Source organism: Ictalurus furcatus, chromosome 27, assembly GCF_023375685.1.
Source record: "Ictalurus furcatus strain D&B chromosome 27, Billie_1.0, whole genome shotgun sequence".
Lineage (NCBI taxonomy): Eukaryota > Metazoa > Chordata > Actinopteri > Siluriformes > Ictaluridae > Ictalurus > Ictalurus furcatus.
Genome location: NC_071281.1, coordinates 11,972,780 through 12,044,868, shown reverse-complemented (window position 1 = coordinate 12,044,868; position 72,089 = coordinate 11,972,780). Strand labels below are relative to the sequence as shown.

General features: G+C 39.2%; 1 protein-coding gene across 1 annotated transcript; it reads right to left on the bottom strand.

Annotated features, from left to right (window-relative positions):
• Positions 1–21,283: 21,283 nt before the first annotated feature.
• Positions 21,284–59,192, bottom strand: smad3a (SMAD family member 3a). Its single transcript, XM_053616956.1, has 9 exons — positions 58,723–59,192; positions 37,605–37,798; positions 36,975–37,109; positions 35,221–35,295; positions 34,941–34,991; positions 34,133–34,345; positions 33,223–33,360; positions 30,519–30,663; positions 21,284–25,954 (listed from the first exon to the last, which is right to left on the bottom strand). The coding sequence occupies exons 1-9, from the start codon at positions 58,923–58,925 to the stop codon at positions 25,831–25,833; spliced, it is 1,278 nt and encodes a 425-aa protein (XP_053472931.1). The 5' UTR covers positions 58,926–59,192; the 3' UTR covers positions 21,284–25,830.
• Positions 59,193–72,089: the final 12,897 nt, after the last annotated feature.

Genomic DNA, 72,089 nt, shown 5'->3' with positions numbered 1-72,089 from the left:
TACTATCATTATAAAGTCATTATATCATATGACCACTCATTTACTGTGTCTCAGACATCGTCTAAATTCCTCTTCACGGCATATTACATAACATTCTAAATTACTGCATATTAAATATGGATTTTGTGTGCAATGGCACTCAATCTGGGAGACAATTATGTGTGACAAACCAACTGCAGACTGAATTTTACATTGCTGCATGAGGAGAAGATTGTTAATAATATACATGCTTTATTTAGGTACAGAGAGAGCGAGAGAGAGAGAGAGAGAGAGAGAGAGAGAGAGAGTACATAGTTATCTGGGAAAATTCCTCTAAAATTCTCTAAAAATTCCTAACATAACATAAAGCACTGTGTGAATGTTCTCTCTCTCTCTCTCTCTCTCTCTCTATCTATCTATCTATCTGTCTGTCTATCTATCTATTTCCCCGAGGGACTTTCTGTCATGTTCCCAAATCGTCCAGTGTCTAGAGGTCAGGGGTCAGACCCTAAATGCGGGATTAGTTTATTGACACAATAAGACTTGGCACTTTATTTGATGTTCCATCACCCCATTTACCCACCTATCTCCTGTTTGTTTCTCCATCTCACAGGTCCCGTGGGAGTTGCAGGGACAGGGCAGTTGGGGTTTTGGTCTCATTTAACCCCAGCAGGTCAAAACTCCAATGTGGATGACCTGTCCATAGTTATTACTGGTGGTACTATTTTAATTAGAACAAGGGCAATATTTTGATGATGTGCATATCAGATGTAGGCAGGATGTTGCTGGCTCAGGACACATCTGTAGTGATTATGCTCCTGGAGAGCTGCTTGAAAAGCGTTTAACTCATGCTGTACATGAGCATCTGTTCAATGAAACGAGCAGCCTTGCAGCATTGCCATTCTGTCCCCCCTCAAATACCCCCCACCCATTCAAACACCCAATCCTATTTTGGCAATACTGAATACATATGTTCTGCAAATCAAAACATGAAACAATCAGTTTGCTATGAAAGAGAGTAGTACTTAGCGTTCGGATGTGGTTTTACTGGTCACTGGGTTCACTCACATTCACATTTTTGCTCCTTAGTTTTCCTAGTTTAAAGTGTTTACTAGATTTGACCCTGTCTTCTTAATAACTCTGCTGTGTATCAAAAAGACAAACACTGCCATTGAATAGATTCACTACCGACAGTGTTTTTTATTTGATCAGTTATGAAGAACTCATGATATCATAATGTGATTATGTATTTTAAAAGAGCCCTTTATTGGCTTAGCTCATAATAATTCAAACACACATTATCACATCAATTTCCTCCTAGGAAAAAAAACCCCAAAAGAAATAAAAATAAAAAATAAAATAAAAATAATTATTAAAAAGATTTTCAGGGTTAAAATTTAAATCTTAAATATTAAAAGATTCGGTGGCACAGTTGAAGACTGTCCAGTTTCATAAGCTTATGCCCACTATAGCATCAGATTACTTGGCTGGTTCTTGGCTGATGGAAGTGAAACCTGAAGAGTTCTACTGCTGTTGTAGCCCATCTGCCTCAAGGTTCCACATGTTGTTTGTTCTGAGATGCTTTTCTGCACACCATGGTTGTAAAGAGTTGTATTTCAGTTACTGAAGCATACCTCAAACCAGTCAGGCCATTCTCTGCCTACAGAATTGCGCTCACTGGACATTTTTGTTTTTCAAACCATTCTATGTAAAATCCTGAAATAGCAGCAGTTTCTGAAATACTCAAACCAGCCCATCTGGAATCATCCACCATGACATGGTCAAAGTCACTGAGATCAGATTTTCCCCTCATTCTGATGCTTGATGTGATCATCACATCAACTGAACTGCTTGACCTGTATCTGCATAGTTTTATGCATTGCTTGATTAATATATATCAATGATATGTATTCGATAAATGATGAAATAAAAGCCATTGTTGGAAGTGGACCCCTGTATATACAGAGCGGGAGGAGCGACAAAGTAGACGGTAAATTGTTGAATGTGACAAGTCATTATCAGATTGTCACACAGTAGTTTAATGACAATAGCACAGGACTCTTGGCACACCAGGTGTCTTAACAGCTTCATCGCTTTCTCTTTTACACACACACACACACACACACACACACACACACACACACACACAGAATCTGTTCTTCTCGCTCTTCTGGAGAGAGTGATGAATGCCTATGCAAGCCGATCAATCAGCAGATCAGTCAGGGGTCAGCTCGCCCTCGCCTGATCGATACCACTCTTGTTCCTGCAGCGCGAGAATGGCACAACGACTTTAGCACTTAATTATGTTGTTAATTGCTGTGTTAAGCAGGTCCCTCAGGTTGGTAATTGAGGGTGGCTGGGCCCGCAGATTCCCAGCACAATGCATTAATTCACAAATTCGATAACTGGAGCCGAGTGTTAACATCTTTCTATGGAGAGCCTCCTCGTCGACATGTGCCCTTACAGTTAACCTGCACTTGCGTAGATCATTGATATCAAACGTTCTCCCTTGAAAAATACAAAATGCAATACATAATACATATCAGCTATTTGAGTTCTCTCTCTTAGCAGTTTTATTCCATGACCAACAAAAGTGAAATAGGGCATTCGTGTCAAAATGCTCCATCAAGTTATTTAGTAATCAAACAAGAGGCATCATTCTTTCTATGAAAAGCAACCTGAGACCTCAGATAACTCAGTCACTCCATTATACCAATGTTATCAGCAGTATATACCCACTAAACCTCCCAGCAGGCTTAGAAAGCCCTTTTCATCTATTCAGCACTTGATGAAACCTTCACTTAGTGAAAGCCCTCTGTGTGAACTCCTGAAGTTCAAGTATAGAAGGGAGTACAAGACCATGGAGTTTTCGATTCTTTATAGCAACTGAGAGTCAGCTCTTTACAGACTACACACTACGGCTTTTGAAGTGAGGATTGTTGTATGTACCAGAGGTTTAAAAAGGAAGAGTGCCGGGGCTCGATTGCAAACTGGAGAACCACATTTCAGTTCATTTTCCCTTGTTTTAGGTAGGAGTGTGCATGGGTATTCAAACACCAAGCTAACCATTTGAAGCCATAGTAATACTGAAATCACTATTTGGTTGTTCATTACACACACCATCCACAATAAGTGAGAAAATATGAAAATAAAAAGCCACATCTAGCAGTATTTTGATGCAGAGAACAAAACTGCCACAGTGAGCAAGACAGAAGTGGGAACTGATGAAGTGTCAGATTTGTGGGGTTTTTTTTCCACAGTGGAGCAATACTTGATTACGTCGCATTAATTAAGCATTTTTCCTTCTCCTAATGGTTAACCAAATCCCCTTTATTTAACTCTTACTGGTCTTCTAATATTACAGTTAATCAGAAGAGTTCATGGTGACACAGCATTTCTTAACATAAGTCAGAGCACTTCTTCACAGTTCTTTACTGAGCATATATGAGAAAATGTTAATATTCCTAATAGTTGATTTTACATTGTCCATATAAAAGGCTTAATGGTATAATAAAGTGCTAGCTAGAAAAAATTGTCCCAGCAGCCTGTTATTAAACAACTTAGTACAGGTTTATTTTGCAAACAAACTATTAAAAAAAGAAACATTATTTATGTAAATTTGTGCAATAATACTTTGGCTAATTATTGGTTAATATGTTGTTAAAAATTGTCATTAGATTCTAGTAGGCATTATATTTAGTAATAAAACTAGAAGATCACGGACCTCCTGGCTATGCTTCACGGTTGAGAACCATGGACTTACATTCCTGTTCATATTTACCATATTCTCAGGGATTTTATGAATAATCAGGTATTTGCCTTTCATGCTGAAAGTTCCATTTGAACACAACATAACTGCACATTTTTTTGTAAGATAACATTAGTACAACCCTCAGCAATGACTGAGTACTATGTGATCACAACAGTTAAAAAAATATTTGGTAAAGAAATGGACAATGTGTTGTTGTTGTTGTTGTTGTTACACATCAGTTTCCTGATTCTTACGTCTGCAGATAGGCTTGATTTCTAAGGAGTGCGATTATCAGCCGTGTGTGTTACTCCTTTCGATTATGTGAAGTCCAGAAACCCACCAAGTCCCGAGAGATCTCCTCATGTCAGCGTTGTTAAATGCCCTGAGGACAAGACGGACACACACACACACACACACACACACACACACACACACACACACAATCCATCTCTCATGGCTTCGGGCAATGTAACAAAACAGCATTCAAACAGTCAGACCAACATAATGCACACTTCCCACAACCGCCCCCCTAAAAACAACTAAACACTCACACACACACACACACACACACACACACACACACACACACACACACACACACTTCAACCTCCTTTCTACATCTACAGTGCCGACTTTTTTAAATCCCCCTTTTCCTCGCAGTTCCTGTTCCTGCTTCCTGGCGAATTTTCTGAGTTTGCACTCCTGCAGAGATTTCAGTTCAGACAATAATTAACTAATATGCACACAGGCTGCTGAATAGCAGGGGCCTCTCGGCCAGACCGGGGAGAGCCCTTTAGAAGCATGGGGAGAAGGGCTGGGGCTACAGCTGTGGCCCCTGCCATTAACACAAGCTGTAACATTACACACAACACTCACAAGCCCACACACACATATTCAGTATATGCCATTAAACAGAAGCTGTAACATTAGGCCGAAGCCTCCATGATGGCCCGAGCTAGCCAGATGGAGAGGAAATGAGCTCATTGTAAAGATGTCGAGCTGCCAGCAGTGGCCAGTTGATTTTGTTTGCCTAACCTATTTAACAACCATCCAACTTTTGACATGCCGGCTATTTCGTTTTGAATGTATAATAACACGTGATGCGACCTGTGAAAATCTTGGCCTAGGTGGGCTTCATTTGGGATTTTAACAAGACTTTTACTATCACCATGGACAGAAGTGGTTAATGATATGACATGTGAATAAGTTATCAACAACAAAACAAAATAATAAAAAAGTCCATAGCAGGCCATATAGTCTACAAAAAAGAAACAAAGCAAACAAATAGTTCCAATGACACTGAGCAATAACCCCTGCTCTTGCCATCCTGTGAGCAGGCTTGCCATTGATTAAAACAGCAAGGTGTGCAATAAAGCGCAGGCAAAGTGCTGTCTCCATATGGCCTCAGACCCTGAGGCTGTAGGCAAGCGATCAAGCCTCTCTTCCCCCTGTTCTCTCCTCTCCTCTTCTCGGCTCCCCAGATGGTGGAAACACAATTTAAAAGACCGCCGCAATGGGTCCCTGGCAGAGGCTCAACCGTTTACTCCAGTAATTAACAGCGCCGATACCACAACACCTTTGGGTGGATACTAACTGTGTCACCCTCTGAATTAAGGAAAGCTAATAGCTTTAAGGTTTAGTTGGGAGTCCGGTACTTCAAGATGGGTGGCCACTGCTGTTTTGGACAGCAAAATTAAAAAGGCGAAAAACAGTACGCTTGTGGAACATGATGATGATCACCCTGTAATTAGTTTACAAAAAGCTTCCCATCTAGTGGTGGATTGCAGCAATTATCGCATGACAGAAAATCAAAGGCTACTTTGTAAGTGTTAGAAAAATTTAAATTTTCTGGCCTGAGGCCGTATGTACTGATTACAAACATATTAAATCAATGCATTGCTAACTGCTAGCACAAATAGGCTGCCGGGTGAAGAGCCTGTAATTGCGAGAAAATGGAGGACTGTCCGTGCTTCGTCAAAATGCAGAGAGGATTAGATAGGAGCAGAATTATGGCTCCTGCTCTCGGCCAAAGTATAGACCTAGCACATTATTACCTATTGTCAACTGTAGAAGGGCTTTCCTGGGAGGCCCAACACACCACTGGCCTACAGATCAAAGCATGGCCTACACTAATTACACTGTAATTATAGCTTCAGCCCATTCAAATCATCCAAAAGCAGGAAATAATAATGGGTAAGAGGTTTTTAATATCATGCATTTGTGAAGACCTAAAATATTCCACAGTAATATTTAGATCAGCCAACTTGAATTTCACCCTCAATCCGATTTTCAGCCACCCTGAATTTTACTGTTCTCCTGATCCGCCAGATCTTTAGTGTTAAACAATAAAATCCTTGAGAACACAACCATTTACAGCACATCTGTATTTATGTCACCCAACAAACCCCTTCTGTCATGCACGAGAGCCATCACGAGGAGGCTAAATAAAAAATAGTGAGGAAGAGCAAAAAACCTCCTGTGTCTGCATTTTCTTCCTGAAGAACCTGAAGCCATGATGAAAGCTGGAAAAATAATGCAGTGAGTGATGAGTAAGTGCTGATTCATGACAGTGACAGTTTTTTGGTTTTTTTTTTTTCTTTTTTTGCTGTTGGTCAAGAACAAACAAACAAACAAACAAAATGCTGATTTAGACTTGGTACAAGTAATATTTACTGAAATATAGCAATGTGTATGTTTGCTATAGATTTGCTAATTTATATCTGGGGGGGATCTTTTTGAGTCCTGAAGCCAGTTTATGAGATTTCTGCTTAATACCAGAAATATGAAACTTTGTCAATTCTGGAAAAAAAAAGTGACAGAATTTGCTGCATGGGCTGAACTGAATTATAATACTACAGCAGCGCCTCCTGTAGGACACTCAGGGAACTGAAAAAATGTCTAAACTCCTTACACATTATCATTAGTATCCATACTGTCCGTGTCCTATAGCCGAGTATTATCTTCTATGCAAATGAATGTGCAATGTTAAGAATAAACTGCCATGACATTCAAATCTGTAAGAGAAACCCATGGTCCCAAGCTTACAATTTCAGAACAGTTCACATGATTCAACTGGAATAAAATGCCACACAGTTTAAGGTTATGGTTGGTGCATAGTTGATGTTTACATCATTTTTCTACTTTAATCATGTGAAACCAAACAAAATGCAAACACGTTTTCCTTGCATATTCAAAAACTCATTCATGAAATCGGATTCAACAATCAACACAGAAAGTATGCTCCAGAGCTCCAGAATGTGGTCAAACCCTTCTCAGTGATCCAAATGTTAGATGTGACATCACTTGGATGAGTTTAATTTTAAAATAGTCTGATTTTAAATAATGCCTCTTTTTTTGAGGCATTATTTTACCCCTCTTAACTGCCACTGGTGGTCAATATCACCTGGACACCATCATATACACATGCTCACACATGTCCATCCATCCATACCGCTTATCCTACAAAGGGTCACGATCAGCCTGGAGTCTATCTCAGGGAACTTGGGGCACAAGGAGGGGGACACCCTGGACAAGATGCCAACCCATCACAGGCACAATTGCACACACTACGGACAATTTGGAAATGTAAATCAACCCACAATGCATGTCTTTGTACTGGGGGAGGAAACAAGAGTACCCAGAGGAAACCCCCAAAGCACGGGGAGAACATGAAAATTCCATGCACAGAGGCAGGATTCGAACCCCCATCTCCAGAGGTGCAAGGCAAACATGCTAACCACTTAGCCACCATGCTCCCACTCACACATGTCTAAACCTTTAATAAAGTCACAAAAACTATACAGTATGATGTAATATTTGATATGAATACTGTTGTCACACAGCCATCGTTTCCTCTTCTTCAAAAGCCTTGCATCCATTGGTGGCTAGATTTCCTACAGTGATCGAACCCTGGGTTTCTACCCAAAGCCATAACAACTGCTTTTTTTAACCTAATTAACGGACTTCCCAGCATTCAATGACGGAGAATCCACTGAGCAGTCCTTGTTATGCCCAGTACATTCGATATGGTATTATTTGAACCAGATGCGATGATTTGATCATGAAATCCCCCGTTACAAAGGAAAGACACAAGGAGCTCCCCTGTCTAAACAAAGGCAGGGACATCATCACCTTGGCCTGGAGAAGTGACATGACACTCTACAAGTGGTATCACCTTCTCATGAGCATTACTTAGTGCCAGGGTCTACAAAGATAACATCACTCCTCTGTAGGCCAGTGGTGTGAGTGCAGCAGTCATTTCCAAACACCTTTATAGTCAGTCCTAAGATGAGTCTGTTCCTCATGACATATTTAACAGGTGAATCTCACTGCCCCTGGTGGTTGTGAGGGATGAAATAAAACAGTATAGTTACATTTGTACCTGTGGTTCTGTGAACACTGGATAAACATTACTTTATGATTCTCTGACTTTGGGAATGAGTGCCAATCTGGTGGGAACTCGGGTAGAAGATTCCAGGGAAACGATGGGTGTGGGTCACATGATGTCTTTGTTGAATGCATGAACAAAAAAAAAATTCTCAAGAATTAAACCATATAAAAATGTATAGTATGAGAACATTAAACTACATTTTTAGAAATGCAAGAGTAAGTATTTTATTATTTGGTTAAAGAAGCTGGTAAATTTTTATTATTATTATTATTTTTTTTTTTACCAATTTAAACTTCTTAAAAGGATCTCCATTAGCCATAGTTAGTAAGTTAGGTAGTTTATCAGAGCTAAGAAATGGCTGTTCTACCTGTGGGTTTCCTCTGGGTTCTTTGGTTTTCTCCCACCTCTCAAAAACATGCATGTATGTGGACTCTAAATAAACTAGGTGTGAATGAAAGTGTGTGTGTGTGTGTGAATGTGTGTGTGTGTGTGTGTGTGTGTGTGTGTGTGTGTATGGTACTCTGAGGTGGACTGATGTCCCATCGAGGGTGTATTACATCTATTACATATTACTCTCTGGATACACTTCAACCATGATTAGGATAAAGCGGTTACTGGCAATCATACTACTATATTGTCCACCCCTACATCTGGTGGGAAGTTTATTTCCTCACCAGAGAATGAGACCAATATCAGTGTTATTGAAATTCCTACAGGATCAACATCAGCCTTTAAAAGCACATGGTTTGAAATGAAGTGATCAGAGATAGCATTAATGCGACATGACTCCATCAGGATCCTGGGGAGCTGCTCTATCTCTCTCTCCCCAGGTGACCTGGAGGATTCTGGATGCTGTGTGCAATATACATAGACACACATACGCACGCGGGTCCCTCTCTGCAGGTGAGCCAGCTTTCCAATCTCTGTCAGCTGCATTTGTGATCAGAGACAGTCGTATAAAAACATCAGTGCGTGACTAATAAATGCACACACACACACATTCAGATTTCTATCTGGGCTCTGAGAGAGAAAGCAAGGGGAGAAGCCATGGCACGAAGAGCGCACATGTAATTAAATAATTAAATTAGCACTAATTAACATTTGGGTGATGACTTTTACAGCTTGTAATAGGAGAGTGGGAAAAAACCCACGAGTCAACTTCCTAATGATTCCTATGTGCTCTGTGTCTCTTTGCCTCAGTTGCCCTAAGTGCAGATAAAGCAACCATCTGCTGGTAATTAGATCTAAATAATATCAGACGCCGTAGCTAATCACGTTGACTGCACATTTAATTAAAACTGCAATGGAATTTTTTGCCTTATTCCATCCATTTCATTTACCTTCTGGAAAGATCACAATCTCTCATCACGCAAAAAAATACAGCATCCATCATGCAAGATGGCCATAAAGACTGGAAAATGCGGAATTACCCCCAAAAATTATACAGACTTTAAAACACCAACATAGCCAATACTGATCTTTTATAGCTCATTTCCGTTAAATGAGAGTAGATGCTGGCTTGTAACAGCGGCCCACTACGGCAGTGAGGCTGGCCATAATGGCTTTTTATTTGCTTAATCTCCAAATTAAATGGTGTTTGAAGCTGAAGGCCCGCTCTTTTCTCCTATGCTATTATCACCATCATCATGAACGCATTTTCCTGCCGAGACCAATTTGAATAAGACGAGCAGGCCGTCTCCAGGCTGTGAGATGTGTGTGTGTAATGAAGAGAGACATAGAATGAATGAGAGAGAGAGAGAGAGAGAGAGAGAGAGAGAGAGAGAGAGAGAGAGAGAGAGAGAGCGAGCTCTAATAATGGGTGCTGGGTAATGGCCCTCCTGGAAGACCTGAAGTGTTTCTAGTTGGTTCCCAGCTGCCAGAGATGTATGCAAACATGGATCATTGACAGATGGGTGGATACACTTATAAAGACAACACACACACACACACACACACACACACACACACACGTGCACACAAGCAAAGCGAAATGTGAATCTGTATCCTGTCTTTCTTTCGTCACTGGTTCAACACCCAAAATTGTATTAATCAAATCAGCTACGAGCTTTTCAGATAATTTCCTCTTTTCAATTCAATTAGTCCCCAAGATGGTGTGACTACTAGGGGGATTTTTCTGGATTTAATTAACCATAAATGAACATCTCTATGAGACACGCACTCACATCTTTGACTGCACTGAAGCATCTATATCACATCAGTGTTAGAAAAAGAGAATTGAAGCTAAAGTTAAATTATAAATTTAAATAAAAACCATTGAAAGAGGATTTCTTAAAAATGTTGACCAAATTTCTAATTTATTGTAAATAGTGAAGTTGCGCTAGTTTCCCCAATTAAAATAAAAACGCAATTGCTGCATTTGTTTAATTCATTTATGTCTTTCGTTTCTTCTTCTGTGTAAAAAAAAACCCCTTTATGTCACTTGCATAAAAGTGTGTCTTGCGAAACGAGCTCCAGTCATCAGCTGAACACACCAAAGTTTATAATAACACTGAATATTTTTCTATCCATCCATCCATCCATCCATTTTCTGTACCACTTATCCTTACTGGGTTGTGGGGAACCTGGAGCCTATCCCAGTGGGCATGGGGCACAATGTGTGGGACACCCTAGACGGGGTTCCAATCCATCACAGGGCAATATTTCCCCCCAAAAAATATTGCCCTGCGATGGCTTGGCACCCCGTCTAGGGTGTCTCCCGCCTTGTGCCCGCCTACTAAAAAGAAAATAACCTGCTATGTTTGCAATGCCAGACTGAATCTATGGAGTGGAAGAAAGAGAGCTTCAGAATGTTCCCCCAGCGTAAATAAATAAATAAATAAATAAATAATGAATGAATGTGCACCATAAACACTTTAACTTTATAACTTGTGAATAAAGTATTTTTCTGTGAAGAATTTATTGGCACATTTTAAGGCCCTTATGCCATGACAATCATTTTTAATAGTCTTGCCAAAAATAATGCATGTGTATTATCACAATATCAATTCCTAGTGTTTCGGTACCATATTGTATTATAAATTTGACAAAGGATGGGTCAGAGAAGGGTAGCATGGGTGGTAGCATTGCCTCTTCACAGTTCTAGGGTCCCCTCAAACCTGAGCTTGGGTTACTGTCTGTTTCACATGTTCTCCCTGTGTCCATGTGGGTTTTCTTCAGGTTCTCCAGAGAAATGAACGAACATCTCATTCATTTATCTCATGAGCCTTGTTTACTGTCGGTTTGGAATTTCACATGTTCTCTCTGTGTGGATTTTGCTGGGTTCTCTGGTTTCCTCCCATGTCAAAATGAAGAGTGTCAAAATGAAGAGACGTGCCGAAAACATGTATCATAGGGTAAACAGGCAGTCAGCACAGCTTAAATATTAAGATTATTTGAACTTAATTAAAATGTTAAAACAATGCGCATTAAACAAGCTTTCAAAATACATTTAATGCATTTAATGTAGCTGACAGACACATCATATCGACATGCCTTTATCATGTTTTTAAGTTTAATGCGCTGGCTAGAATTTATTATCCTAGTCATTAAGTCCACACACAGTTGGGGCTTGCAAGTCGCACTACAGTTTCATTAAACGAATATGCTAACAGTTCGTTTTACAGCAGCTAATATATGATGGTTTCTATATAGTGCATTTAAGACTATAGTCTCTCGGTCACTTCGGCTACGTTAACTTTGCTGTCCAATTCAATGCATCACAATGGTTTTTTAATGTTGAACAAATAAAAATTGATTCACATTTGGTACTCACACTCTGATTGTTGTCCATCTTCAATGTTGCCACAAAAAATGCGGTCATTGCTCCTCTAATTCGGTAGGTGGCGCTGTCACTAAAACCTAGGGTCCTAAAAATGCGGTCCTAGGACTGTGGTCCTGAAAATGCAGCCTCCGGTATTGCAGGATCATGCTACTCAAGTGAACGCTCAATTGCTTTAGTCTCTAGTGTTGTTATTCTGGTTCTGATTCTGTTTTGTCCTTGACTCTGATTATCTGCCTTACCTGCTCTATTTGTCTGTTTGCCTGATCGCCTGACCTTTGCCTGTCTTAGTTTTTGATTTTGCCTTGCCCTTTGGATTTTATTCTCTCATTAAAGCTGCAATACCTGCATTTGCTTCCGTCTCTGCCTCCATTACATGACACTGGGATAAACTCTGAATCCACTATGACCTTGACCGGGATAAAGCAGTTAATGAAAGTGTGTGACAGGGTCAGAGAAGTTCCTTTAAAAATGCAATATGTACAAAGCAATATTAGTGAGTGTTTGTTAGTGAAGTGTTAGTTCAGAGTCTTGTCTACAAATTTGCTCAGCTAAATAAATGAGTTTCGTCTGTTTTTGTCTGAGCCCCTTCACACCAGATGGAAAACAGTCTTCAGGACTTCTAAGAAAGAATTTTACAAGGAAACAACCTTTTTTTGGTGGCACATGCACACACTTTCAGCCAGATATCAGAACACAAAGTGATTAAAGTGTTATTAAAGTGTAGAAACTTTTTTCCCTGGTGCAAACAGACAGACAGAGAGCGACAGAGACAAAGAGTGTGTGAAACGTTGGAAGCCGGCGGGCTGTGACCACCTCTGCCGTGCTACAGTACTGTTCTGCAGACGCTGACGCCAGTAGTGCCACTGTGCCTGCTGCTGGTACTCATCTAAACATGCTGGCAGTGCCAGTTCAACTCTCCTCCATGTGTTTCTGCTCTGCTTCAGACATCTGCCTGCCAAGACAAACTCTTACATTCAAGAGCTTTTACTATTCATAGCATTGAAACACTTCCCTGATGTAATTGTTGAAATTGGCACTACAAGGCCAAGTGGAAATTGATCGTTTTCAGTCATTATTTAAGGACAAGTTAAAAAAAAAAAAAAAAACCTAACATGAATGATTATGCCAGTGGGGGACTCATCCCTTATTTCTGAAGGGGATTTAAATGAATTAATTTACGTGCACACCTTTTGTAATATTCTTGTGAACTTACCTTTCACCTCATTACAGCCCGTCTTCGGAAATACGGCTGCCTTTTGGTGGTTATCTTTATTCTTCATTTTCTAGAAGGAGAGTTAAAAAAACATGCTGTATTTTTTTGTAGTTAATTAAGAGAAGGTACACCTCCATCTTGCTCTGACCAAAGTGACTTGAACGCACCTGACATCATAATTACGACTTCCCAACTCGTAAATATGAACTTCCCAGGAGGGTCCATCTTTGGAAATGTAAAGTAAAATGTAAATGTCACGTCATTGTCAAAAGAAAGAAACTAAAATGCAATTAAAATTTTGTAACCCAGCTGGCTAATATGAGTTTACATGACAGGATTTTAAAATCACACACACACACACACACACACACACACACACACACACACACACACACACACACATATATATATATATATATATATATATATATATATATATATATATATATATATTCATAATTTAGAATATTAATCATGAGCTAACCTGGCAGGATTTTGGGGGGGGGAATGTGTTACATTGATGTCCATAATCTTCACTGCAAATGCTAGCTAGCTATTTAAACTGACAGAATTTCTAAAACAAATTTGAAATGATATTGATAAATATCTATAAATATTCTACAAATGATAGCTAGCTTATTTCAACTAAGCTGACAGGATTTCTAAAACAAAAAACAAAAAACAAACAAACCCCAAACAACCAAGCATAAATCACTAAACACTAAATACTAGCTAACTCTAGCTAATAAGGTAACTTTACAAAAAAAAAAAATCCTTCTGAGTGCAATAATAATACTCTTGAAAGCTGGGTGCCTTTAAAGAGACTTTTAACCAGACCTTGTCCCATAAGTCCATCATAATATTTCATTACATGCTAAATCAGCTGTCCTGAGTTAATTACTAACTGCAGACTACGCCAACAATGATGAAAGGGAACACAGCAATCACAGCTGCACCAAACATCTGGTCAGAACAGACAGGGAGACGACACAACATGACAGTCGGACCTGAACCAGAACCAGAGCTCCATTAGCTGCCAGTGTCTGTGCCATTACTCCTTAAGCTGTGCTAGTACACCACAGGCATGATGCACTATCACTAAACGAACAAACTGCTTCGGTACTTTTAATAAAAGTTTTCTACTAAAGCATTTCAGTGTTTAATATGACAGTGTCATGAGTACGCTTAGAAGTACAAGTTATTTTTACGCCATTAGCAGATGTGGAAAACACCTTCCTTGAGATCGTTTTAATTAACTAATCTATGTGTCAGCTGTATACTTTTTGTGATTTTAAGACTGAGTGGCAAAAAAGACATGTAAATGATAAAAAAAAAAAACACATCATACATTAGCATTTTGTCATACATTGCTGCACATACTAACCACATATCACTGACTGTACATTAGACCTAACCTTTAAATTTGAAAGCATTCTACAGGCTGTATCTCCCACATACTCTACTGTTCATCGGTTACAATCAACCCAAAGCCTCCCAGTAGATAATCTGGGTCACTGTTTTCCCCTACCGCCCACAGGATTGGTAAAGCCTTATAAAGATTATTAACCCTCTGGCCTATTCACTTCTAGCCCATGCCACTATCAAAGCGCACAATAAACAGCGGAGCTTTTCGCTCAATAGCCTGCTCAAGTGGAGGTTATTAGCAGTGGGTCACTGACTGGATTTCTCCGCCGTTCAAAATGGCTGCCTTTCAGTAGGCAGGGAGATGGGCAGCCATTAATCAGAGGTCTGGCAGCTGCTGGAGTCAAAATTGAATTCTCAAGATTTTTGTTCAGAGGACAGAAATGCTGTGAAGGATCAGATACTGTAGTTTGCCCAGGTACAGAAAAATGGTGAAACTCAACCCAGGGTTGTTGACGACTTTTTGTGCTGGTTAAAAAGCACAGAGGAAAAAGACTGGCAGAAGGTAACATATTGCACTCATTTATTCATCTTCAGTAAGTGCTTTATCCTGGTCAGGAGCATAGTGGACACAGAATCTATCCCGGGAACAATGCGGAATGAGGCAGGAATACAGTATGGGTGGGATGCCAGTTCACGTGTAGTAGGTAAAACAAAATTTCCTATTTTATTCCTGTTATATGTTTAATATAAAGTGGCGCATAATTTCTTTGCTTTAAGTTTCCTGGAGACTGAGGCTCCAAATTCCACACTGGAACTGAGCAGGTGGATGGAGATATTTTTACTTTTTTTTTTTTTTTTTTACACAGGAGAGAAGACAGAAGCTTCTATCTCTATTGTGAACAGAAGGCCTAAGGCCTAAGGCAGGGAGTGTTGGCCAGCAGCATTCACCAGTGGGCAGGTGTCCAGCGAGCGGCAGTTGGAGAATCGAGCACCATTCCGATTGGCATGCACAAGCCGGTAGCGTCTTCTGTCCCAAGACAGCTGTGGCGCAGCAGCGCGCGACGCCGCCATCAGGTGTGTGTTAGTGCTGCAGAATGCTGATAGCTCGGCAAAATTGCAGTCCACTGGCTAGATCTAGGTTGCTGACAGATTTTCCTCCTGAACAGAGATAGGAAGGAGAAGGAGGCACAGCAGGACAAATGGCGACCTTTGGGAAGATTAATTTGTTTACCAACAAACGCAGGGGCTGTCACTGCTGTGTACGGTTGACCTTTATGTTACTGTCAGCAGGTTGGGATGGTTTGCAGTTTGAGTCATCTGTTCATCCTGATCATCAGCTCAGGACAGTTGGACAGTCAGCTAACGGAGTGTATATGGCCAATTTTTAAAAGATGGATAGGCCTGAATGGGAGACATCATAAGTAAAATTCTCACTTCCTAGGACAATACAGGCAAGTGAAGGCAATTTTGAAGATATACCATATGCTCAATAATTTACTATAGATTCATTATTCATTCTTAATATCTTAAAAACACTTGTTTTTAGTATTAGATTATTAAAATGGGGCGCACGGTGGCTTAGTGGTTAGCATGTTCACCTCACAGGGTTGGGGGTTCAATTCCTGCCGTGGCTGTGTGTGTGTGCGGAGCCTGCATGTTCTCCCTGTGCTGCAGGGGTTTCCTCCAGGTACTCAGTTTTCCTCCCCCAGTCCAAAGACATGCATGGTAGGCTGATTGGCATGTCAAAAGTGTCCGTAGTGTATGAATGGGTGTGTGAATGTGTATGTGATTGTGCCCTGTGATGGATTGGCACGCTATCCAGGGTGTACCCCGTCTCGTGCCCGAAGCTCCCTGGGATAGGCTCCAGGTTCCCCGCGACTCAGTAGGCTACGCGTTATAGAAAATGGATGGATGGTTGGATTATTGTAAAAGGGCACATGTCTAAAACTTGTGAACTTATGGAGTAATTGAGATCAGAGACATACAATTCCTTCAACTGGCTCATAAATGTCAAGCGACAGTAATACAATACATGAGTGCAACATGAGGCATTAATGGCTGCTCACACTGTAGCTCAGAAAGAGGAAAACCAGGTGCTGGTTAACAATAGCCATCAAAGAGCTTTAAACAATCAGCTTATGTGCTGAACGACTCAGCAGTCCCCAACTATCCCGGTGTGTCCTGCATGTATGTCTCGACCTCTATCCCTGTTGAGTTTTGCGTTTTGGAAACAGAAACCTGGGACTCTGTGACTGATTTAACAGCAGACTATTAGGACCTGCTTTGGCCAGCAGAGGGCACCAAGAGCTGCTTAAAAAGTAGAGAATTCAGAGACTTAACACCTAATCTGTACTGGTCTGTTTCCCCGAACAAAATATTCATAACAAATTCTTTGGATCTTTGTATATGGAGACTGTAAATCATTTAGACCTGAGATTTGCTAAGTGTGAGATTTCAGTACAAACCAACAGTAGCTAACATTCCTGTCCGTATTATTGCTGAAGTTTGGGATCTGACCAAATTTCCAGGGTTAAGAGTGATAGGTGGGAGGTATTTGACCTTTGGCTACTGACTAAAACATCTATCAGGCTTTCCCTATTACCTAATTTTCCATTACATACAGTGCGTTCCAGATGTTTGAGTCCACCATTTTTCTGTCATTAAATAAATGAATACAATTTTCTCAATCTACTAAAAACTAAACAAGATTACATCATTCTTTACTAATGTAAGCAGCAGTTATAAAATAAATAATTTAATGCTATTGTGAGTGAATATTGAGAAAATATGTTACTCGTTAAAAAATGACAATATTGTTAATGTGTTCATGTGTGTAGCAGCAAGCAATCATTACTGTTTGAATAAAAAAAAACAGACATCATTACAATTTTTGTTTTTAGAAATGGACATGTATTATTATGCATTATTATGTATTATGTGAACAGAATATTCAGACACATCTATAGATTTCTCAAACCACTAAAGAGGATTCATCTCAGTTTTAATATATAAATAGAAAGTTCTTGGTAAAGTCCTGAGGCTTCATTGTCACTTGGAGGAAGCAATAAAAAGCCTCTCCATTAAAAATCAACATCATCAACAACAACAACAACAACAACAACAACTTAACCAATTTTATATAACCAGTGCTTAAATGGTGGACCTGGAGGAAACTATGGAAAGCTGTTTTTATCCTAAATTGCTAGCAGATATATTCAATTCAATTCAATTCAATTCAGTTTTATTTGTATAGTGCTTTTTACAATGGTCATTGTCTCAAAGCAGCTTTACAGAAATATATAAAACATGGTATACAGATTTTAAGTGTGTGAATTTATCCCAGTTGAGCGAGCCGGTGGTGACGGTGGTGACGGTGGTGAGGAAAAACTCCCTAAGATGTTAAGAGGAAGAAACCTTGAGAGGAACCAGACTCAGAAGGGAACCCGTCCTCATCTGGGTAACAACGGATAGTGTGAAAGTACAGGAAAGTTCCTTATGGTTTTATATGAAGTCTGTTTGTTGAACTAGTCCACTGTTCAAATACATAATCCATAATTTGATTTTGACTAGTAAAAAGATATAAACAATATCTGCAATGAAATTCGACTAGGATAAATTCTTATCTACTAGGAAGATAAGATATCTACTAGGACATTAGGATATTTTAAGGGATCCAGATATCTACTAGGACATTAGGATATTTTAAGGGATCATAATATGCAGTCTACATATCCATAAAACAGTTTTTACTAGTTCTAATTCCAGCTTGATGTGTCTGCAATATCTAATATAACCTTAGATGTCTATAACTAAACATACAGTATCTTGAATAAACATTATGATGAGTCATAGTAAAATTAGACTATTTTGACTAATTGACTTGAATTAGACAAAATAATTGGTGGCATTTTAGGCTAAATGACTTGCCTATAATTCACTCTGATACAGTTTTGAGCACTGTACAAGCTCAACCTTTGCCCTCAAAGGAATCGGAATTGCTGCCTGTACCTTTCACGGGAAAACTTTCTCACAAGTCTTGTCTTTCATAGCTTTATGGCATAAATATGCTATCTGACAAAACCAAGCTAAATACTATATGCTTTGTGTAATGCTTCAGTGCAGACAGATTAGAGTATTTGAAAGTATTTCCCATGTAGGGACAATTAACCATTTGAATAAACATGATGAGATGTAGTCACATAAGTGGGTGATTAAAGCATGACATGAGTCATCTAAGTGCACGTCTGTAGTGCTGAGGTGAGAGTGAACACTCAATCGGTGTCCCATTATTATATCACTGGAGAATGTGAGAGAAATAGATTAGCAGGTTTGTCTCACCCTGCCCCGAGGATCTCCTGAACAAAGGCGCTTGTCATTTTTGAATAGAATACAGTGTCTATACAGTCTGCTATGCGTCGTAGCTGTGGGGTTTTGTTACAGGTAACCAAGCAATACAGACACACAGCAGGAGAGCCAGACACCTAAACACATCAAGCTTCATTTTGTCATGTGGAACTGCCTGGAATTCCACCATAGAAATTCGAGTCACAGTGAAATCTGATGAATCATGTGCTGAATAAATCGGATATTCTTAGCATTGTATTTCCCAGGAGTCCCCATCTAGCCTCATCTCCTTTTATTTTATAGCAGTACAGATTTCGATTTACTTCAAATATATTCGAGCCATGTCTGAGGAGAATGACCTGCCAGGTTCAAGCTGGACCAAATAATAATCTTACCAAGTGTGAGCAGGAACCTTTTTTTTTGGTTGTGTTAAATCTTTCATGGGTACCAACAGTGTGTGAACAGTAACATTCTTTTTTTTTTTTTTAGTAAGCAATTAACAAATTATTCAAATGTGTATAAAAGCGGTTTGGAATACACCTGCTGTCTGTGTATAAACTTAATACAAAAAGAAAATGTCCATCATTTATTGTGCACAATTAGCTATGGGTCACTATAGTAGGGAAGTGACCATGCATCGTGACAGAGTGCATCACAGTGCAAACAAAATCTTATGATGTGCATTGCAGTAATATGCAATTCATGTCATGTCAATCGGCATTCTATTAATTATGCATCTAATCCAAATTGAACGCTAGAGGTCCCATAGTGCAACCCATAGTGTTAAAATATAACGAGCATGTGCTGGGCATGATAGTTCAAAGATCACAATGACTGACATGCATTATACATTAAACAGTTACATGACCACATTATAACTATTAAAAAGAGCTCTTCAGTAGCTTTCAAACAACACCAGCCCCACACTGCTGTGATCGACAGTGCCCAAGAATGAGGCCTCGGAACCCAGACATTTTAGCCAACTTTGGAGCCCTATTACAGTCAGAATAACACCTCAGACGCTGCTAGAGAGCTCATGATGTTTCAATCGATCATTTGCCCAGTCGATCGTTTATAAAACTTATAAACTTTGTTTATTCAGTCAACTTTTTGTGAGAATTTATAAATATATCTATTTATTTTGAAGATATGGAGCCCTGCAGTACCTTTGGTTTACAATATTAAACCTCTGTTCATAGGAATTTTTGACTTATTTAGTGTTATACAGATAAAAATGCACATTGTTTTGCATTATTTATGATTCAGAAATGAAAAAGAAGTATTTCCAGTCATCATTTAAATTTCAAAATATTCTGAGAATCGATTTGAGTTGAATCGTGAAGGCGGTATTGGGAATTGAATTGAATCGTGACCGGAGTGTATAGTTACAGCCTTAGGTGCTAGTATATGTGGTAGAAATTAGTTTCCTCCACACAGTTACTGGGCTTAATCTCATTGCTATGGAGAATAATTTGACAAATCGAGAGAGTAAAGCATTAGAATATAGCTTACTGCTCATGAATCAAGAGGAAACCATGACCAGGCCAGATCGGTAAGTTTGTGCTGAACTTCTCAATCTGCCATTGTGACCACCACCAGGAAAATCCTAAGGAAAATGAATGAATGAATGAATTAATTTATAAATTAATGATAATTTATGAAACAACCAACCACAGACCACAAAAAGTCATAGTGTCACTGTTCAAAGTAGATGGTAGAGTGTACATAGGGAAATGCAGACAGCCAATCAGATCGCAACCTGCAAGATTCTGAACCTTGGCAGCGAAGTGTACAAAATGATGCTATGCTATGTGAAGTGTACAATGTACGATGTGTACGATGTTATGTGGGCTGTGAGCAGAGCATCTGAGTCTGGGACTATTTAAGGTGTGACACCATGACTAAAAGTCTACTGTTAGTATTTCTCATTTTTATTTGATTAATATTACTCAGAAAGCTTTTATCCCATTAGTGTTTGATGCACATTTATAAGGCCAAGGGTTTAATGGGGAGGCCCGACTTTTTTCAAGGGTGCCAGCAATGTGGATTTCAGTATTCTTTGTAGTTTTAGCATCAAAATAATATCAATTTTCAATCTTTTCTTGCAAAGAAACATGATACTAAAGCCTCTAATCTAGCTTAATGAATACATTCATCTTTAATGTTCAAGTGTATTTATACAGCAGATAACAGGTGCTTTGAATTTACAATTTTGAAATGAAACCATTTCTGTATAAAGCTGCATGAAACTGTGTAATATCATCATTATTATTATCACTGTTATGCCATGTTATGGTTTATGTCCTTCAAAATATAGTACCAGAGATTAGCTCAGCTTTCTTTCCTCCTCTCTCCCCCCCCCAAAGAAAACACCCCGCTGGCGTAAATAATTCAACACTACCATGGTCTGGAATGTCTAAAATGTAGGGAGAGTTCTCATGCTAGATGTGTCTGGTGGCTGTTGAATGGTGGATCTGAAGAATACAGGTTTGCAAAAACATGAGGAGATGATAAGAACGTTTTAAAACCTATACAGGTCATGACCTTTGATCTTCAAGGAATAAAAAGCGTTGTCTGTGTCTTTCTTGACACAACTTTCTCGCAAATCTCTCTTCAGACCTAGGTAGTGAATGATGAACTCAAATAACAATTACACCATTTGAGATATACCTTTTTATTAAAAGTACATTAATAGCAAATACAATGACATGTATAGTTGACTCTTTAAATGCAGAGAGAAATAATAAAGTGTATCTTCATACAAAAAGAAAGACATTTAAAGCATAAGCACAGCTAAGCACGATGTCACAGAATAAGACGATTAAAACAATCAACACATAACAAGCACAATAATGCATACTACTCAAAGTTAACTCAACAATTTGCTGATAAACTTCAAAATAAAAAAGTGTAATCTTTTCTCAAGGATGAAAGTCTTTTATTGTTGTTTGGCAATAAGGATGGTTAATCCATAATCCATAAATACCAATATCAGAATATAATTGCTATACATAATCACAGATGATCATTGTTTATCATAACAATACATACTACTATTTATTATAACATAGCCTTAAAGCATGGAATAAAGATTAAACATATTTAGAGCTTTCTAAATCTGTTCCTGGTAAACTGTAGTTACTAACATTTTCGCAAATCTTGAGTGCTAAAGAGGTCTCCAAAATATTATCTAGTATATTTAATGCACGTTTCTATAATTAAACTCCAATAACTGAATCATTTTGAAATACTGATTACTAAACATCACATACAGAAACTGTGTGACACGTGGCATGGTCATGTGGACAGATTATAGCACTCATGGTGTACTACAGGAGTAATGACAACCTTTCATTCTTCAGGCACACTCACTCTATCCACCATCGTTTTTATAATGCTCTAAAATGCTTTGAAGGTGAAAACTATGTTAAATTATGTTCTTTACATGAGGAAGCTTTATTATTCATGCACAATCCTCGCTTTGATTTCATAATCCCCAGTCTCTTGAACTTCGGCAGGATTTGACAGCCTGCACTTAAAAGAAACAAACAAACAAAAACATAACCTGCTATACACGATCTTAGAAATGTTTCCCTTTTAAAGCCCTTTCCCTATTTCTGTCTATAGTATAAAAATACAATGAAGTCCAAAAAACAAAAAACAAACCTGCCAGCATATTTTTTTTTTTTTTTTTGGCCTCTTTTCCCCACCCTGAAGAAATTGTTAACAAAACAGTACTTGGCTAGAAACTCTCATCAAACACTGAAAACAAGCATGCTTCAATCTACAATTCTTATCTACAGACTATTCAGGAATCATGAATTGATTAGTATCAAGAGTAGAAAATTCATGCATAGGCACACTCTGAATGGAGTGAACTGTTCCAGGAGGACTGTGAGGATATCTATACACGCATGCTTGTACATAAATGAAAGCTGAACTGCTGCTTTTGTAACAGATGTTTAACAAAGCTGGTTTTGGTTGAATTAAAGTTTATAATATAAATAAATGTACCTGAATATATACATACATATACCCATAGATACACTTTAATTCATTTAGTTTCATTTTGGAAGAAAAAAAAAATCATCAAGAATTTAAAGAGTTAAATATATATTTAAATATTATTACTTAACTGGAAATTAGAACAGAACAGAGATATAGTTGTCACAAATGTCCAAAACGAAATATTTTGTATTATTTTGGATTACAATGCCCCTTGCAATATTTGGTCTATGCAGAAAAAATGCATACAGTACACACATTGCTTTGTTGTAAAAGTCACATTAATGTACGTTTGTATTTAAAAATTGTACTGCCACTAACCTGACACTTCATAGATTGGTGCAGTCTAGATTAGATTTTGTCTTGTTAGTGCTGTTGTATTGTTTCCAAAGCAGAAGCCATTAGATGTTTATCTCTCTAGAAAACAGGCCTGTATATATGTCCCTAATGCACCATATGCTCCCCATAACTACTGGTGTATTACTACACTAACTATACCAATACTAACAAATGGGCATATTATAATTACTCTTATAGTATAATATATTTGTTGCTTCGCTCAGTATTTTGCAGCACCTTCGATGGTAAATAATTATACATGATTCATACACTGGCGTGAGTTTGAGATGAATTAACCCTATTTAACACGAATGAACAAAGCAACAAGAAACTCTAGCTCATGGCTGAATGATAACAGGGTTGCATTTCTTTCTGTACAACTGACAAACAAAATGAAATCAGATTCAATCTATGTTGAAGGAGAAGCAATGTGAGCCTCTATGACAAGCTGTCAATTGATATCTGAGATCCTCTTTAACCTCCTTATTTGTTGTCTACACAACACCCAGGGACCCGAACTGAATCCCTGCTGCAAATATAGAACAGACTCGCACAATACCAGAGCTTCAGCACGGATATCAGTTACACACACCTTCCACATACAGGAAGGAGAGCTGAGTGTCAACTGTTCCTCACAGATGGGGATATGTGAACTCACCAGGAGCCTGGCCAGACACATACAGACACACAGCGGAGACAGCTGGCACACAGATTAAACAGCTACCATAAGCACATCTTACGAGAACACACACATGCACTGTGCGAGACTTGGCATGGCTCCATGCAGATAGATTAAAAACAATGATGTGGAGCTCTACCAAAGGAGTAATAACAACCTTTCATCCGTCAGTAATCTACAGTGACACCCTTCCCCCTCCGCCCACCATCATTCTGTTTTCTTAATGCCGCAAACATGTGCTAGTGTATGCTCATTGCAATGGTGAGATTAAATCATTGTATAGCATTCCAATACTGTTTATGGGAAACTATCTCGACCTATTATTTATCGACTGTAGGTGTAACGTATGTGAGATTACCACAGAGAATTTCCACACATTCCTCTGTACTGAGAAAAAAAATAATTCACTCATAATGAACTCTAATGACAGTTTTTAAATCCCATGTGTGGCACCCTGGGAAAACCCTTTTCTACTATAGGTAGTTCTGTTTCCCTTTTACAAGCACCTCAAATTCTCCGCTTCACGGAGCAACACCGACATTCCGACAGCCGATATCTGATCACAAACGGAATTGATTAGTCTCGTCTTTTTTGCTACGGCATGTACTGTAGCTATCCAACATTGAAGTGTGTAATTCACTGTGTAAGGAAATCACACTTGCAATGTTTCTGACATTTTGACATCAGCAGAATGTCTTTTTATCACCTTATTTTGTTAAACAGGATTCTTAAACAACACGATCTTTTGCTCTGATTAAAAAGTACATAAAATATTTCCATGTCACTTTAGGTGAAGTATAAAAAACTGTTTCGATGCTATTGTCTTGACTGTCTATTTGATGCTATGTTTTCGTCTATCTGACGGGTTTTCCCAGGCCGCCATACATATGTTTAAAATATGCAACGATACAAAATAAAATCAAATAAAATCTAAAAATACTTTACAATGCACAACAATAATACAGTATAAAAACTACAATTGTTACACTCTAAGAATGTAGATCTTGGTATGAGACAAACAATACAGTCATCCCTCTTAACATGTAGTCCCATCTCTGAAAGGACAATTTCGATCCTTATAACTTTGACTGAAGAATTTATTCAATTGTTCTGTAACGCATAACCGTTTACTGCTGTTAGTCTTGCATCAAAGGTGAGTTTTGATTTGATTGAGCAGGGTTGCTGGGGTTTTTTTCTCACTACAGGGAGACGTGTTGAAATTCTCGCCTGTAGTAACTACGCTGTGGTGAACAGACATTAGGCTGAAAAATACCAGTGCATTCTTTTAACAATTAATGATAATAATTTAACTTTTGCATCTCAAAGCACAGAGGAATTATGGCTAAAGATGGGGAGGGTTCTTTTTTAACTGACTCAATGAATATGCTCAGTTCTACCTCTCAGAAACTTTCCTGGCATGAGACTCAAAAAAAAAGGGGGGGGGGGGGTGGAGATCAGTAAGGATGAAATCAAAAGACAAGCATGCAGGTGACAAAACAATGCCTCGGACAGTTCTTACACAGAGCTGACAATCTCACATTAACATTTATAATATACTACATAATGAGCTTTCTTCTGTTAGTTTTGTTCAAAACAAAATGAACCAAAATATAGACAACTACAGCTTTAACTACAACGTATAAAAATTCCTTAATATTTCACTGTACACAGAAAGACAACAAAGGGAAATCTACAGTACACATGATCAAACAAATTGATTCAATTCACCAAGATCCAAGAAGCTAAACAGGACGTCGGTGATAAACGATATGGACAAAGCAGAAACAAACATTTTACTGTTTAATACACACTTCCTCTTTGAGATGAATGTGTGTGAAAGTGCTACTGAAAGTGGGTGGGTTCTGTAAGGCTCTAGTTTCCTATTGACTCATGGCTTTTAAGATCTCAGTTCCTATAGGAATATGTATCTGTTTTTGGGGTTTATGGGTTGGCTACTTCCTGTGGTGTTAATAAGAGGATTTTCCTAGGACTCGCTGGAGCAGCGGATGGAGGGAGAGCCCATCTGGGTGAGCACCTTGTCCAGCCATTGCAGGGGTCCGTTCAGGTGCAGCTCTATCCAGCAGGGGGTGCTAGTGACCGTCTGCCGCCTACAAAGCAGAGTAATGGAGAGTTGGGGTGACAGAGTGAGAGAAAGAAAGAAAGAAAGAAAGAAAGAAGGTGAAGGGGAGAGAAGAAAGAGATGGTGTTGATTAATTTTCATTAAGAGCAGCTCTGAAGGTAGTACCAGCTGCAACAGGGACTGGCATGGCAGACCTACGCCTAATAATAAACAAATACAGAAAAATCTGTTGTTATTTAACAAATAAATAAATGGAATCATAGGGGGCACTGTGACTTAGTGGTTAGCATGTTTGACCCACACCCCCAACCCTCGGACCTCCAGGGCTGGGGGTGTGAATCCCACCTCTGCTCTTTGTGGAGTTTGTATCTTCACCCCATGCTTCGTGGGTTTCCCCAGGTACTCCGGTTTCCTCCCCAGTCCAAAGACATGCGTTGTAGGCTGACTGGCATTTCCAAATTGTCCGAAGTGTGTGAATGTGTGTGTGATTGTGCCCTGCGATGGGTTGGCACCCCGTTCAGTCAACCTCGGTTGTGCCCCGAGTTCCCTGGGATGAGCTCCAGGCTCCCCGCGACCCTGTGTAGGATAAGCGGTATGGAAAATGGATGGATAAATGGATGGATGGATGGAAAAATGTTATCATTGTTGTGGTGAAGCTTATGTATGGAGATGTTTATGTAACTTTTTATATAAGGAGTCTCTAGTGTCCACCAGGAGGTCCAATTAAGCTCAGAAAAAAAGAGAGGCTGGTGAGGAAACAACGGTTTATAGCTACTATAATGTAAGTGATAACAGGAGCTAAATTGTTTCACCGATGTTCAACAATATTAAACATAACTATACATGGTTAAAACATATGACTTATGGCTTTAAAACATTTTTAAAAAATGTAAACGTTTAAAGAAGTATAATATGAATATATATGAAAATCATCTTTGGGGTGGTAACGGTAACACATTACACCATCCTGTCATGTCTTATCCTTTACTAATTGCAGCTACTAATCTCAGATGATTTATTTAGGTCATAAATCAGCAGGTCATGACACAGCTGAATGGCTGCAGTGACACTAGTGTGTCTGGATTTGAGCTCAGTCTGTGTGTAAACTCTGCTCTACACGACTCCAGTCTCTCACAGGGACCACCATCACTGCCAAACACACTCTCCTACATTCCACCCTGATTACACAATGGCCCAGTCTCTTTCTCTCCATTTTACACACACACATACACACACACATCTTGTCTCTGGGTCTTGGAGACCTCGACTCTATGCCTCACCTTACTCCATTCTTATTCTGCTCTTCTCCTCAGAGTTGCTTTTTCTCTGTATGATTCTGTCTTGTTCTCTCTCATTCTCATTCGCTCACGGTCTCACAACACACACACACACACACAGGTACACACACACACATACACACACACACACACACACCCACACACACACCCACACACACACACACACACACACACACCCACAGGTACACACGCACACATACACACACACACACAGGCACACACACACACACACTTCGACTCTATGCCTCACCTTACTCCATTCTTATTCTGCTCTTCTCCTCAGAGTTGCTTTTTCTCTATCTGATTCTCTCTTGTTCTCTCTCATTCTCTCACGCTCTTACAACACACACACACACACACACACACACACACAGTAAGTCCAAATCTGTCTAATTGTGGTTTCCACTCTGTGTTCCTAATTGAGTTTAATAGATGCTTTGACACTTGAGGAAATGTCGAAACAACAACTCTCTCACTCTTTTCCTCCCTGAGTGTCTCTCTTCAGATACAGACCGCTATTTTCTGCAGCACACTTTAACTCCTTCATGTCTCTGAATGACTCTCAGCCTTGAGCTGCTGGCAGCTCCTCCACCACTACTGAAAATTCACTGAAGATCAAAGAGAGGCAGAGGAAGTGCGGGGTGGTGTTGGGACAGTAAGAGGACAGAGAGGAAAAAAACACGATGAAAGATGAGTTAAGAACGGGAGTGACAGATGAGATGAGGCTCTGATTTGCAGGGATTTATTGCCTTAACTTCAGTTTAAGGTTTGTACTGCTTTACAGTATTCCATTCAACCTGTGAGCAGAATAAATGACTCACTGACTGCACTAATGGAGAGGAACATGCCAGCCCAAGTACTGCTCCAGGCACAGTGCTGCATGTGGAATTTAGTTTAATATGTGATGAGGATGAAGAAATGTCTAAGTATTCTAACATAAATGTCATAAATCATCTTTCACATACTTACGCTTATAAATATTAAAAGCTGTGTATTTAGTTCCGCAACAGACAAAACGTTCGCCCGGCAGTTCCACAGCCTGCTCTCTGGATGGCATTTTCATAGGAGGCCAATTTAATAGGAACACTGTGCACTTGCTCGTTCATTTAATTTTCCAATCAGCTGGCAGCAGTGTAACGCATAAAATAATGCAAGAGCTTTAGATAATTTTCATTTTACTGGATGCTTTTTTTTGGTTTGTTTTTCGCACCGTGTGTAAACTCCATAGACTGCTGTCTGCTGAAAATCTCACGAGATCAGCAGTTACTGAAATACTCAAAATAGCCTGGCTGGCACTAACAACCAGGCCACAGTCAAAGTCGCTGAGATCACATTTTTTCCCAATTCTGATGGCTGATCAGGTGTTCCTATTAAAGTGCCTGGTGAGGGTATATTCTATAGGACGTAGTTATGAATGTCCCTAAAGCCAAACACGTTTGTATTCGGTACCTTGTTTAGGTTTTCAAATAACATCCATGTAATGGGAAATTAAAATAAAGCTGATCAATGTCGAGCACTCAAGCTCAGAGCTACTACCAGTTTCTAATTAACCTGACACTGTTGGGCCCTTGAGCAAGACCCTTAATCTTATCTGCTTAAGGGGTGCTGTATCATGGCTGACCATGCGCTCCGAGCCCAGCTTCCTAACAAGCTGGGATATGCAAAGGAAAGAATTTCACTGTGGTGTACACGTGAAAAAATAAAGCTTCTTTTTCTTCTGATCACTCATGCCACATAGCACAGAGGCTAGCCTGTTAATGTGAGCTAAAACACAAGGTCTGGTTGAATACCTCTGTCTGTTATGATCTGTCTCTGTTGTCTTTGAGTTCGCTAGCTTGCTACCATTGGCCTCGGCCATGGACTCACTCCAACACAAAGACAAGGAGCAAGGGTTCCTCTATGTTATGATGTCTAAGGACCTGTGTCAAGCTGTACGAGTAATTTGGGGTCGAGTATGTAGTCGGGCACAATGAGCTAGGACATATCTGAGCTGGGTGTGCGTTTGGAAACTCCTTCTGTACCAATTCGAGCCCATCAGCTCGGCCTGAGAATGAAAAAGAGAAGCAGGCTTTCTCTGTTGTTTCTGGTAATTACTATTACAGAAGTTCTAGGATACAGCAGCTCAGGAACAGCATGTTTAAGAGTAGTTTTCTTTCCTGACTCAATAATATTTTTCAAACAAAGCAAAAAAAAAAAAAAAAAATCCTAAGCACTGTAGCTTTAAGAAAGTGTGGGGTAAGAAAACGAATGTGTCGGTGAGAGCGAGAAAGAGAGTGAGTTGAAATGTCTACTTCTGTTCGAGAAGCAGAATTTCTCTATTTTCACTCTTTCATCCTTTCTCGTTTTTGTCTCTCATATGTCTTTATGGTGACTTTCCCAGTGGAAATCCTCAACTGGTTTCAATTATGGTCTTGGTTTCTCTCATTCCAACAAAAGATTACTCACGAGAGAGAGTGAAACAAAAAGGCAGAGTTGAGAGAGAGAGAGAGAGAGAGAGAGAGAGAGAGAAACAAAAAGGCAGAGTTGAGAGAGAGAGAGAGAGAGAGAGAGAGAGAGAGAGAGTGAAACAAAAAGGCAGAGTTGAGAGAGAGAGAGAGAGAGAGAAAGAGTGAAACAAAAAGGCAGAGTTGAGAGAGAGAGAGAGAGAGAAAGAGTGAAACAAAAAGGCAGAGTTGAGAGAGAGATAGAGAGAGAGAGGGAGAGAGAGAGAGAGAGAGAGAAAGAGATAGAGAAACCAGGAAACTCTGACACTTCTTAGAGCAGGGTGTGTTTTCAGAGCTGTGTGACTTGCTAGCACAGACCTGACAGTTTACACGGCTGGCCTGCTTATCTAGAGGTCTCAAGGTGGTGATCCAGTGGTGATTCTGGTTAGTGAACGCCAAAACCAGCACAGGAAAAAACAGACAGCTCAGACAGACAGACAGACAGATCTCTACTCAGCTGCTTGACACACATTCAGCTCTCCTCTCAACATTTCACGGGTTAGTAGAAAACCGCTGACTCATTGTGATACCTTTTCTTCATTTACACTAATACCTACTAATGACTTCCATAAAAACAGCAGGTTTAGAAATACGGGAATGAAACCTGGAAGGTTTCTATAAATAGCCAAAAACCTCGTACTGTTCTAAGAAACAAACAAACATCAATACTCCGTGTTTCTTTCTCCTCAGGTGGATCACAGAAGCACTTCTGACTAAACATTAACCAGACTTTAGTCATGATGATATCTCCTATTATAGTGCAGTGTTGAAGTAGAATGGTGGTGGCTCAGGTAAGGCAGCGTAGACTCACCTGTACTCGGCTCCCCAGCCCTTGACAAAGCTCATGCGGATGGTGCACATGCGGGTCAGCTGATACACTGCCTCGAAGCCTTGGTTCACTGACTGAGCCAAAAGAGCAGCGAACTCTTGATTATTGAAGATCTTCAGATTACAGCCTGACAAAACCCACACACACACACACACACACACACACAAATATTATATCAGCATTCTTGAAATCATTTCTGCGATAGAAAATAAGTATCACAATATATAGGTTTGCTCACAAACTGCCAGCAATACAGTTGTTTTTCATTTAACCCTTAGCGGTCGGCTCTCCCGCCTGCGGGAGAAAATAGAATGTTCGCACTTCCGCATCAATATCTCCGTGAGTTTTTGTCCTACAAACATAAACCTGACATCCCTAGAAACCTTGAACAGTCTACTTTCCAAATGTATATAGATAGAAACTACACATATTTTTAGAGCTTTGTGAGGAGAATAAAATGAACAGCATGCACGTTTCAGTCTCCGAGTCAGAAAATCGCTCTTGATGTCGAACCCATTAGCAACGAGAGCTGTTCATATGATAACATATGGTAAATCGGCGGTCGTTATTGGGTAATTACGAGGCAAGAAAACGTGTGACAACGCCCAAATTTACTCATATAAACAAGAGCACATATTACCCGAAAAGCAGGCACTTCTCCGGGGGAAACACAGTGCTTGGCGCTCATCCGGGGAAAACCGCCTGGAGCTCGCACATTTTACCCAAAAAGCAGGCACTACTCCGGGGAAACACAGCGCCTGGAGCTCATTTCACCCAAAAATCAGGACAGTGGGGATGAACGTTGCCATTTCGAATTTCGACTTGATCCGGCAGAGGATGTTTGTGATGAGTAAGTTTTGTTGACTAGCTTTTGTCATGGAATGATTATGATTACATGCTTAGCACTGCAATTCATGATGCACGCAAGCTGCAGCTAAACATTTCTAAAGCCTTTCATAGTACATACATGTTCAGAGTTGAGTGAATTATTTTGCCTCCGTCAACTATGCATACCATATCTGTCACTTTTCTAGATAAAACAAATGTAAAGCAGCTTGCGTTGCTAAAACTTCTCCGTCCACGTAACAGATTAGAAAAACGTATCATAGCAGCCAGAAAGGTCAACTAATTACCCATAAAGTATAGATAAAGTTTTTCATTCAAAGTCTTTGCTCTCAAACAAAAACCCCATGGAAGTGCAAAGCATGTGATGTCTTCCTTTGCCTTCAACAAGACAGAAACTGTTTTGAAGCTTGGTATCCTGATCAGGACTGACAATTCATTGTTCTTTTATTCATCTTATTTTGCAGTATTCCATTGCATGTTTGGGGTTGAACACAGTATTTTCAATAAACTGTAAAAAGGATTTTATTGTCTCTTCTTTCCTTACAACTCACACTGACCGGATGGGTGTGGGATGTGGGAGACATAATGACATCCTAAATGGGATTTACCTTTGACAACAGGGAAGGCCATTACCTTTGACAGTGGGGAAGGGAACTATTACAGGTGTTGACACCTATCTCATCAATATTCATTGACATTTCTGCATGATTTAATCACCTATGTGTAGCCAACACCTATGTTTACAAGGTTCAGAGCTCAAAAGTCCTGTCAAAAATGTTTATAATGTGTTTATCACAGTATCCCAAACACCACTGAAAATAGGTTTTTGAAAAGTGTAAATTCACACTTGATTTAAACAAAACCTATATTCATGACATTCTTACTGCTCTCAAATTACTGTTGGTGAGTTTGTAGTAAATATAAGCACTTTTGGATGAATGTTTTTTAGATAGGTGAAATATATTAAAATGTAAAGGCATGTCAGACTACCTCAAAAGTGTCGGAAAGGCCTCAGACTGTAGAGCGTTAAATAGAAAAAAAAAAAAACTGTTAAAAAATATTTTTATTATCAATAAACAAATTTATAATACATTTATTTTTACATTAATTTTTTTTATCTATTTTTTTAATTTAAATCTGTAAACTTTTTTAACATGTAAAAAAGTAAGATTAAGCTGCTTCCAGTCGGTTTGTGACTATAACAAAAAAAATGTAATTAAATTTAATAAAAAGATACCACGATATCACACAAAAAATGTATTATGAAGTAATTAATCAGGATAATTATATTATTCTGCAGCACTAATACTGACCAGCTATAGCAAATTGGATAATTTTCCTATTTGTTTCACTTTACCTCATGTTCATGGGCAAATATGTAATAATATAGATCCAAACATTGGCACTATTAGCTGTTATTTCAGCAAAATTATATATCAAATATCAAACATTGATGTTTTTTCATGTATCTTCAAATTGGGTTCAAGTACTGTGAGATATTTTTGCCAAACTGCCCAACCCTAAACGAAGGAAAACAAATAAGACACATAATTGGGATTTCAGGCCAAGAATAACATCATATTGCTGAATTATTGCCGGCTTATATTTGTTGATTATAATGCCATTATAATAATTTACTTATATTTTCATATTATCTAAGTGCATATTCAACTAATGATGATTCGTCTCGAGAACAAGGAACGAGGAATAACGGAGCCAGGAGAGAGAAAGTCCCCCAGTTCTTCTAAAGTCAGTTTAGTGATGTAATAACTGAACAAGATGGTTTATAATCCAAAAACATATCATATGTTTTGAGTTAGTGGGTTAGTTTGTCTCTGACCTGGTGGGATCTTGCAGACGGTGGCAGGGTGCCAGCCGTAGCGCTGGTTGCAGTTGGGACTTTGAACAAAGATAGCGCTGTCACTGAGACATTCAGCAAACACTTCACCTCCTATGTAGTATAAACGCACTCCCCGGCCTAAATAAACACACACACACATACATATATACATATATATAAAATTATAATATATTTTACCCTAAAGCAACATCCTGTCTATCTAGAGATCCAAGCACAAAAATAGATCCTCGAATGAATTTACTGTTTTAAGAAAATCGTTTGTCCTCATCATGTTAAAATGCATCGATCAAAAAAAGAGTAGACACACAGCAACAACAACTGAGTCTGGTCAAGGAAATTACTGTCATTTATACAGAGTTAGATACTGTTTTAGACTGTGATCACCATTTTACTACATACTTTACATGTAAACCTTACGAGAAGAAGAAAATGTAAACTGGTCAGAATTCAGAGGTCTTTAGTTAAAAAATCCCACCAGTGGATTTGGATCAAAGTGGAGAACTTACTAAGGTTTTCCAGAAAAGTGGTGAGTGAAGTTGAGCACTTTTTTTTATCACCTGAACAATCAGATTGAATCTCAGTGGGCAAGTGAAAACAATCACAGCTAGAGTAAGGGTGAAAAAAATCTCTTTTCTAGCTAAATCTGATAACAGGCATTGCTCAGTGCTTTTACGGTTAGAGCATGCTCGTCATATGAACTACAAAAAGTGCTCCAGGCAGTGCTTTTTCGTTACGAAATGCCTACTGTGATCAGAGCCTTAAGACCTTATTGCTTTAATCTCCTGTCAAGAGGAGGTGAATCCTGTCTATTTTTGTTTAAATCAAGGACTACGTCTTAACATGTTCACCATCTCTCTCTTTCTTGTATGAAATACGGAAGTCAGGGTACCAATGTGTCTGCGTGTGAGCTCCACGGCAGCGTTGCGGTTTATATTGGACAGCAGGCCCAGGCAGAAACGCTCCGAGTTGGACGGATCAGTAAACCCGTCTACTGTGAGAGAGGGCTGGGACGCGTGGAAGATTTCCCCCACCCGCTGGTTCAGCTCATAGTAGGATATGGAGCACCAGAACGCTGGCTCACAGTACGTCACAGGCTGCAGGTCTGGCAGAGGGAAAGACAGAGATGGTACATAAAAAATAAAACAATACAAAAATAAACAGTCAAAAAGTAAAGTTTGCAGTTTGAAGCATGAAATGGGTGGAGCTTGGTGACACAGTGATGCAATAGCAAGTGTAGATTCCCAGAAACAGGGCAATGGAAACACCAGCATTTCTTACTTGGGTAGGAAAATTATTGCCTTACACCGCCAGCTTCATAAACACACCACAATTCCTGTAACTGCTTCAAAAAAGGAAAAAAAAAAGAAAAAGAAAAGAAAGAAAGAGCTCCAGGAAATGGGCTGGATGAACAAAACCCCTATGTGTAGCACGTGGAAGTATGCTATTTATTATTCCAGCAACAAGGGGAAAGACAAGCCCCAGGATCTTCACTTCAGATAATAAGCAACAGGATACTGTCATGCATGTGAAGTGTGTCGTGTTTGTCCAAGTGCTCATACAGAGAGGAAAAACAAAAGGTTCATTCAGCTGTGGCTTCCTCTGGGTCAGTGACCAGAGGAAGAACTCATAACACAAGTGTACAAACACTAACACGTACAAATACGTACATACACTACAGACGGTACGTAAAATCCTACCTAAGTTGCTTGGCGGTGGAGATAAAGAATTTGGAGAAAGGCTTGGAGATCCTACAAAAAAGAAAGGAAGCAGATGGTCATAGATGAAGATATTTCACTGAACTGAATAAATATGATGGAGTGCACTGACAAGTATGTCCAATCACAATCATTCTTGCACTCTGAGCTGTAAAATATGACCAACTTTATGAGACGGCGTGAAATACTGTACATGTGATGTTTTATAGACATTTGTCTGGGACTCTGACTCAACTCTGATGTGTGGATAATGTTGACTTACCTGTGTCCATGCTAGGGTTCAAGGAATAGTCACTGGTCTCCCCATCCTCACTGAGGTAGCCTGGAGGAGGTGTTTCTGAAAAAAAACCCAATACACTCATGTATTACTATATTTCTGAGGTACTTGTTTATTAGTGTAGCTAAATACTGAACATTAACCCTAACCCTAAACTGAGACCCCCCCACAACCATACCCCCCCACACACCCACCCAGTCTACATGTATACGTAAAGACACAGATTGCAATCTCACACACACACACACACACACACACACAGAGGCCAAGCAGGTGCAACAAAAATTAATTACAGTACATTCAAGGACACATATTTTGCTTGTTTATGGACTGCTGAACAATTCTTCTCCTAAAGACAGACTGGATGAGCCTTGCATTTTTCATGCAACGTTAATCATTATTAGGGCACTTATTCATGTAGCACAAACTAGGACAGTGTGTGTAGTGAAAGAGAGTTAGGTCCTCACTTTGTGCCAAAAAATGAAGTATTTTTCTAAAATGAAACAAAAGATATGCACCTGCTATGTAACATCATAAGAAATACACCTGATACATAACGCCATAAGAAATACACATATGTAACATTATAAGAAAAAGGCCTGATACGTAACATTATAAGAACTACACATGATATGTAACATCATATGCTTGAAACTCATTAAACTGAATATAGTAATAATTACGGTGTGATTCAAGCTCATGGCGTTACATATCAGGCACTGTCAACAAAATGAGCTGCTTCCCAGTTCTTCAGTATGAAGACCCTGTATGAACCCTTACAAACACACGCACACACACATCGACCTGCTAACAGGTGTAGCACTTGTGACTCATAATAGCTTTCCTCAGACTGAACTTCCTGTTTAGATTAAGTTTATTTTCAATAGCAGCAGTGCAGAATGGCTCTGCCTCGGAAATGGAAACTCAAACTTACTGTAACTGACCACTTTTCAAAACCCTCAATTAAATACCATTCTGATGACGCAAATTCAGAGCACATCCCAAGTTAAATCTGCCAAATGCAGCATAGATTAGCTATTTCCCACATGTACAGTAATGTTTACACAGTTGGGTCAAGACCAGGAGCTCAGTGTTAAGGGTTTTTTTTTTTTTTTTACTACAGCCTGACCCTGCTTGTATTGTTAACATTTGTTTCAGTTTTAAAGCATGTCAAGTAATAATGATGAACAGTTTGTGTGAGTGTGTGTGTGTGTGTGTGTGTGTGTGTGAGAGAGAGAGAGAGAGAGAAAGAGAGAGAGAGAGAGAGATAGAGAGAGAGAGAGAGAGTCTTTCGGTTTCTCAGAATGTTCCCTGGGGTGGCTCCATTGTGTGTGTGTGTGTGTGTGTGTGTGTGTGTGTGTGTGTGTGTGTCTGCAGCAGTGTTCCTGGTGCTCGTCCTTGCAGGCCCGAGTGAAGTGGACTCTGCTAAACTGTTTCTTTGTCTGCATTTTCTGTCTCCGTCTGTCTCTGCCAGCTCCTGTCCTGACCACAGCTCATTCAGCCTGACATGTAGGGAATCCAGCTCAAGTGCTCAGAGCATTTTGTGGTAAGAAGTGATCTTTAACTTTTATTTCCTATAAGTTTTAGCAGTTCGCCTTTCACAGGTAGTGAAGACAGGAATCTTATGCTTTAATGCCAGTTCCTAATACACATGTCTCTAAGAGCTAATTGCTCTCTAATTGCTTCTATATTTTCTGGGAGAGACACACTTGACTACGTGCACTTTCTCAGACTCTTACCTGCAATGTAGTTGCTCGGTGGCTCGATGCCAGCGGGGAAGTTGGTGTTTTCAGGGATGGAGTGACTATAATCATCCAGAGGAGGAAACTCGCTGGGAATCTCAGTGTGCCGAGGAACCAGAACTGGTGGAAGAACTACAGCGAGAGAACAGGGATACTGGTTATTCATGGACAACCGATCCCACATGAAATAACCATATAGTCATAGTTTAAAGGACAGCACAAAAAGCTTGGATTTCCAAATATTTGGTTTCCAAACTAGACACTGCAACCAAACACTCATATTCATGCTACCTGCTGCAACACTGTACCACTTGGTTTTAAGTTATAAAAAAAAATCTTGGACCCCCGGCAATACATTACAGACCAGACGAGTGTAGATACCACTTTATACAGCATTATCGACATATTCTTTACATACAGGAAATCGCACCCTCATTTACCTACATGTCTAGTACAAACACTCTTCATAGTGCTGTTTGTCATCAAAAAGAGTGGGTTTTTTTATTGGCTCTCCTCCTACCCATTACTGTGTTACCAAAATAAAGCTCTAGGTCTAGAAACTACTGTTGCTTGATCGTTGCAAACAAGAGCACTCCCTCTATGAAAACAGAAGAACCTGTCTCTTACCTGGCGTCTCTACGCGCTGATAGTGGTAGGGGTTCACACACACCTCGTCCTTCTTCATATGGAAAGCAAACTCACACAGCTCCATGGCTCTCAGCTCGTGGTGAGACTGAAGGTCCGGCCAGCGCCACAGCCGGCAGTAGATCACATGAGGGAGACCCTTCCTATGAGACACCTGTAACCTCCCGTCCAGAGATCTGACACACACAGAAAAGATAGTAAGACAGATTAGTGGAGGAAAAAAAACATCAGTTGTCAGCAAATAGTTCGTTTATCTGGTTACCAAGCACAACACTATCACGATTACAGTGTAGAAAACCTGTAAATAGAAACATAATATAAAACAAGATTGCAATTGTTCTTTTTGACTGACACCTTTTTTTCTCCTGGTGAAGTCAGAATGGAGACCATTTATATTTCTGAGATTTTTTTAAAGTCATTATTCATTTGGTGGCTTGCATGTTCTCCCCGTGCTTCAGGGGTTTCCTCCGGGTACCCCAGCTTGCTCCTCCAGTCCAAAGACATGAGTTGTAGGCCGACTGGCATTTCAAAATTGTCCGTAGTGTGTGTGAATGTGTGTTCGATTGTGCCCTGTGATGGGTTGGCACACCGTCCATGGCTTGTGCCCCAGGTTCCCTGGCTTAGGCTCCAGGCTCCGCTGTGTAGGATAAACGGTATGGAAGATGGATGGATGGATGGATTCTTTCGGTGTTTGCCAGAACCTTTTAACATGGTGTTAAACATCCTGTAGCGAAATGTAGCTATAGTTGAAAACAGTTGCCATTGCAAGAGCATCATTTCTTCCTGTAAAATCACACACATGTCTATCCTGAAGGGGATAAAATGATCAGATCTTGAGTTTTATTTGGAGGGGTAAAAACACTTGTATTACAGATCCAGACAGAAGTTAAATCACAGAGTTGCAAGTGTAAAGGATCAAATTCCCACAGCTACTCATGTAAAACTATCACTGACTGAACAGGGCTATACTGATAGAGCATGCTGATAGAAAGAGGATGTTTTACTGTTTGCTCAGAAATGACATGTAGGCAGAAACACACAAAGAAAACAGTTTCCTGACCAAAAATCATGTGCTTTTGTACCATCAGTACGAAAATGAAAAGGAAAATGAAAACAGGAAGCGAATACACAAGAGACTTTACAGGAAGGCATATGGTGCATTTCAAATAGACAAGTTTTATTACGTGACACAAGGTCCTGAGCAGAGGTTCAAACCTCATATAGCTAAATGTTTTTAATTCTGATCAAGCAGTCAGTCTTCTTTATTCTCCTCCAGATTAGTTGTAAGCCTCTAGCATCATCCGAATCCACTCAGCCATGGAAACACTATTGTATAGAGACTTGTCTCTCTCTCATACATACCACATATGTTTAAGCAAACATGCACAGACACACGTGCAAACAAACTGAAACGCTTTAAGGAACCATAATGTCAAAGCCCAAGAGCTCTTTAAAAGATGTCTGTTAGACTGTAGAAAACAAATGTGCTTTCAGTTTTTAAGCCTTGATTTGTCTGCCAATTAGGAAGAAAAAAAAATTGATGGAAAAAACAGAAAACCAGACATCCTATTGAGAGACACTAACAGCGAGGGTCTGAAAGAGAGAGAGAGAGAGAGAGAGAGAGAGAGATTGGCTAAAAGAGAGGAAAACAGAACTACATCAACAAATCTAATAAATATGAAGTCTAACCAAAAATGAATTACACGATGCAGCGCTTCAATTTATTCAGTCATGGCCTAATTTTTAGTCATCCATAGCTTGTATTTCATATAACAACTACAAAATCAAGGTGAGGTTCCTCATTCACCCTCCTACAAACACACACACAAACACAAACCCACAGTGTCAGGGTCAATGGCTGGGCTGAAGGAGGAAAGGGAGGGCTGTGCATGTACACAAGCTGTCATTTCCTCCGGTTTACACTTCAGAGAGTGCCGAGAGCAAGAATGAGAGAGAGCAAGAGAGCAAGCGCGAGAGAGCGAGAGAGTGAGAGAGAGAGAGAGTAGTGAGTAAGAGAGAGAAGCAGATCCACAGAAAGAACAAGAGAAAGATACAACAAACTAAATCTTAAAAGATTAGCTAGTATTTCTCATTATGAAATTATAATATATATAATATCGGAGCATTAAGTCTATTTCTAGATAAACTGATTAATTTGATGTTTTAAATAGGCAGATGATTTTGTATCTTTCCAGAAATAAAAGCTTGAAAGAATTAAGACCATAGAACAAGACAATTTCAGCCTTGAAATGAGTAAAAAATATATTAAAATAGGCTTAATAAATATATTTTTTAAATCAAGCAACTGAATATAGGGTATTATTAGTTGAATTTGCCTGTATGTATAATATTTATACTTGCTAAGATATCCTTTTCTGCAGTGCTCTTCTAATGTGTTTGTGCCCTAGACAATAATCTGTGGCATTCAGTCCTCACAATACACATAAAAGGTATTATTCGAGTCTAACTGACTGTTTTTATTTTCTCTCAATAGGTTTACCTGTGAGGTGACTGTTACAGCAGGACATACAGTCCCTTCTGAAAGTACTGGAACGGCAAGGTCAATTATATTGATTTTGCTGTGCACTGAATGCATTTGGGTTTGAGATCAAAAGATGAATATGAGATGATAGATGAGAATTTCAGCTTTCATTTCCTGATATTCATGTCTAGAAATGTTAACCAAATTAAAACATAGCACCTTTTGTGGCAGACCACCCACTTTTTAGGCGAGCAAGAGATAAAAAAAAAAGGAAAGTAAATTAAAGTAAATAACACTTAATATTTGGTTGCATATCCTTGCTTGCAATAACTGCATCAAGCCGGTGGACCCACTGACATCACCAATCTGTTGCATTCTTCTTTTGTGTTGCTTGTCAGGTCTTGGGTCGTTGTCTTGCTGCATGATGAAGTTCCTCCCAATTAGATTGGATGCATTTCTCTGTAAATTGTCAGACAGAATGTTTCTGCAGGCTTCTGAATTCATTCTGCTGCTCCCATCATGAGTTACATTATCAATAAAGACTAGTGAGCCTGTTCCATGCAAGCCCCAAGCCATGACACTACCTCCACCATGCTTGGCTGATGAGTTTCTATGAGCTTGTTTGTTCTTTCTCTACACTTCGACCTTTCCATCACTTTGGTAGCGGTTAATCTTGGTTCCATAACTTTTGTGGCTCATCTCTGTATTTCTTCACAAATTCTAATCTGGTTTTCTGATTCTTACTGCTGATGATTGGTTTGCATTTTGTGGTATGGCCTCTATATATCTGCACTTGAAGTCTACTTTGAATTGTAGATTGGGATACCTTCACCCCTGCCCTGTGAAGGTTGTTGGTGATGCCACTAACTGTTTTTTTTTTTGGTTTTTCTTCACAGCTCTCACAATGTTTCTATCATCAGCTGCTGATGTTTTTCTTGGCTGACCTGTTCCGTGTCTAGTTGTGGTTTCTTTCTTTTTCAGCACATTCCACATTGTTGTAATGGCTATGCCCAATGCTTGTGCAATGGTGCTGATCAATTTTCCCTCTCTTAGCTTCAAAATGGCTTGCTTTTCTCCCAAAGACAGCTCTTTTGTCTGCATGTTGGTTTATCCTTTTTAACAACAAATGCAGTCTCCACATGCAAGACATAAGGCTCAAACCAAGAGTAGACATTCAGCACTATTAATTCTTTAAAGAATCACTTTAACAGGGCACATCTGGGCAGCAAAAAGAATGATATGATATGATATGATCTCTCGCAATACTGATTAATCATGCAGCAGCAGAAATACTTAAAAATACTTGAATGAATTTAGCATAGTGAAACTAAATGCACAAAATCCACATGTTGGGAGTGGGATTGCAGTCCCCTGAAGTTCTGACCCTCTGCTCTTCTCATACATTATGTATGACGACGGCATTATGCATTAAATATGCATTAGCACGCTCTTACCCCTCTTACCCTAAGTGATAGAGAGACAGAGACAGACACACACACACACACAGAGAGACTAATGAAAAAGGTTATCCTGGTTCAGCAAAGCTCCCCAAGTTCTTTTCAAATCCGAGGCACAGACACCATTCATGTCACAAACACTTAATCATCAGGAGAGAGTGCGGGAGAAAAAGAAAGAAAGAAAGAAAGAAAGAAAGAAAGAAAGAAAAAAAGAAACATGATCCCGAGCAACACTCTTTTCATATATTTAATAACTTTGTGGATGAATGATGTTTATGGCAATGGTGAAATGGCTCAGAACAATGCTTTGAGATTCTGGTACGTTCTGGTAACTTCTAAATATGCTAAACATTGTTTAATAATAGCACCATAATGTGAAAATTTACCTCACATAAATGTTCAGTGTTGCCTTGCATCACTTCTCAGTTCATTTACCTTGGAGACACAGCACTCAGACTTTATTGTCAGTACAGATATCGTGGGCGAAACTGAGTTGGAAAATGACTGCCAGCTGACTGTTGAGAGGAAAGCTGATTAACAGCACTGTGCCATAACTGGACATGGACACACACACACACACACACACACATCCAGAGGGTAGGTCTGCCCTGCTGCCCCAGTTCAGAACAAAGGCTGTCACTTTAGAACAGAGAGGGGTGAAATTTAGAAGGAAGAGTGTAGGAGGGAGAAGAAGAGAGAAGTAGGAGTGGAATGCAGGACTGGAACAAGGAGGGAACGACAGCAATGACCTGACAAGATCTAAAGCTGGCAAGCAGATTTAATCTGTACAGCAGAAACAGGGGGCTTTCAGATTCTGTAAATAAGACAGCAAAAACTCATATGTTGCTTTCACATGTACGTTTTTTTCACATATCTTGAGTCTGTTTAAATGAGACCCTGGTGCGTTTTCCTTTTTGGTGCAGTTGTTTTGGGCAAGTGACTGATGACACAGCAATCACATTCAGGTGTGCAATAAAATTGCTGAGCAAGGTAGACTTGGTCCAGTTCCAAGTGCACTGTAATGCATTTGGGTTGATTCTGGTAAACTGACTTACAAGATAAAAACTGAGCCAAAGGACAGATATGTAGCGCTGCCGGAAATTTGATGTGTCCTGGATATTTGGGCTGATGGAAAAAAAAAAAAAAAAATCAGAAACGCTGGATTATTAACGAATCATTTAGGCACTGTGTTCTCTGTGCTTGGATGATTTTGGCAAAGTTTTCTTCACTGTATTTCAGACTAATGAACAAAAGAGTTTTACAAGTACATTTATATCTCTACATGCCCCTCAGCCATAGCTGTTGTTGTTTTTTGTTTTTTTGCTTTTTGTTTAGTTGATGTTTTGTATTTAAAAATGTTTGATTTTACTCAAGCTTTTATTAATTTTCTTTGTGCGTTTTTCGCGATTTTCCAAACTAACTGCACGTAATTGTTTTGCACGGTCTTTCACAGTGATGTTTGTTGGTAAATGAGACCTTTTAGCTGTACTCATGTTCGACACACGTGAATCAAAGAGGGCTTTGGCTGAATGCGTGTTGTGATGACGTCACATGACGCATCTTGGCCCAAATCCGCGGAAAATCTGCAGTAATTTAAACAAATGGCAAGCTCCTCCAAATATTACTGAGTTTGTTTGATTTTGAGTTGATTTCTGTGATCGGAAAATTGCGAAATCCTGCCAAACAAACAAACCGAGTATAAATTTTGCTCTGATCCCGAAGCTCCCTAAACTCCACCGCTCCACAAGGACACATCTCTACCCACTTACTGCAAAAAAAATGTGTTCTCAAAGCAGAAAATATCATGACTGGTTTAGTTGCAGCTATCAGAACATACAGTAATGTGGGAAAAAATAAGTACACTGTTTTTTTGACATATTTGGAAAGCAAACATTTGATCCTCTTTGAAACAGTGCCTATTAAAAAGGAGATACAAATGACACATAACATTGACATTTTGTAGTAATTTTCACAATTTAAATTAACAAAAAAAAAAAACAACAGATCAGTCCCATGGAAACAGTAAGTAGACCCCTACATTTATCACACCTTCAAATCCATAAAATTAGAATCAGGTGTTCAAGATTGGATGCCGGTGATTAGAACCTGCTTAGGGAGTGCAGGTGGAACCTGTTTTATTTATACCCCTCTCATATCTAGTGTCTGCTGTTCCCTTTGTTATTGAGGTGTGTGGTGTCGTCATGCCAAGATCTAAAGAGTTCTGTAAGGTCTTCAGAAGAGAGGTTGTGGAAGCCTATGAGTCTGGCAAGGGATTTAAAATATCATTAAATTATCTGATATACATAATTCCACTGTAAGGAAAATAATCTACAAATGGCGGAGATTTCAAACGACTGCCAATTTGTTCAGGACTGACCATCCCAGCAAATTCAGCCCAAGAGCAGACCGTCTGATGCAAAAAAAAATAGTCTCCAAGAACCCCAACATTTCATCACAGGATCTGCTAATAAGTCTTGCAACTGTTGGTGTCACAGTGCATGCTTCTACAATCAGAAAAAGATTGCACAAATTTGACCTGCATGGGAGGTGTGCCAGGAAAAAGCCTTTGCTGTCTAGTAAGAACATTAGAGAAAAGACTACAGAGTGGTAAAAATTCCAGAAAGCCAATTGGACAATTATGCAAAACACAGGAAGTTATTTCTGCTAAAGGGGGCAATACTAGCTTCCGAGTCCAAGGATGTACTTACTTTTTCCACAAAAGAATATCACATCTGTTGATATTTCTGTTGAATAAATGATTGAAATTTTCCTTGTGGTTTTGTTCAGGTATATTAACTTCATTAATAGACACTCTTTTAAAGGATCAAATGTTTGCTTGTCTAAATATGTAAAAGAAAAAAAAAAAAAAAGCCAACAATTTCCATGGGGTGTACTTATTTTTTCCACATGAATATATTACAAAATTCTCAACCTGAAAGTTCTGCGCATAATAATTGCAGCATCAATTATTTACATTCTGCTACTTTTAACGCATGGTATAACAATCGAATCACTTTTTATGTAAATGCCTGATTGCAAATACTGAGCTGTATTTAATTTTCTTTGTTGTAAACTGAGGATTATTAAAGATTATTATTAATATTGATAAGTACAACATTATTACGCAGTCATTATCAACTTTCAGAGCTTTAAGTTCAAAAACAAAATAAGAAACTTTAGACACTTTTCGAAGTTTCAGAAGACCTGAACAGTCTATAGATTGTGATGTAAATGTGATGCAGAAAATAGGGTAGGTTAGACAGACCGCAGACTGCTTCCAAGACACACACACACACACATAACCCTTGACCTTGAACCCTAAAATACCCAAACTCCCTCCACACTGCTTGCTATTGCCCTTCCCCCCAAATCTATTCATTAAAATAACATCATGAAGGCTACGGTCAAAGACAAGGCAGCTTCCCAATTCAGCATATAGTTAAATAATAGACGTTTTCACTTTGGCCCAAATCACAAAGCTCTTCCTCCATCACATGTCCTCTGCAGAAACTACTTGCTACACAGCTATAACACAAAACCCTCAGACCCAGTTTACACACAGGCTTTTAATCAGGATTATATCTGAGATTATAGAGATTTATCCACTTAAAAACGCAGGTGCAAATGCACCCAATACACAATAAACAGATTGATTATGCCATTTAATTTTTGCAAACCAGACTTCTAGCTATTGCTACAGAGTCTGGTACTCTTTATCAATAAACATGCCCAGTAACTACTCTCATTTTGACAAAGCAAACAACATATCTGGTTTACACAAGAAATAAGTTGCTTATTAGTCATTTGGACAGCTTGATTTGTGGACCATAGGAACATTTTCTCTTGGCTGCACCCACTACACCTCACTGCTGAATTTACCAGTCTAAACAGCCTCCTGCTAAAGAGTGACTGCCAACATTACCAGTAAAAGTACCAGCTACCATCACTGATACAACTGACATGAGGAAATTACTCTCAATACGCCAATCAGATTTCAATCCCGCTAACCAGACACTGACAAATGGCATGAATGAAAATCATGTCATTTGTCATCATCTATGGTATATCAAGAGCATATGTGTTAAAAAATTGTGACTATGCTACATATTTAAGCCCAGCCCAATCCACAAGCATCCCCTGTTGAGAAACATAGACATTCGATACCAAATATCATATTGGGACCATTAATGGCCTGAAAAGCTGGACTTGTTTCAGACTGGATGTGCCATATTTTCCTACCTGATCCATTGACCTGATCCATTGACAGTTTCACTGAACACAAGACACTACCTGGCTTAAAGCAAATCACTAGCCCAGCTGTGACATTTCACATTACTTAGAAACAGACTGTGAAGATCTCAGAATCAGACTGGTATCAGACCACTTACTGAGGTATTCTGTCCAATTGGAGAACCATATCACAATTCCTAATACGTTAATGAAAACCAGAATTTATGAAAACCTGCTTGCTCCTTTTCTGGCTTTGGCTTTTTCCTCTCTGCTAAAGCCATTAAGGCTGTCCTTGTGTAAATAGAAACGAGCTGGAGTCTGAGCCACAGGTGATATTACTGGCAGTACTTATACAGTCCAAATCTCAGTGGGGGTGTGGAACATGGAAGACTTGAATACAAAAAAAAAATTAAGACAGATAGTCTTCCCCTACAGCCCTAATATCTGTGTAGAAGTCATAACCTCTACTGACGATTTGTCCCAATTGTGCTATGTGATTTGGTGCATGATCAGGTTAGCTAAATTATCAAGCTGTGACAAGGAAAGCATGACATTATAACAATGAAAGAAAAATTTAATTTTGTTTGTACTGACAAGGTGCGGATACCTAATCTGGAACAATTCTGTGTGTTTCCATTAGCAAAATTGGCTTGGTTCCAGCACCAAAATACTGCTGGTCTGGAATGAAGAACAAATGAGAACAGGAGACTGGGAGTTCCTTCTTTACATCACTATAATGACAAAGTTTAATTCATGATTTCCATTAACATAAGATAAGAACAGTGCAAAGGGGAAAATAGCTGACAAGTGCAGTGAACTAAATATTGAACTAAACATTGCTAGCGTTAACAGAATTTCCAAAATCGCCATAGACTCAGCACACACAGGTAAAAGCTTGTGTGTAATTACTGTCAATGATATTATATCAGTGCTGAAATACAGCTGCTGGAACGTTGACGCTGACATTTGACATTGGATTGTCAAATTTTTTTGCTCAGTCAGAGGTAAAACTCTCAGCAGTTGTTATTACTGTAATGCCATTTATTATTAAACTCCTGCATACGGTTATGTGATGGTTTGGCTTCCAAACTGGTTGAAAATCAGGGTTTCCTGAACCCACATCAGCTCTGGCACCTTTTCAGTGGAAAAGGGGTATCAGATGTGCCATATGGCCAAAGACTATTTATAGGGCAAGGCAACATGGCTATACTTAGTCTATACTTAGTAGATTCCATTTCTATCCATTTTTGCCCAACCATCTCACTGGGCAGTTTTAGGCTGCTTTACCAATTTTAAAGACCAATCTAGATAAAAAAAAATATAGTAGACATCCTGTACACAGTATCTAAACCCATATTCATACTAGCAAGCAACAAACCAACAGGTGACAGTAAATTTTATGTACATGAGTGAAAGGGAGCTGCGATTTCTGCAACGCTGCTCAGTGGCAAAGTAACATTGTGGCATTTGAGATTTTTAGCTATTAAATTAGCTATGACATGATAAAGCAACAAATCCAAAAGACTGTTTCAAATGACTGGCACGATCTTCTGGATTTGTTGTTTTGTTTTTTCTTTTCAGTTCCCCACTCACAACTTTTACTCTTTGAATGAAGCTTGTATGTAACAATCATCCATCCATCCATTTTCTGTACTGCTTAACCTACACAGGGACGAGGAGGAGCCTGGAGCGTATCCCAGGGAACTCGGGACACAAGGTGGGGGACACCCTGGACAGGGTGCCAATCCATTGAAGGGCACAATCGCACACTACAGACAATTTGGAAATGCCAATCAGCCTACAGTGCGTGTCTTCGGACTGGGGGAGGAAACCGGAGTACCTGGAGAAAACCCGGGAGAACATGCAAGCACCGTGCACACAAGGCAGTGGAGGGATTCCAAACCCCAACCCCGGAAGTGCGAGGCAAACGCGCTAACAACTGAGCCACTGTGGCCCCACCTACCCAACCCCAAAATATAACATGTAAATCAAATTTCTGTACATTTTAAACAAAAGTGGTGTGTATAAAATGTAGAGTGGGCTACAGGCTATACATTTTTTCTACTACCGTTTTTTGCATTGGAGCTAAAAAAAAAAAAATACGCTTGACAGTCCACGCCCACAAGTGACAACTGTAATGCTCACTACATGCCCAAAAGAGTCACACTACATGCAACATGAGCAACTCGCTTGCTAGCGTGAAACGAACTAATGGTAAAATGCAACTGAAAGGAAACCCCAGTATAACAGCAGTGCCTGTAAATCATTTAGCTGCTTACACATTTCACAGTAGCTTATGAAAATATATGAATGAACTGTGTCATGCTGTGTCCTTTTCATACCGCAAACACTGCTATGACATGTGGAAATAACATGACTTAAAGCAAACAGCTGTCATATCCGTTGAAATAAATGAGACAAATGGCTACAGAGCTTTACCTGGATTAGTCTATGTACACTTGCTGCAGACTTTAAAGGAAGTCTCCCAAAAAGCACAAACAAACTTCAAAACATCCCTCACAGGCTACCCCCCTCCCCATGACAAACACACACCCACACACACTTCAGAAGCACTCCACAGCCTTAAAAGAGTGCTATTTTGGCGCGTCAGTTTGGGAGTGGCTGTAGTAGCGTGTGTGCTGGCCGAGATGACAGAGCAGCACAAAGCGGGCTTGTTGTCTGCGCTACAGAGTGTGTTTAATCCAAGCAGATAGGAAGGCGGCAAGCGGCTTTTTAAACCTTCAACCCCAGCAGCAACCGCAAACCAAGCAGCAGCCCACACCCTCCCCACGGGTACGCACGGCATTCCAGAGGGATGACTAACCCCTCCTCACACAGGGCCTGCACACCCACACACAAACACATGGGTTTTTAACCCAGTCAACCACACAAATATAAACACAAACACCATAGATACTAGGGCTTCTAGAATGAATTCCCACGTCCAGAATGTTAGAATATTTACGCGTCCATATATTGCAAAAACAAACAAAAAACAAAACAAAAAAAACACGTTCAAATATCCAAAATTTAGCCGCCTGACATCTATAGAAACATCTGAAACTTCTTAAACTTTCTGATGAAATCCCGTTTGTTAGTGACATTTTCTATTTAAATATAAAATTAACAAAACATATCTCTTAAAACTGATAATAAATCTCATTTCCAATAGGCACTTATGGGAGTCACTCTTTTTTGTGGCTGAAACTGTTATAATGAAACTGCATATAATGTACTACTGAGGATATTTTACACCCTACGCAGTGAGAATACATAGTGAGCAGAAAGCAAATGGAATTTTGCTTTACTGTGTGTTAAAAGAGAGCAAATATTGAAACTTATTCCTGCATGAAAAACAATTCTGAGAAGTATACATGTAAAATCTAGCTCAATACCAGTTTTTAAAAAAAGCAAACATTACTATTTGTAAATGAAAAAAATCTGAAATGATACTGTACATGATGAAATTATGATAACTCCCCATCATGATTTTCACCAACTAATAAAGCCAGATTTTTTTCCTTTCCATATTTTCCATATTTGTGTGATATATAGATGTATAGTGTAGCCCTCCTGCTAATGGTCTATCTTTTAAAATACAAAATTATACAGTCATTAAAATATACTGAAATGAAAATAAATTTGCATTCACAAATACACACATCCGACTATGCAAAAAAATGTACAGAAACATAGCACATGTCTGAATGTTTCAATAGCACAGTCACACACACAAACAAAGCGGTTATTCAGTCTAACAGGTCCAGACGTAAGTATACACACGTCCAAAACGCCTACATGTTAATACTGTACATGCACAAGGCAGTCAAACTGCGCATCTAATCCTCGCCACAACCGCAGCCAGACCTGGCAACTGTGCTCTACCTCGTCACTGTGGTCAAACACTGCTGTCAGTGGACCCACCAACACACACACACACACACAAAACACAACTTCTACTATTGTGGAACCAGAGCACATACACATCTATAAATTAGTTCTTGCTACAGGTAACTATAATATTGATATTGTGATAAATAATGTAATAATAATATTTTTTTTGTAGATACTAAGGTATCATTATATCTTTTTCCAACATATAGTAAGGCCCAGAAGCCAGAGGCCACAAGTGAAAATGCTTCTATTTTGCATTCTTTTCTAATTTAATAATTTTTTTTTCCTTATTATATATTATCGGCAATAACTGAAGTGAAAAGTAGAATCTAGAAAATATTTACATGAATTTCAGAGGTTTTTTTTTTATTTTATTTGGTATGTCCCTCTTCTGCTTTAATCCACTCCAGCTTCCATGGACTCCACAAGTTTGTGTAAAACTTGTGATGATGTATGTTAGATCAAATCTATTGGAGTGTCGTTTGAACGCATGTGTCAATGTAAGGGAGAAGACTCATGGAACATCTATTTGGTCAATATCACAAATTTTCTGAAGATTTAATAGTGACCTAGAAATAGTGCAGAATCGTGAAGATTCAAGATACTGAACTATTCATTCATTCATTTATTATTTTTATTATTTTTTAAACATTTTTCAAAATTAAAAAAAATACAAATCTGTTTATTTCTAGAAGAAAATCCAGATTTTCAATGTGGTCTCAGACTTTTGGACCCCACTGTATTTAGAATGTTTTAATTAATAATTATGAATCATTAAGATTAGAGCTGCAACAGCTAATCGATAAAATCGATAATGATAATCGTTGTCAACGAAACTTGTTATCGATTAGTTGGTCTACGCGTGGCACGGGGTACATTTACTCACTACGTTACTTCTGTTCTGAAAACACGCTTCGGAGAGTAAATACTAAAGTTGTGTCCCAAATGACGTACTTTACACTTACACTATGCACAGTGTACTCTACCGTCTAGTGTATTAATTTTAAGGTAAAACTGTCTCAAAAATCGTCTTTTTTTACTATCCGGAAGTATAAGCCGTTTCCCAGATGATGGCGCATGACGTCCAATCGCATGTAATGTGATACCGCTAGCTTTAGCAGAATACCCAGAGTCAACGACAATAAAGTTCTTGCTTACAACATGACCCGGGTCACCATCATATCATCCGAATAATCGATTTATCGGAAACATAATCGGCCGCTTAATCGATTATGAAAATAAACGTTAGTTGCAGCCCTAGTTAAGATGTCTTATTGGTTGTGTAAAATGGTAAAATGTTAATCATTAGTAAAGAGGTTTTTAAAAAAATCTCCGTTCAGTGTTATAATTTATTTTTTAAGACGTTAAAATAGAATGATCATGTAACATGTATCACGTAACAGTAGTTTTGCTGGCATTTTTTTTTTTTTTAGCAAACCTGTATATTGTGATACATACCTTATACCTGAAGACATATCACAGAAATGTCTTTGAGTATTGTGATATGATATTTTTGTCATCTTGCCCATGTCATTGTTAACTGCAACCATCGATTTTTATTAACTGTAATCATAGAATCATGATCTGCCCATTCATGCTAACTTTGATTAATGATCGTCCATGTTTATACACAGGCATCTAAAAACAATTAACCATCAATTATGCAAACAGAGCATCTTACTTTTATTAGACATTAAAAGTACACTGGCTTATTATGTAAAATGTGAAAGAAAGCCTGTTTGCTGTTTATTTAAAATGACAAAAAGTGCAACTAGTTGATTTTCTTCCTATGTTGGTTGTACAATTGATCACTCATCCATTTGGTCAGGGTTGAGGTGGATCATGAGCCTGTCATGAGGAGGGAATACACTCTTGATGGAATGCCAGTCCATTGCAAGACACCTCACACACTCATTCATGACTAGGAGCAATTTAGAGTCGTCAACTCACCCAGTGGCACGTGAGGAAAGCCACACAGACACGGGGAGAACATGCACAGAAAATCCACAAAGATGGTAACCCGAGTTCAAGATAGAACCGTGGACTCTGGAGCTGTGAGATGGAAACTCTACATGCTGTGCCACCATGTCTGTGCAACAGTAATTAAGCATGATATTGAGCAAAACATCATTCTTAATTATTTCAGCCATTATTCTACAATCTAAAGAAGATCCATTCTGTTTGGAAAATAGGAGATTTGCTGAATAACTGCTGCCATGCAATCTTTCTGGATCACTTGTGGAAAAACTACTGTACATTGAAAATATATATATTTTTTTTTTTTCCTGAACAATGTGCTGCTTCTCATGAAAAAACTCACTGTCTATTGAAAAGCAGAACGCTTTGCATGCTCAAATCTCTAACTCATCTCACAGTATAGACATACAAAAGTGAAGAAAGTGACTCTGATGAATGCTAATTATCAAAACAGCACATGCATATCTGACTCTAATCATCACTCAGAGATCTATTGTACATGCCTAACACTAAAGAAAATAGAGGATCTACCCAGACTACAGGGTCAGGCTGATTTTACTGTCTGTCGCCAGTGAACAACAACTCTGAGTCATCTTTCATCTCCCACAGACGTCCTTCGCTTTGAAAATGTGGCCCTCCCACACAAAACAGTCGGCAGACCGATTAAAACCCAGAGAAATCGGATCTATTTAATCTGTATCAAAAGCGTCTCTGGTTTCAGGAAGATGAACCTGATGCCAGACGACTCTTCGAGGAGCAGACAGATTGCGCCGTGAGGAGAAATAAATGCTACGGTCACGACACCAGACATCGCTCGGCTGAGTTCACTGATAAACTTTCCTGTTTGTGTAGTCACCTCGACACGCCACACAATGAGCTTGTGGGCTGTTTCACAGTTTCTACAGACTTTGAACTTTTGCTCTGAGTGTGAAACCCACACTGTGAGTGAGGTTTGAGATACAGCAAGCTTCCGAAAGCAGATACAGACGGAAACATAGCTAAGATATCCTCTGCTGCTGGGTCAAACAGGATGTGAGACCGATCGAGGACAGAAACAGGTGCAGAGACTCACATTTAAAAAAAAAAGGATTAGCTTTAGGATTAGCTGCCACCAGTTTAAAACATTAAGAACCAAGTTCCCCGATATTTAAAATAAGCTTGGTCATAGGATCGAAAAGTCACAAAATTCCTGTTTGCAAAGAAATAAAAAGGCCACTCAGGTTTTTTTTAAATATTATTTAATATTTTTTAAATAAATGTTGCATAAGTTTTTTTTGTTTTTTTTTTAATCAAAATTCTATATAATTTTCTTACTTTTTGGACAGTGTAACAATATATTATTCCTCTACATTTTAGTGTTTTGCAATCTGTATTACAAAAGCTGCTAACATAGACAAGAACTTCTAGATGCTTCCCTGCAGGAATGTCGGAAATCTAAAGGAAAATGGTTGAGCTCTGTCTATAAACATTTATGCCAAATATATATTTGGAAAGGCTTAATTAATTCCTCAAACATTTTTAAAAATGAAAATCTACAACTGCGTAATTTGTCCTTTTTTCAGAAAAAAAAAGTGCCTCCATTTTTACCCCAACAAACGCATAATCTAAAATTTTGAGAGGAATATGCAAGTAATCAGAAATCTTTTTACCGTACTGGTGGAAGGTTAGATAAGCCTTCTTGGTAAGGCTTTCTCATGTCTAAACAATATTCATTCTGAGTTGTGTATTTTATGCTTTTATTGACCAAATTGAACAACTGTCCTTATAAGTGCTACAGGTAAGTGTTTTCCTGCTTTCTTTTCCTCGTAGAATACCTATGCTACATATTTGTATTGTGGATAGAGATTAGGCTGAAAAAAAAGTACTGCTGCAAGATTGATTTTGATGCACTTAAAATTGCAAATGATGGCTGAAAGGTTTTGTATATAATAAAGCTTTGAGAGTTTTGACAGAGTGGTATTACATAAAATATAGAAAGTGCATTTGAATGAGCAAGAAAATATAGTTAGATAAATTAAAAGGTTCATTTTCTACTGAGATGGACTGCATAATAGTTTTCTGGAAAATAAACGACTACTTCAGGATAAAAAAACGTTATGACCATAGACTCATTTGTTGGTATTTTTATACATATATATTTGGCATAGCAAATACTGTAAAATCAGCACACTTTCAAGCACACTAAGTTCTAGAATTCAGCTACAAAATCTGTCTGTTTTTTCACTATGAATGATACCCAATGCATACATCGACATTAAGACGTACTCTACATTCCCTCCAGGACTTTGCGACCTCATCTTACCATCTTCCTACTTATCTCCACTTACTGATATCAAACAGCCTCTCAGCATGTCTCTCTGAGCGGGCCTTGACAGATTTTGAGCAACATGTACAGACAAGACAGCACTCTGTAGTACAGCGGTGAACTGCAGTCTCGCTCCTTCTGTAAGTCATTGTGTGTGAGGCGAGACGAGGCAGAGTAATCCAGCGACTCAAACGCAAGTGGTTAGGACAGAAGTCAGGGCCAGGGCCAGAAAAAGAGGACAGGACTGAACACTGTGCTGGTTCAGAATATTTAAACGATCAGAGGAAGAAAACAGACATGCAGACATGTGAATACAAATTTTTTAAAACACAACTACCAAAATAGTGATTAGAATTAATCATAATAATAATCACAATCCCTAACTCCATCCATTTCCTATACTACTTATCCTACAGGGACACGTTGAACCTGGCGCCTATCCTAGGGATCATTGGGCAAAAGGTGGGGTACACCCTGGACGGGTGCCAATCCATAGCAGGGCACAATCACATTCACAAACAGTTTGGACATGCCAATCAGACTACCACACATGTCTTTGAACTGGGGGAAGGAAACCAGAGTACCTGGAGGTACCACACACACACAGGGCAGCGGCGGGAATCCCAAACCTGGAGGTGTGAGGCAAACGCGCTAACCACTAGGCCTCCATGCGCCCACAAGCCCTAACTCCTGATCCATAAATGGACTATACAGAACCAACTGTTGTAGTGGTGAATGTAAAACAGAGCAGTCTCGTCTTGACCCAAAGATTTGACTTAGATTGATAAATAAAGCACTTTTGTTCCTCACTTATATGAATAATTATGATCATTAACATTAACGATAATTCTATTCCGATTCACATTTAATCATCATCATCATCATCATCATGCTGTGTGACAGTGACTAAAGTAATAATTAATCTATAATAATATTAACAAACTAGATTGTAATTATTGTTTTAGTCACCAACATGCAGCAGTAATAGGTAACTTCACTACATTCAAATTACATTAGTCTTACCTTTTTCCCGAACATTTATCCCTATAACCAGATTTGACTCCAAGACTCTATTTTTGTGTATCATCTGGGTTGTTTGGATTAAACTACACTGTTTTTCTTAACTAACACCCCAACGGCTGACATGTTTGCATGCTACAGGTTTTTTTTTCTCAACACAGCTTCACCCAAAGACTAGCAGAGGGTTAGACCACAAGCCACAGGCTCACTCCTGAGTGACGGAGTTGGATCAGTGGCTCGGGCTCTGCTTTCACTTCACTATCTGTTGAGAAACAACAACCACTATGCAGGCCGAAACCACCAAAGGCTTGGCCCTCAACAGAAACACACCTTCAGCCAACACACACTTAGTTCAAAACACAAGAGGCAGTGTCTATATAAAGCATAATTGTGAAAATGTTTTTAATGTCTGCATATCAAACTACTATAGTCAAAAAATATGTATACATACATATTATGTATGTATATGGATGCTACATATCTGATCCATACATATACTGTATATTTAGTATCTATAAGCATCAGAAACCTATAAGGCTTTCCAGGCTTTCCGAAGAACACAGCATTTTTTCCAGTCTAATCTCTATCCACTTCATCCACTGTATGTATGCAATTGACATAGAAAGAATATACGTTTTCTGTGCTGTGAATTGAAACTTGTTGAGGCAGCTGCTAACTTCCTCTACAACTGCCCGTAGGCTTTCATTTGTAGTTATTTTGACTAAACAGGTTTTTCATATATTTCATAGCACAGAGAACTGTGTAGAGATTAGGATTGAAAAACGCTTAACACTGGCCAAGTAATGAAATGCTCCCTAAACCTAACTCAGGACTGATTCAACATCCATGATGTGTACTGCCTGGTACTTCCAGGTACTCCTAGCTTTGGGTTCATAACATGTTTAAAAGGAGACATCATTATCAGCTATATTAACAGGCAGGTACAAGTGCAGGTACAAGTGGACCAATGAAAAAACTGAGGCAAATGAGATATTTGCATTGTAGGATGTAAGAGGATGTCTAAGTGTACAGGATGGCCTAAAACAACAAATTCTAGAGATGTGTCTCTTTTTTTTGTTCTCTCCTGATGTATTTGACAGAGGAGCATGATGGCAGTATGTCAATAAAAAAATTCAGTGACGTTAAAGAATGTGACTCTACTGTCAACTTGCAACTTTTTTAGGAGATAATGAACAGTAGTAATAGTAGTAGTAGTAGTTACTGTTTCACAACTAACTGAATAAAACCTCAAAGATCAAGTTTTATGCATCACGGCCTAGTCAGCATAAAACGTAGGCTGATGATTAAACTGGTTGGCACACCCTCACAGTGCCAGGGTCCACGGTTCAATCCTGAGCTCCAATTACTGTCTGTACGGAGCTTCATGTGTTCTCAAGGGTTTCCTGCGAGTTCTCTGGTTTCCTCCCAACTTCCAAAAACGTACTGGTAGATGAATTGGCTATGCTCAAATGAGTGTGTGTTTGTGTGTGTTGCCTGGCAACAGACTGGCGTCCCAACCAGGGTGTGTTCCCTCCTCATGCCCAGTGATCCTGTGATAGGATCCACCTCAACCATTCTCTGAACCATGCTCATTCAGCTCTGAATCCACCTCAACCATGACCAGGAAGCAGTTACTCAGGATGAATGAATGAATGAAGGAAGGAATGAAAGTATGAACAAACATAATGTTCCACAACACGCAGGTTTAAACCCTTATATACCCACAGACACACTGCACAGTAGCTGGAAAGCTGTGCAGATTAAAGGTTGGTGTTATATAACATTATCAGGCTGCAGAACAGCGCGAAGCCCGAGGCAGCCCGAGGCAGTGTGGCGCTGTGCTCTCTACCACAGCGCCTCATGTATCTATGAAAAGAAAACACTGGAAACTAACTTACATGATTATAATAATTCAGCTTACATGAATAACACTGAATTCAGAGCTGGAAACAGGCTGTCAAGATTGTTTTGTACAAAAATAACCAAGACTGAGCGTTAATGATGAGCTCTGACAGGCGTGAGGTCAAGTCCAAGGAGATGTGATACACTCACAAAAACACACAAACAAACAAATAAAAACCTGTACTTTTCTTATTGCTGGTGTGGCAATAATAAACCCTCAAAAGTACACTTTTTATACATTTAATATGCATTTAGTACTATCCTTAGGATTGTGTGTCGTGTGCCTTTAAAGCTTCTTAAACTAAATAGGGTTTATTTCTATCCATCCATTTTCCATACATCTTATCCTACACAGGGTCACGAGGGACACCCTGGACAGAGTGCCAACCTATCGCAGAGAACATTCGCACTCCATGGACAATTTGGAAATGCAAATCAACCTACTACACGTCTTTGGACTGGGGGAGGAAACTGGGGTACCCAGAGGAAACCCCACAGGGAGCACATGCAAGGTCCGCGCACATAGGGTGCAGGCGGGATTCGAACCCCCAACCCAAAAGATGCAATGCAAACATGCTACGTACTAAACCACTGTGTCCCCCTATGGTTTATTTATGTACCTTAAATGATTTTAAAGGTGCACAATATCCATGAATCCACACTTAAAGGTAAATAAACGCAAACGACAAAAGACAAGGAAAGATACAGTTTAGTACTTTTGTTCTGAAAGTTTACATATTCATATATATATATATATCGATATATATATATAGATATATAAATATATAGATAGATAGATAGATAGATAGATATAAACTCAGCAAAAAAAGAAACACCCCTTTTTTCAGGAGATTGTATTTTAAAGATAATTTTGTAAAATCCAAATAAGCTTTACAGATCTTTATTGGATAGGGTTTAAACGATGTTTTTCATGCTTAACCATAAACAATTATTACACATGCACCTGTGGAACAGTCCTTAAGACACAAACAGTTTACAGGCGGTAGGCGATTAAGGTCACAGTTACAATAACTTAGGACACTAAAGAGACCTTTCTACTGATTCTGAAAAACACCAGAAGAAAGATGCCTAGGTTCCTGCTCACCTGCGTGAACATGCCATAGGCCTGCTGCAGGGAGACATGAGGACTGCAGATGTGTCCAGAGCAATAAACTGCAATGTCTGTAATGTAAGACTCCTAAGACAATGCTACAGGGAGACAGGAAGGACAGCTGATCGTCCTCGCAGTGGAAAATGACATGTAACTGTGTGTCCCCCTCAGACGTGATGGAGAACTTGCAAATGCCTTGGTGGAAGAGTGGACTAACATCTCACAGCATGAACTGACAAATCTGGTGCAGTCCATGAGGATGAGATGCACTGTAGAACTTAAAGCAGCTGGAGGCCACCAGATACTCACTGTTACTTTTAATATTGACCCCCGCTTTGTTCAGGGACTCATTATTCAGTTGTGGAATCTTTTTATACTAATACAAATATTTACACATGTTAAGAAATTTGCTGGAAATAAAAGCAGTTGAATGTAAGGGGACTTTTTTTCTGAGTGTATATATATATATATATATATATATATATATATATATATATATATATATATATATGAATGATATGGAGTAGTAGTGATGCTCTTGGTTAGTCTATCCAAGTAAATCAGAGAAGTGCCCAGACTCCTGTCTAAAGCACACACCGGGACAGGACACACCACTGAAACCTGTCAACCTGTTGTCTGAATGTTTGACAAGGGTAAAAGAGTACAAATGTGAGGACAGCAGAACTGTCCAGGTGTTTTTCGAGGTTTTTCCTGGGACTCACCTCGGGATGGTGATACACTTGGTGTTGCCGTTCTGGGTGGTGATGGCTTTCTCCAGCTCGTCCAGCTGTCCCGTCTTCTTCAGCTTCTTCACCAAGCTTTTAACAGCCTTCTCGCACCATTTCTCCTCCTGGCTGTTTTGCTCTCCCTTTTTCCAGCCCAGAAGTCTTTTCACGATGGGGGGAGTGAAAGGTAAAATAGACATTGTGAACTTCAAAAATTCTCTCTCTCTCTCTCTCTCTCTCTCTCTATACGCGCACTTCACACGTAGAATTTAAAAAGGTGCCTTCAAATGATTACAGTCCGGATATATCAACAAAAACACAGGAAGGATGGTAGTTGACAGTATCATGAGCTGAAAAGGTTTCACGCAGATTATTCAGACTTCAGCAAAACAGACGCGTCTGCGTTTACGAGTTATCCGCGTGCACGCTGTAGCACTGGGTCAGTATTCCTCCGCGAAGACATATAGTCCCTGTCCCAAAGTTTTTTTTCTCTTCTTCAGTAGCCTATAAAAAAATATTAAAACACACACACACACTGTATGATGTCTACTATATCGTTATACCTTCATACGTGTACGCTTTGGTTATGTATCATTAAACACGCGCTATCATTCGACTCTTTCTGGAAGTTTGTTCAAGTTTAGAGTCTTCCGCTACAAGTGCAGTGATGCGGCTCCCTGACGTCTGCACCTAGTCTGCTTCTAATGCAAATAACCCGCTATTAGCCACAAAAGCCCCCCGACTCACTGCACACACCCTCGAACGGTCACGATTGAGTTTCCTGAAATGTGAAAACAGTTATTTTTCGAGAATGTTCTGTTCATGTGTCATCCGGGTTTGTTCACCCAAACTTTCATCACAAGTATCATAATTTCATACTCAGTAACTCAACCCTTGTTTTTACGAAGCAAACTCACAGAGGTAGTATTTTCAGCTGACACGTTTATGAGCGTACCATAGACTTTATGTGTTCATCATTCTCGACATTTTATCCCTCTACCTCAGGACTTGAATATGGTGTCAGTACTATGCTGGAAAATCATCATCTTTGGAGAGCGAGCCAAACCACTTTGACTTTGAAACAGCACTGACTGGCAGTCAATAGTTTGACCCATTGTACCATTGCACATTTAATTGCCTATTTACAACCGCTTTCTCCATTCAAAACACTTCTAAAGCCTGAGCAACAACTGCAATTAGACAGGAAGCTGACCAAAAGCTGAAATTCAAATTCTCTAGGAAGAGGTAATTAGCTTTTTCACCATCCCCCCTGTACTTCCCTGCAAGTCATTAGAAGTGTGTGCAAGTAGCCTACATCATTCATTCACTATGAGTGGATCTCAGACACTGAAATCTATCTGATACCTTTCACAGGCAGGGGGTATAGACGGCTTTTTTTAGTGAACGCACGAACGGGTGAAGGGTGTCACATCAGGCATGTAGAAAACCTGCCCCAGCTTGCCCCATCATAACATACTGCAATCTGCCCAGCCCTCTGATCTCATACAAAGACAGATATAGGCCTTGTTTAGGAATAAACAGATGCGTATTTGAAGGCAGAACCCACTTGCTCGTGCTTATAAGTGAGGCTCATATGATGTGTCATGCTTAGAAGTGAGGATCATAAGACACAAAAGTTCCTCCTTCTGGGTTTATATTTAGAGAACCCTTCAGTTTCATGTACAGTTGACACTGCAATTTTCATTGAATGATAACAAGTTCTATTTTTCTCTCAATATATCCCAGCTCTCAGAGACCCATGTGTCTGAACATGTGCACACACACACATATACGCACAGTCCCTCAGAGCATATTATGACCGGCGGGGGGGGGGGGGGGGGGGGTATGGGGGGGGAGGGGTTGGGGGGTGTTTGAGGTCAGAGTGCAGAGGAAATGCGCAGGAGAGAGAGCCAGATGTTACCCACAAAATGCAAATTAGCCAACACAATGACGAAATTAAGGCTGTGCGTTTTTCCACTCAGGATCAAGATCAGCAGCCTTAATCAGCTGATTATGTTTATACGAGTTGTAAGTTGCACAGCTCTTGTTTCATGTGTGTACATTGTAATAGATCTTTTGATCGGTGATGATTCACATGACAAATCCAGTGATCATGTAATGACTTTTTTTTTGCACAAAGCATAACTCAAATCTTTAACTTTGAGTCACATCACAGAGTCCATTCACACAATGTCTTGAAATAATTGAAATTGTCTTAAAATAATTGTCCACCTGAAGTCTTTAGCAATATCAGTATTGAATTACTCATCATAACAGGCGTTATAAATTAACACAATACACAAAATACAGTATATATATATATATATATATATATATATATATATATATATATATATATATATATATATATATATATTATAATATCAAAACTGGTGATTCATGTACATAAGTAGAAATGTTTCTTCTGGTCTAGAAACAGGTATATTCATAATTATTACAGGTCATTGTAAGTGAGGAAATGTACAAGCACCTCTCAATAAAAACACACTATGAAAGCCTCATTTTCTTCCTCTCTTTGATGGTGTGTGTTCCTCTCTTAAAACAGCATGTTAGTGGTGCTAAAAATAAACTGGGCTACCACTCAGCATGGCCGAGGCCCTTCCGCTTGGCTATATTTGTGAGCCATCAGTGTATATTTTCACCTCTACTAATGCCTGCTGTTTTTGTCCAGTAGAAAATACAAATAGAATTTCAACCTAATCATAATGACCAAAGACAAGTCATTAAATGGATAATTATTTGCTATTAATTTTATAACAGCTAATTAAGGTCAACATTTAGTTTGCCATAACTAAAAGCTATTTTTCCCCCCTAATGAATAATCCTGATCCCTAGTCATACCGAAATGTAACTTTGGTCTTTTCTATAAATGTCTTATTACCAAAACATTACATCATGGTCTGCTGAAGCAATCAGTGGAGGAAAAATAAAATAAAAAAAAGGAAAAGAAACCCCACAAATACTTCCTGTAACTATTTCTCTTAAATGTACAGTGTGTGTGTGTGTGTGTGTGTGTGTGTGTGTGTGTGTGTGTTGTTGTTGTTGTTGTTTGTGGTTGGGATGAGGTTATGAGCTCTACCATGTGCTGTCTGACTGCAGAAGCTAACACGAGCTCAGCACCTGTTTATTCCCTTAGGACTTGAGCTCCAGGACAGCTGGTTTGGTGCATGTGTTTGTATGTATGTGTATGTGTGCGTGTGTGTGTGTGTGTGCACATGAGCATGGGAACGTATAGGAGGAGTTGGGCAGATGGGAGTCTGCAGACAGATCTGGGAAGAAGGAAGGGAATGTGGGGTGCGTGTGTGTGTGTGTGTGTGTGTGTGAATAATTGCTCAATACAAAAGGCAATGTGAATGGGTAATGACCATGTACAAGCTGACTGGTGATAAGTCCATTGTGAATGCCTGGACTCCAAGGACTCTGGGGTAAAATGGATATAGAGCAGAGAGGATGAACAAATGGATGGATGGATGGATGGAAGGTTGGGTAGGTGGGTGGGTGGCTGGACAGAGGGATGAATGTAAGGATGGGTCAGAATTTTATTATGAGTTTTTTTTAAAGGAAACCTGCCAGTCATTTGAATGGAAAATCTGAATCATTGTGTCTTAAATGAGTCATTGTGTGTTAATGTATACAGTTATTTCCCCAATTTTCTTGAGATTAGATAAGTTGACACAGTAGCACAAGCAGGAGGAGTAGAAAAAAAAAATTCCATAAGTAGTATAAGATTAAAATAATATAAGATAAATAGAAATTATAAAAATAATAGATAGATAAATAGAAACAATAAAATAGATCAGTCTATATGTATATATGCTAGGGTTATATTTATCTATCTATCTCTCTATCTATCTCTCTCTCTCTCTCTCTCTCTATATATATATATATATATATATATATTTGTGTGTGTATGTGTGTGTGTGTGTGTGCAATATCCTCTGTATTTATATACATAAAAAATACATACAAAATCTCTGGAATGGCAATTAACTGTTGAGTGTGTACGTTTGTAGGACTCAGTCAGTGGAGTAGGAGGTACTGGGTACTGTTGCATTGTGGTGTCTGATGGCTATTGGCACAAAAGAGCCCCCCAGATGCCTTGGCTAGATTAATCTGTGGCTGACCGTTCTCCTAAGCTGCCTCAGCTCATCATAGAGAGGAAAAGAAGGATTGCTCATGATAGCTTTCCATTTCCCTCTCATCCTCTTTACAGTCACTGCCTCCACACTGTCCAGCTCCATCCCTACTACAGAGCTGGCCTTCCTCACCAGCTTGCCCTTTTTGTTGCCACCACAGCAAAGCAGATAATGCTGGCCAGTACACACTAGTAAAACATCCATACCATCCTAGTATATACATTAAAGGACCTGAGCCTTTAGAACATCCTACTCTGTCCTTTCCTATAGAAGGCCCTAGTGTTGTCTGACCAGTCCAGTTTGTTGTTCAGTTGCACCCCTAGCAATTTGTAGGTGTCCACTATCTCCACTCTCTCCCCCATTATGGCAACAGAGGTGGGGGTCCTCTTACTTCACCAGAAGTCCATCACAAGCTCCTTGGTTTTCCCAATGTTGAGCTGAAGGTGGTTGTTATTGCACCATCCTGTGAAGCTTTCGATAAGGTCTCTGTACTCCTCCTTTATATCATCTGTGATACAGCCGACAATGGAGGACTCATCCCAGAACTTCTGTAGGTGGCACCTTCCCGAATTGAAGCAGAGGTCAGAGGTGAAGAGGGTGAACAAGAGCAGTGACAGTGCAGTTCCCTGGGGTGCACCACTGTTGCTCACCACCACAACAAGCAGCTTTGCAGCCTGACATACTGCGGACTGTTGGTGAAGTGGTCTGTAAGAAACATGAGGCCATGAGGTCCTTGTCCACCTGCATCACAAAGAGCTTCTCAGCCAGCCTGGAGTGGCTGGACTGTGTTAAAAGCACTTGAGAAGTCAAAGAACATGATCCTCACAGTGCTTTGTGGCCTCACCAGGTGTGTGTAAGCTCTGTGAAGAAGGTAGGTGATTGCTTCCTCCACACCGATGTCAGCCTGGTACACAAACTGCAGCAGAAACAGCCTCTCAAGCATCTTCGTTACATGTGACGTTAAGGCCGCAGGCCTGAAGTCATTGAGAGTGCTGGGACGTCCTTTCTTGGGCACGGGGACTTTACAGGATGTCTTCCATATCTTGGGCACCTTCTTCAGCCTTAGGGAGAGTTCAAAAAGATGAGAAACGCTCCTGCCAGCTGCTCTGCACACACTTTAAACACCCTCGGGTTGATGTTGTCAGGTCCTCTGGCCTTGTTAATCTGGGTCTTACTGAGCTGCTGCCTCACCTGGCTGGTCATGGTCATGATGACTGGGGTGATAAGGTATTGTGGGTATATGGGGAAGGGGTGGTGGTGATGCTGTCTTCCTGGGTGTGGGAGGTGTTCAGATGTCATTCTCTGTTGTTGTGTTGTCTGCTGATGAGAAGAGGCAGGCTACATCTGTTGTGTCCCAATTTTGTAGTGCCTGCAGATGGGTGGGTGGGGGGTTTTCTGGTTAGCCCAGGTGTGAGTAGGGATATTTGAGGAGGTGGTGGAAGATTCAGCCTGCTTCGGTGAGTCAAACCTGTTGAAAACTGGTTTAGCTCATTGGTGTGACATTTTGTCCCCTCACCTGTTCCTTCTGACCTTCTCGTGCCAGTAATACCCCTCACTCCCCCTCACACCTCTCTCAGATTGTTCTGTTGAGTCATTCTCTTGAGTCTAGCTGCATGCATGTATTTTTGAGTGCAATTGAGATATCTTCAGCTGTTGTGTTATTAAGGGATTTTAATGGAAAGTTTGAGGAAAGTGTGACAGAGGAGCAGCAGCCAAATTGTTCTTAAATCTTTCCTGGAAATGAAGCACACAATAAAGTGTGATATTCTCCCTTCCAAGGCCATCAATCTTGTCAAAGCACAGAACGATCCAAATCTGCCAAGGCACATGTTGTATTGAGCTCCTTGCATATGTACACTTTTCACTTATGCTTTTGCTTTAGACCCTTGACCCTCTTACCAAACTGTGAAAGCCAGCTGGTCTGAGGGATTTTAAACACACGGTATGATTTAGCGCCACACACACACACACACTATCCACAACACATCATCAGGCTGTTTTAGCCCAGAGAGTGAGGCTCGTAATACTAAAAAGGATTCATAACTAACCTGGGTCACACTGTGATTTACACTAGAAACGAAATATTTTTGTTATTGCAAATATATTGGCCATGTACATAAATACGCTTGGCCATTCATATTGAATGTAAATCTTTGTAGTTATACAAACAGTTTACAATACACATGAGTATCTCTATGTTAGGGTCAGGAAACTGAGCTTGTGTTAGGTAAACAACCAACAACTTCTAAAATCTTGGAATATTATCAATAGCAGGAAAAGAGAGTACATGTCATAAAACTAGATATGTATACGGATTCTGTGAAGCAATGAGCAAAATGACTCAACACTATGAGGTAATACTAATTGGAATTAATCATTTCTACAGCACACTTAAAATCCATAAGGAATAAATAGTAGTTGCTGACATTTATGGGGTTCATATGAGGCAATGAGCAGACTTAGAGCCAAGTGACTCACAGCATTATTTAGTCTTGACGAAGTGAGCTTTTTAGTATTGTCAAAACCTCACGACTTTTAACAGAAAACCTCATGAATGAATAACTTTAATGTTTATACATTTACTAGCCATTGACGGCTTGTGGGTTTGCAGCTGGATTGTTCATTATTCCCTATAAGGCTTGGATTGCTGAAGAGGTTATGTGTGCTATTATTCACTGTTTGTATTGCTACTGTTATTCATTCAGGTTAAATAAAAAAAGGACCAGTCTGAGGTCACAAAGGGCACACCTAGCGTAGTTCCTGGTATAGTTTAACTGTAATAGCAGTGTGGGTTGCCCTACTCCAGGTGATGATTCAGATGTTAATGTGTACACAAGCCTGAACACAGCCTGCTGAGCAGACTGTTCTGTTGTCCTCCATCATGATACATGCTAGTTTTAGCACCTAAGTCAGACTGTAGGGTTTACTGAGTATGATGGAAATACAGCAAAGGGAATGACAGGGATTATTAGCTGCTGACTCAAACCTCACAGACTCACTGGGCCATATACAGATCATTGTGTTGTCCAAGACATTTGTTACTTATTGACAGTTTGTGGATTGCATGCACATTCTCACAAATGGAATTGTTAAAATAGACAGAATAGAGGTAAACTTCGAGAGAAAATGAGCTTGCAATTGTGTAGGGCCCCCTTGTGGTGAAAATTCCATAGTTAAAATAGAGAGACAATTTGAAATATTGCTGTTTTACATTGGCTGGATGTGAAACATTAAAATTACTCTAAATATTTAGCATTGCTATGTTTTTTATTCAACTCATTAAACAGTAAAAGTAATAGCAAAGATACAGCATGAGGAATGTAAGTATTGACTCACTGATGCTTTTAAATAATAATAATAATAATAATAATAATAATAATAATACATAATAAAATATTTTAAGCCAAGAAGTCAACTTGGGCCATAAAGGGCCATATTTCAATATATTTTGATGATTAAGTGATCTCATTAACCTTATCAAGTGTGTAGCAGGAGAATAATCAGAATAGGTGCAGGTTTATATATAATGCCTGTGCCTGGGAGAATACCTACATTTTTTACCAACATATTTTGAACAAAAAGGCCTATTCCACATTTCATAGGATCTTCTAGACACCACACACTCCAGTTCCAGGCAGACGTCCATAGCTATTCCCCGTGACATCAAAGGTGACTCTAGAGACCTGAGCTGGGGTTGTGTGTGTGTGTGTGTGTGTGTGTGTGTGTGTGTGTGTCATGGTGAGTTTGGGCCCAGTTTCTGTGGATCTTGAGACATACTGCTGTACGGTATCTAGTATATTACTGGATGGAGGCATGAGCACCAGGGCTCTGGGAAGGAGGATGCGGGGGGAGTGCTCAGAAACAGCCTATATTATCTATAATTAAACACACACACACACACACACACATATACTAACAGCACAGAGTAAATAACAGAGCATAACAAGTACAAGAACAAGCATGGCATGTCATTTACCCACCATCCCCTGTGCAGAGCGGAAGGGTGTTGATTTTTAGTAAATTACATGTTGCTAAATTACATGATTTGTGACTATAATTATGAGTTTGCCTGATTCAAAATAAAATACAATAAAATAAAATGGATTCTGTTTTTTATGATGGTGTATATAATGGACATGAAGTATTGTGTAGTGCTGAATTGTATTACTTGTATTAATGGAATGACTTCTTTTATTAATATTGATATATTACTATAAACACCATCAGAAGGAAATAAAATCCACCATGTTTAATATATATATATATATATATATATATATATATATATATATATATATATATATATATATATATATATAAAATCAGTTCGTGTCTGTATTCTTTGAAGGCTAAGGTCTACACGAGTACTATGCATTTCTAAGATTGACATCTCTAAAAATGTCTCTATAATAATCTTATAAATTTGGGAAAACTGTGCTTCATAATAAATCCATATAGTGAATCTCACCAGTTGTTTCAGAGTTTTGTTGTATTTTTTCTGGCCTGAAAATTGGCACCACCCCCAGCCAAAGCAGCTATCCAGGCCCTCTTTACCATGAAGGCAACTGACAATGCAAAAGTAGTTTTAACTGAAAGAAGTGGAAGTTAGTTAGAGGGAAGGGGATGGCTTGTGTTTTTAGTTGCCATTATAATTCTATTCCTGGGCAGCAGATGGCTCTAAAATTACAAACTGCTCATTTATATTAAAAACACTTCCTTCCTACCTTCCTTCCTACCTTCCTTCCTTCCTTCTTTCCTTCCTTCAGTAAGTGCTTTATCTTAGTCAGGGTTGCAGTGGTCCTTGGCATGATATGAATACATCTCAGAAGCATCTAGTCCATATATAACATTAAAACCAGTGACAGATGAATTGAGTAACATTGATTATCAATAGTAAGAATACAATGGAATACAGTAAGAATACAATGGCAACTGACAAGGTGTGGGATATACTAGACAGCAAGTGAACAGTCAGTTCTCAAAGTTGATGTGTTGGAAGCAAGAAGAATGAGCAAGTGTAAGGATCTGAGTGACTTTGACAAGGGCCAAATTGTGATGGCTAGACGACCTGGCGAAGAGATGGCACCAAGATGCACTATGGGAAGAAGGCAAGCCGGCAGAGGCAGGGTGATGCTCTGGGCAATGTTCTGCTGGGAAACTATGGGTTCTGACATTCATGTGGATGTTACTTTGAGACATACCACCTACCTAAATATTGTTGCATACCAAGTACACCACTTCATGGCAACGGTATTCACTAATGGCAGTGCCCTCTTTCAGTAGCATAATCCACCCTGCCACACTGCAAAAATTGTTCAGGAATGGTTTGTTTTAGGTGTTGACTTGGCCTCCAAATTCCCCAGATCTCAATCTGATCGAGCGTCTGTGGGATGTGCTGGATGAAAAAGTCAGATCCATGGAGGCCCCACCTCACAACTTAAAGGACTTAAAGGTTCTGCTGCTAATGTCTTGATGCCAGATACCACAGCACACCTTCAGAGGTCTTGTGGAGTCCATGTCACGACGGGTCCTAGCTGTTTGGGTGGCACAAAGGGAACATTAGGCAGATGGTTTCAATGTTATGGCTGATCAGTGTAAATTTTTTGAATACCCTAAAGCACCAAGTTCCTGAATTCAGTCATCATTTCTCTTAGAACCATGTAATCAAGGCCCAGCTCACAAGTGTGTATTTGACTTTAGGTTATTTAAGTCTAATACAAACATTAACTTGAACCTTCTGTAATACCTAGAAATCCGAGTATTATTTGGTACTATAATGAATTTCTGTGCATTTGCATGGATTTGTTAGTTCATACTTATGAATGGCTTTTAAAAAATCCTTTTCTGGTAAAGGATATACTTTTAACAAGGACACAAATCTTAGAGCAACAAGTCTCAAATTGAGAGCCTCAGTATATTCATCATGATTAGGAAGCGTTTGGATTTGGTGGAAACGTTTGCGGCGTCTGCTAGTGTAATTCAACAGATTAAACAATAGGCCTTCTGCACGGTTATAAATCACCAGTGTATCCCTCAACTATTTAGGCTTCAGTCCAAATCTTCATGACTGGGCGCAGAAAAGGCAAAAGAAAACATATGAGGTGGCTTAGCTCCAGTGAGCATTCAGATCTCATGTTTCTTTCAGGGAAATATTGACTAGTTATGTGGCTGGAAGCCAGACGCTGATGCCAGATATTGTCCTGCTCCTTAGACTAGACGAAGGTCATTACCAGATAAACTGTACATCAACTTGTCACTAGATGGCAGCATACACTGACAATGATAAAGAAGCTCTGAGGCTCTGAGCTCTGTGACTTTTGGGTGAAACAGTGGACCAAATATTATGGCTTTCTTAGAAAATGGCAGCAAGCATCATTATATGAAATAAATGTGGGTGTAGTATAAATAAGAAAAGTGGTTAAAAGTTTTTAAGGCAAAAGTCATAATCTGTTGAAGACAGAAATATTTCTGTAATAACACAAGTGAATGGATGAGAGGTAAGAGCCATTGTAGGAGATACCATTACATACCCTACCATTTAATTCATTGTTCAGCTTAGTCATATGACATGGTGCTGTCTCAGATTAAATGAAGCAAACAGACACAAAAAATTCTTATGTCTTCCTATAATAATAATATTCTCATATCTCACAATAAACACAGAAATTTAGTACAGTAATCAGATAAAAAAAAAAGTTTTCACTGTATTGCATTAGCATCATATATGCCGTATATTTGTAAAGGACATGTTTCAGCCCCCCCCCCCCACACTCCCCCACCCCCTTTTTTTTTTTTTTTTTTTTTTTTTACAAAATTTGTGTGCACAAACGTATGCATTTATCAGATCCCTTAGCTGTGGATTAATTCAAGTGTCAATCCTTTAAACATTTTTTTTCATTCTTGAATGTTATTGCTAAAGCATTTTAAAGAGACCATTTTTTAATTAGCCCTCTGAGATATTTTATATATAATCACAATAAGACGTTAGCCTTTAATTAACACTCTAACACATAGAGCCTTTAAGGGTAACCAAAAACTTGACAAATAACAAAATTAAATAAATAAATAAATAAATAAATAAATAAATAATAATAACAAACAACAACAAGAATAATAAACATTAAAATAATAATGAATAAAATTAATATAGTACTTAATATATAAATAATAATAAAAGCCTTCCTTTCAACAGTGATGCACATCAAGCTCCACCTTGTGGACAATACGATGCTAGTTAAACTGTATGTGTACGAGTATGAGAGTATGAGAGTGTGAGCAAGTGAGTGAGTGTGTAAGTGGGAAAAGGAATCTGTCAATAAAGGCTTTCTCAAATGATGCTTCAAATCTAGAACCCTATGCAGTATACCTGCTCGTGCAAAACAGAGTGCAGGCATGTAGCAAATAAAGAGCACATGTGAATATGTGTGTGTGTGTGTGTGTGTGTGTGTGTGTGTGTGTGCATGATAATATTTAATCAACAAGCATGTTCAGTTGAGTCCAGTGAAAGTAAAGCAAATGGGAAAATGTCTGGTTGCATGAGGATGCTTAGTGTAATGTGGAGCCAGTCCGTCTGCCGACCAACTGCCCTCCTGAAGACACAGGAACATCCGATCCTGATCCTACTGCTGGGAGAGAGGATGCACTCACCTTTTGTCAGCTTCATTCTCAAAATATCTTAATCAATTTCATTATATGTGATATAGAGAAGCATGCAAATGTTTTCTAATACAGCCTCAGAATAACTATATGTGTTAATACATGCGTCATATATCTCATATATCTAAGAAATACTACAGCTTCACAGGGACTGAATAAATTCTTTGTATCTAATCTTATTTAGATTCCAATTCCTCTTTCTTAGCAAAGGCGATGTCCTCTGGGTCTCACTGTGACATTCAGAAACTACAATGTGTCCAGGATTTTTTTTTAATTATGTTAAAGACTTGATGCCAGTCTACCGCACTATCAACTACTCTTGATATTATTATTACTATTGTTTAGCTTTGAGAATCACAAGCCAAGTTAAGCAGAGATTTGCCTAATACTTGAATGTTCATGTAACTGATTAGGTGGAAAATTCAAGATATAATATAGCTATGAAACTTCCAGAAATAAATTTCATGATGTATAATGATAACATAATATATTTACAAGTCTATATGAATAATTGGATTATGGTTATAAAGAGAGAGAGAGAGAGAGAGAGAGAGAGAGAGAGAGATCAAGCTTAAGGTTAAAGAACATTTCTGAGAGTGTGTCTGTCCGGTGAGGCTATTCGACATAGCTGGCCCCAGTGAATTTTCTCGACTATCTGTATCAGCTGGAGCTGATCAATGCTGAAGCAGAGCAGGAGAGTTTTGCTGGGCCCAATAGCCCCCCATATCGATCTCCTCACTGCAGAGATATCGACAGCATGCACAACACTGTGTACACAGAGGATACCATTCAGACTTCCTGAATTTATATTTATACTTTCCAATCCCCAAAAAGTCGTATACAATTGCTAGAACTCAATGGAATGGAAAGCAAAAATATACGTCTGAGGCAACAGCTAAGACGTTTACAGAAGAGCTTTTCCAAGGATGGGGGTGGACTTAAAGCCAAATGATTTTGGGATGTCCGAAGGAGTGAAAGATAAAAAGCAAGAGAGGAGGGTTGAGCTGAGAGAATAGCACAGGGGAAGAGAAATGTTCTTGGCTGACTTTCAAGAGCAGAGCCTGAGGAGTGCTGTGGTTGAGAACTGTTGAAAGAGTGGGCTGTCCCGGCCCAGTCTCTCTGTCTCTCTATAATTACCACAGCGGCTGACAGACATAGTGCTTAAAGAAACAAAACAGAGCCTGGATTAAGAATAAACACCAAATGCAAGTATACACAGAGGACGTTTACCATGCAGAAATCTATAAATCATACTCCAGGGTGTATGACATCCATAGATATACATGGGTTTAAAATGCTATCGGCTGAAGGGTTGTACAGGCTGGTGAAGGATTTATCTGGATAATAAGGCAGAACCATAAAGATACATTAAGATGCAACACATTTCAACAGGCAAATTCTTAGACTTTGAATTAAGGCAGTACATGACAGTAGGAAACTTGCAGAATAGGTGGCTATATTCTGAACTCAGGATTAATGCTTGAGGCCTCAACAGTGGCCACGGGTGTAATACACAATTTCACGGCAATTACTGACTTACTGAATGACGGG

Bases quoted from the DNA above. Each gene is read 5' to 3' on its own strand.
- smad3a (XM_053616956.1), bottom strand. From the start codon at position 58,925: ATGTCTATTTTACCTTTCACTCCCCCCATCGTGAAAAGACTTCTGGGC. The intron at 37,799-58,722 runs GTGAGTCCCAGG...TGTGTGTGTCAG, and splicing joins AAGTGTATCACCATCCCGAG to ATCTCTGGACGGGAGGTTAC. The intron at 33,361-34,132 runs GTACCCTGACTT...GTGTTTATTTAG, and splicing joins GCTCACACGCAGACACATTG to GCCGGGGAGTGCGTTTATAC.